The sequence below is a fragment of the Magnolia sinica genome, chromosome 1 (assembly GCF_029962835.1).
Source record: "Magnolia sinica isolate HGM2019 chromosome 1, MsV1, whole genome shotgun sequence".
In the NCBI taxonomy this organism is placed as follows: domain Eukaryota; kingdom Viridiplantae; phylum Streptophyta; class Magnoliopsida; order Magnoliales; family Magnoliaceae; genus Magnolia; species Magnolia sinica.
The window spans coordinates 47749789-47821877 of record NC_080573.1 but is presented as its reverse complement, the minus strand read 5'-3'; the positions used below and the strand labels follow the sequence as shown (position 1 = coordinate 47821877).

The following is a 72089-nucleotide window of genomic DNA, read 5'->3' as shown; positions in this document are numbered from 1 at the left end:
GGATTCCCCACGAGAGGTGATGGCGTCAGATAACCTTATGCTAGCAAGGAGTTTGATAACCTTTTAGCCTATGAGGCGTAAGATAGTTAATGTACAGTGGAAAGCAGCTCATGAGCTGTTGACTCCATGTGAATGTTTAGATATTCAAAATGACTGAGGACATTGGATAATCCTTTCTTTCAATTTATAAAGAGTATGCATTATGCATGATATGCATACCAAATATTTCATATTGAGCGGCTTTCATAAATATCTCGGAGGTAAAATTACGTTACAGGTTATATAGTCTAGGACTGACCTTTAATTATATCTTTTGAAAAAAAAAACCCCTTGGTTAAAAGATAAAACCCAATCAGAAAATCTTGATGTGTGGCTTAGGGTAGCATTAGCCCTAATCCATGATCATTTATCTTCAAAGTTGTTGAATCGTTGATTGGCTTGAGGAACCTTGTAAAGGCCTTAGTGTATGCAATCTCTGATCAATCCAGCATTGTCATGCGATCTCACACGATAGGGATGAGACGAGATTAGGCCTTAGTGGGCCATTATGTTGTAATAGGACCCTCAACACTAGGCACCAATGATGCAATAAGTTAGTGCCAGGCGCTAGGGATCTTGCCGGGAGTGAGATTGAAATCTCGTGTGGGTCGTGCCCTTGTCATTAGATGAGTCGAAGGAAAACTATGTGCCTTAACGTGGATGCTTCGATAGGTTTATATCATAGCGCAAAGCTAAATCCTTGAAATCTTGCAAGGTGAATCTGCACCTTAACATAGGGCTTCTATATAAGGCCTGGAGCATGGCACCACGGTTTCCCTTAAAGTATGGAGCAGGGGGCTTCTCAATGGGGCAGAATGATCAAGCCAATAAGGACCACCTATGCTGTGCAAGTGCCTTGATTGAAATATTGCTAGCAAAATGGCAATAGAAAAAAAAAAAAGAAAAAAAGGTTACATTTCCCTGTTCAATTCAATCTTGGTCCTTAAAAGTAAGGTAAAAATATTCATTTAAGAAATGGAAGCACCAAAAATTTTAGAGAATGAAAAGTTCGGGTTTTAATACAGTTTTCTTCTTTTCTTTTACTCTCTTTATTATATATATATATATATATGGAAAATATTTCGACCAATGATGAAAGGTCAGGTCGGAACCTTGCACACTTCCCCATGTCGGACACGACAGTGGGTTCGATCCCACGTTCAGAACCCATGCAAGAAGTAAGATCGAGCTTGGCATCTCATCACCAGATCGGAACACCTACTGACTTGCCCAGACACCAGAAAGAGCACTACCTCCGTCAACTCTGAGATCCTTAGAGTTCATTAGGAACATCCCGTTCCGCTGCTCAACTAAAGAGACAGGTCGGCTTAGCCCAGATCGGTATGACTTAGGTCGGCGTGATCCAGGTCAGCACAGCCCAAGTCGGTATGGCTCGGGTCAACATAGCTCAAAGCAGCACGCCACTCCCAGGTCAGGTCAACTAAGACCACCTCAGCCTCCCATTGCACATTTCTGTTGGTCTAAGATAATTAGATCTCACCTAAGAGAGATCCGTCCAAGGTCTTCTCCAACGATCTCGGAGGATATCCGCAACACGCTCGGACTCCCGAGATCTTCGTCAAGGATCTTGGAAGATCCTCCTACTAATTTGGGATCTGAATCTACCTCCAATATGCACTTACTAAATAGGGAGACTCCCTCTACGCCACCGCCTCTCTGAAAGCTATAAATAAGATACCTCTAATGATGAAAGGTACGCACTAGCTTTAGCCCTAAACCCTCAATATTCGCCTAGACCCAGATCCCTTTACTGACTTAGGCATCGGAGGGTCCCCTACTCAAGCCAGGGTCTTTCTTGTCTGTTCCTGGTGTAGGTACGTGGGTCCAAGGAGGGCTAACCAGATTTCTTCATCAACAGTTTGATGCCATCTGTGGGAACGACATTGAAAGCCGTTCTCATCCCATCATATCTCGATGATGGTTAAGGGGAAGAAGAAGGCTCCCACCTCCTCTGCTGCGTCCATCCTCGCACCGCCGAACCTGTCTGTCAGGCACCGGGATTCCTCTTCCCAACTACAGGTTGATTCCACTCTTGCGGGGTCGGTGCAAAGTTTCTGGAGTCGAGGAGAGCAACTTATTTCCCTCGAGCAACAAGTCGAGATGATTAACAACAATATGAATTTCATGAAACAGTTGTTGGAACAGCTACAACCATGCCTCACAAAAAAAGGATGGGCCACTGATAGGGCCGATAATTCTAGAGCTCCTCGAGCCATCTGACGTGCCCACTGTCTCTCGTAGGAGTCGGCAACTCAGTATATCAAGGCCAGTACCCTCCCATGTTTTTGGAACCGCAGCATTGGCCGCTTCCGACTTACATCACGAATTTGATAGGAAAAAGAGTGATAAGGCACCCGAAGGTGTGGCTGAAGTCATAGCAGAAAGCGGTGACCCCTGGGAAGTCGAACTTAAATGACTTGTGAGGTCAGATCGAAGACATCCGGTAGGCCTACCGCTCAAATGTCCCAACCTCAGTGGAAGCAATATTAGAGGAAACCGAGACTCTGTTCACCACTGACATCATGTACAAGCTGCTCCCTCCAAGGTTTCGTATGCCTCAGATCGCCTTATACTCCGGAACCTCCAACTCGGCCAAGTATTAGAATCCTCCAAGGCTTGGATGGAATTGAACAGCGCATCAACCATTGTCATGTGTCATGCATTTTCACTGACCTTGGCTAGAGCAATTCAGAAATGGTTCTAGCAATTGAAGCCATAATCAATCAGCTTCTTTACACAACTCAACAAAGCCTTCATTATCAACTTTATTGGGGGGAAAGAAAGCCTTACGCTCACTTCCCACCTCCTCAATATAGTTCAGAAAGAAGGTGAACTACTGAAGGATTGCATCAAGCATTTTAACCTGGAAATCATGCAGGTATACACGAATTCAGAAGAAATTGCTCTAATTGCCATGATGGGAGGCCTCAAGGAAGGAAGATTCCTCTTTTTGCTCGACAAAAATTCTCCCTTGACTATGGCCGACCTCCTCAATAGAGCCCAAAAATACTCTAACGCCAAGGAAATCACCACTCTATAAAAAGTTGTTCGGAACAAAGGAAGCTCAGCTAGAGAAAGACGACCTAAAGTAGAACCCACCTCGGCCAACAACAACAAAAGGAGGAAAGACAATGAGCCTCCTAGGAACCATCGCCTGAGTAGACAACTTGACTATAAGTTCAGTTCATACACCACTCTTAACGTGACGGCCGAGCGGGTTTTTACAAAAGTCAGAGACAAATGTGTCCTCAAATAGCCGAATAAGATAAAATCCGATGCAGATAGGCAAGACCAGCGAAAATACTGTCACTTTCACTGAGACCACGACCACTCAACAAGTGACTGTTTTGATCTAAAAGAGAAAATTGAAGCTCTCATCTATAACAGACACCTACGTGAATATGTCAACACAAAAGAAGAATGAGCTGACCCGAAGAACGAGCATCCGATCAACAACGAACCAACCGGGGAAATTTACACAATCTTCGACAGACCTACGGGAGGAGGTGACTCAAACCAAGCTTAGAGAGCCCACACTAGAAGCATCAGCTGCTCCAGCTCGCAGCACCAGATCCTCGTCACCAGCAGACCCCTGAAAGAGCAAAAGATAACGCCTTGTGATCTGACCTTCACCAAAGAGGACGCCCAAGGTGTTCACCACCCCCATGATGATGCACTCGTGCTAACTATGAATATAGCCAACCGCAGAGTGTTTTGTATCCTAGTGGACACCGGTAGCTCGACAGACATCCTCTTTACTGAAGCATTCGACAAAATGAGAGTTGGGCGACCTTACCTCTGAGCTATCAAAACTCCCCTGTTCGGAATCGCAGGGGACAAGGTCACATCAGAAAGATCGATTCAACTTCCAATCACGGTTGGAGAAGGGCAGAACTGGATGACGACTATGATTGACTTCTTAGTGGTAGATTGCCCCTCTGTCTACAACGTCATTCTCGAACAACCTTTACTTAATGCTCTTCGGGTCATCATGTCAACGTTTCATCTTGTGATGAAATTCCCTACAGAACATGGTACTGAACTGGTCAGAGGAGACCAATAAAAAGCTCGGCAGAGCTATTCGATGGCACTGAGGACTATTAAGTGTGAAATATTCCATATCTTCCCCTATTTATACCTTGGTTTTATAAACATGATAGTGCTTAATCGATCTAATTATGCATGTTTTCATGTGCAAGGTGATTTCAAGAGCTTATGGTAAAATTGATGCCAAAAGGAAGATTTATGCTCAAAATATTACTAAATGAAAATTTAGAGATTTGGAAGTCATTAATGAAAAATTCACATACAAAAGATCCAGGGAAACAAAGTGAGGAATGAAGAGAATTGAAGATTTAAAGTGAAGAAAAAGAAAAGGAATCATGAAAATTGTCCTAAAAAAATATATTCTTAAAATTTTTCCTAAAAAAAATATATTCTGAAACTCCGAATCTAAAATAGAAAAGTTTTTGAAGTCTATTTTAGGAAACTGCGCAAAGTGCGTAAATTTGAGGTGATTTCTTCGGTGCAAAAGTTGGAGTTCCACAACAATAAATAGGACTCCCTAAGATGCTCCAAAGCATCTTCTAGGGTTTCGAAAAGTCTCAAGGAGCATAGCACAAGGGTGGAGCATCCATCAAAGAGTTTTTCTTCTTCCCTAGTTCATTTTCATGCTTTGTTTAAGAGATTTGGTTTCAATCACGTCTATGGTTGGTTAAACCTCTTAGCTTGGGCTAAGAGGTGAAGCTTGTAACATGTTTGGGATGTTTATTTTGTTTTGATTCTTGTTCTTATTGAACATCATTGATTTCTAGTTTGATATTAAGGGAATATTTTCAGTTTTCTATGATTTATTGTGACTCAAATTACAATAGATGTTGTGATAGCTTTGGATATCTTCTTTTTCTGTTTCGAGATTGTCAAATTGGTAAATCCCGTTGTTCACCATCGTCTCCTGGGTATGGTAAGGTGATGAAATCCCTTCCAATCTTCACATTTCTCCTCGATTGAGAATTGGGTCAATGAAAAGTTCAAACTTGATTTAAATTGCTTTATCCTCTAATTGGATAGGATATGACACCAATTCCAATTATGTTCCTTGAATCAAATAAGCTAGCATCTTGATAGTTACAAGTGGATCCTTGGCACCCTAGTTCCCACTTTTAAATTCATAAGTTTTAATCAACATTATTCACCATTACTCTCAATTATTCAGATTTCAATTTAGATCTTTTTCTAGTTCTAGTTTTAGTTCTAGTTGTTTTCAAAATATGTACAAGTTTAGTCCCTATGGATTCGACCTCGCTCTTATTGAGCTATTACTACATCGCGACCCTTCACTTAGGGTTGTGAAAAAGGATCCAGCATCAGGCAATGGCCATCACATCTCTCGATCCTCAAGAAGACTCCATTGAAAGAGGGAGTCTCATGGAAGATCTCATACTCGTCCCACTCGACAACTTCGATCCGACCCGAACAGTGTAGATCGGCTCATCCCTGACACCGCTGTTACGAGATGAAGTTATGAGCCTCCTTCGATGATATGCCGATGTATTCGCATGGTCTCATCAGGACATGCCTGCATCAACCTAAAAGTTATGGTCCATAGGTTGAATGTTGATCCCGACCATCAACCAATCCTACAAAAGTGAAGAGCATACGATATGTTGTAATCAGAGAAGAAGTAGAAAAACTCCTCAAGGCTAACTTCATCGAGGAAATCTACTATCCAAACTGGATAGCTAATGTTGTCTTGGTTAAAAAGTCCAATGGGAAGTGGCGGGTTTGTGTTGATTACACCGACCTGAACAAAGCTTGCCCTAAGGACAACTTCCCTCTCCCTAGAATTTACTAGCTCGCAGACAACATGGCCAGACATGTCTCTTGAGCTTCATGGACGCCTACTCAGGCTACAACCAGATCGCTATGCATCCATATGATAAGCAGGAGATGACTTTCATCACGGACAATGGATTCTAGTGTTACAAGGTCATGCCATTTGGATTGAAGAATGCCAGGGCTACATATCAAAGGCTCATCAACAAAATGTTTACCTGCCAGATTCGACAGTCCATGGAGGTTTATGTCAATGACATGCTTGTCAAAAGCATTAAAGCTGCAAACCATATTTTCGACCTTAAAGAACGTCCATAATCCTACGAGAATATCAGATGAGGCTGAACACGAGCAAGTGCACCTTCAGCATCAGCTTGGGGAAATTCCTGGGATTCTTGGTCAGCCAGAGAGGGATCGAGGCCAACCCTAAGAAAAATCCAAGCTCTACTCGCCATGAGCTCACCCAGGATGATAAAAGAGATCCAATGTCTTACGGGAAGAATAGCCACCTTGAACCACTTTGTATCTCGAGCAATCGACACATGCCTTCCTTTTTTCAAGCAATTGAAAGGAAAGCAAAAAAAAAAGTGAAAGAAAAAGTACAAGCTCACCTTTCAGCAACTCGATTAGTATCTGGGATCACCACCATTATACTCTAAACCCGAGCAAGGAGAACCATTACTGCTATATCTAGCGATTTCAACAGCATAGTTAGCTCGACCCTCATCAGAGAACAAGAAGGGAGACAGCTTCCAGTGTACTACGTCAACAAGTCCCTTGTTCCCACCGAAACTAGGTATCCAAACATAGAAAAGATGGCCCTAGCCCTTATCATCTCATCGCGTTGCTTACGATTGTATATCCAAGCCCACACCATTGTCATCCCGACTAACCAACCTCTCTACCAGGTGCCCCAAAAGCCTGAGGTATCTAGGAGACTCACAAAATGGTCAATGGAACTAAGTGAGTTCGAGATTAAGTATCAGCATCGGATAACAATCAAAGGCCAAGCAGTGGCCAACTTCATCTTCATGCTCATACCCGAGAACAACCTAGGTCCTGCTGAGCTGATTCATGCCAAGTTGGGACCCTGTCCTATCACCAACCCGGGTTATGTCGACCTAGGTCATGCCGAGATGGAATCTGGTCCAAACATTCAGTTTGAACCAACTGAACACTAGACGGCCGACCTAGATCAGCCAACATGGAGGTTGTATGTTGATGGTTCATCCAATTTTAAAGGCAGTGGGACCGGGATAGTTCTAGAGGCTCCTGACCAGACATTCATACAATATGCCTTGAGATTTGGATTTCAAGCATCAAACCATGCAGTAGAATATGAGGCATTGTTGGTCAGGCTCAAGTTGGCAGCAGCCATGAGAGTTCAACATTTGGAGATTTGCAGCGACTCACAGCTCGTCGTCAACTAGATAGCTAGCGAATACCAAGAAAAAAAAGAATGAATGAAAGCCTATCTGGAGAGAGCCCGAGAGCTTATTGGCAAATTCCCCAAGTGCAACATCAGCCTAATCCCCAGGGCAGAGAACACTAAATTGAACATGTTGGCAAAATTAGCATCGGCAGCTAAGAATGACATCTTGAAACCGATCCTGATTGAGTTTTTAACCGAACTGAGCATCTGCGAACCTAACCTAGGCGCGGTTCTCTCAATAGACTCGGGGCAGACCTAGATGGACCCGATAATTGATTACCTCAGAGAGGGAAAGATGCCCGAAAGTTGTTCAGAGGCGTACAGGCTTCGAGTAAGAGTGGCCCGCTATACCATGATCGGAGATACTCTATACAAAAAAGGATTCTCGCTCCCATATCTCAGATGCCTCCGATCTGACAAAGCAAAATATATCCTAAAAGAAGTCCATCAAGGTATTTACGGTAACTACTCTAGCGGGCGAGCCTTCGCCCATAAGGTCATCTGTAAGTGTCAAGCACACTCTTGTTTGTCAAATTTCGATGAGACAAGACAACTTATAAGATGAAAAGTTCACCTTCAAGTGAATCTTCAAATGAATCTTTAAGTGAATCATGAAGTTAAAAAGTGCAAGCTTAAGTATAAGTCATGAAGTTGGAAAGTTCAAGCTGAAAATGAGTTCAAGTTTTACTCTTTTAGTAGAAGATCAAGCTCCACTACACTTCAAGTAGAAGATCAAGTATGTTTTATTAAATAATTAAGAAGAAGATTCAAGCTTTACATTTCAATGTCCAGTCTTGTCAGGTATAATAGACCCTAGAAAGACCTTAGACTTAAGTGCTTTCAAAAGATAAAGTTATATGAATTTTTATACTTTCGTTAGGCTTAAGTTCGACTAGTCTAGGCCTTGGTTCGACTAGTCTAAGTTGTAGCTCGACCAGTCTAAGATAATCTTTGACTAATCCAAGTTTGAAATCTTAAAACGGATATTTCTGGTGGTTTCTTGACCAGTCGAGCAGACTGCTCGACCAGTCGAAAAGGGACCTTCGAACAGTTGAGGGTTACTCGACTCAAAGTCCAACAACTATTTTTTAGCACCCTTGACTAGTCGAAACCCATGCTCGATCAGTTGAGCAAGGCCTTTGATCAATCGAAAACAGTTTTATCCGATTGCGCCAAAAATTTGAAATTTTGTTAGATCTTACACGAGTCGAAGGAGACCTTAGACGAGTCGAAGCAACAACATTTCAGCCTATAAATAAAGGCCTTTCCTCATTCCGAAATTATTTATTCAAGCTAAGAAAAGCCTTCACCGAGAGAGAGAGAGAGAGAGAGAGAGAGAGAGAGAGAGAGAAGTCCCCAATATCTTCAAGCTATTGTATGGTATTTTAATATTTTGTTTATATAGCTTTTTTATTTTAATTCATTGATCTTTTTTCATTAATCTTATTTTTTAAAGAGAGTAATCACTCTTCTTTTGAGATATGAGGAATTCAAACAAGTAGGCTTTGGTTTGAACTAATTTAAAATCAATCTAGAACATAGAACCCTTGTTTGTGTTACTGGACATTGAACATTCTACTTCAAGCGAAATGGTTCTACAGGCTACGTCAAGAATGTCTTCAAAGAGAAGATAAGTATGATTCTATTTCTTTATATTTTGGTTTCTTTGAGATATCCAAAAAATCTCATGTATTGGTTTTAACTGAAATAGCCAGAAAATCTCAGTGTCGGGTTTTTGTTTGTGATACCCCTTCTAAAATCACAACTATATAGGTTTTAAGGTGAACCTATGAAAACCTTGTTTTTAGTGAACGCCAATATCACTGGGTTGTGATTATTGGGAGTGGAGTAGGTATGGTTATTTGAGAACAGTTGATGTACACACCGAACCACTATAACTCCTGGTGTTGTGGTGAATGTTTAATTTTTGTATCTGTGGTGAATGGTTTTAACTTTATTTATTTTTATTGGTGAATGGTTGTAATAGATAGGTTTATTATCTCTTTCTTACTTTGAAGTCTTGATCCTTATAAATGTTCGTAAAATTAGGTTGTCCTACTTCAAACTTTATTTTTAGTGTAAGGTTGTGCTACGAACTAAGTTTGAATCAATTTTTCAATACAAGCGCTATTGAGATTTGTGATTTATTCTGATTTATTTATTATTTCAGTACTTTAAGTTTTTATTTGGCATAGTCCTATTCACCCTCCCTCTAGGATTGTTAAGCTCAGCTATTTCAAGTGGTATCAGAGCTAAAGTTGCTCATATTTTTAGATTAAGCTCCTTGAGTTTAAAGATTTAGAGCTTTCATTATGTGAAATTTTGATAGCTTGTCTATTACCAGTCCACCACCCTTTGATGGCTCTAACTATGCATACTAGAAAACCAGAATGAGGATTTTTCTAAAATCCTTAGATGAAAGCGTGTAGGAAGCCACTATAACCAAATGGAAACCACCTATGTTTGAAGTTCTAAGCAATGATGGAACTAAGTCCATGAAAGAAACTCTATTCTATTTATGGACTACACCTCAGAAAAATGAAAGTAGTGCAAATGCTAAGGCCTTAAATGCCATTACTTGTGCTCTATCACCTGATGAATTTAAAAGAATCATTTCATGTGATACAGCTAAACAAGCCTGTGATATTCTTGAAATAACACATGAAGGTACTACTATAGTCAAGAAATCTAAAGTTTAAATCCTCACTATAAAATTTAAGGAAATTCGTATGGAAGAAAATAAAACCTTCATGGACTTCTATACAAAATTAAATGATATAGTAAATTCCATGCGGGGTCTAAGAGATGGAATTCCAGAAAGCAAGGTCTGTGCTAAAATACTGCGATCTCTTCCTGAGAGGTTTAATTCCAAAGTAACTGTCATTTAGGAACTAAGAGACACTGATTTAATGAAGGTTGAGGAGTTAGTTGATTCTCTCCAAACATATGAGTTAAATTTTAAAGCTCCTAAAGGTAAGTCCATTGCTCTTAAATCATTTAAATCTGTTTCAAAAGATAACTGTGTTAATTCTAATATTGAAGATACAGAAGATGATATGACTTTACTTGCTAAGAAATTTTACATAATTTTAAAAAACAAGAAAAGATCAGATTTTTAAAAACCATCTGACAAAAGAAAAGAAAAATCTAAACCCTGAAAATCTGTAAAAGACAGTCAATGTTTCAATTACCATGAATACGGGCATTTGACAAATAAATGTCCTAAAAGGGATAGATCAAAAAGAAAGGGCATGATAGCTACTTGGGATGAATCATCCGACTCTGAAAGTTCTTTTGAGTCAGATGAATCAGAACCAGAAAATTCAAATGAAGTAAAAGCCCTGATGACTATATCCAGAGTCACCTCCTCAGATAGCTGTAACTTACATGATTATGATAATCTTAGGAGTGACCCTGAAAATGAGAATGAAGACGATCTTCAAGACGCTTACAATGCCTTATAAAGGAAAATTTGCAAAATTGCTGTCAAATTGAAAATTCAAAAGGAAAAATATCTTAAATTAAAAGTAGAACTTGAAAACAATATTTTGAAAAAATCTCATCTTTTTATTGTTTTAAAAAAACAAAACTTGATTTAAATTTCAAAACATCAGAGTTAGAAAAACCCAGAATTGAAAATGGGAATCTAAAACTCGAAGTTTCTTATCTTTTGAGTTCTAAGGATACTTGGAGATATGCTCATGGAGACCCTAAGCTGGAAAAACTACTAACCGCATCCAAAATATATGGTGATAAATCGGGTCTGGGCTATATCAAAGATAGATCACTGAAAAATAAAAATGCATCTCCTATATTTTTAAAAGGAGAATCCTCAAACTCTAAAGGTAAGAACTTAAGAAATTTTGGTCAAAATGATTTTAAAAATCCAAAACCTTTTCAAGTTTTTAGGGTTAATTTTAATACTATCAGCTACAGAAATCAAAGATTTAATAAACCTCCTTTGGCTGAAAAAAAAAGTGGACTTACTCAAAGAACTTCTTAAATCTAACTCAAATGGAATCAAAGTTAATAGACACTGGAATAATTCCAACTCCCAGAAATAGAGAAAATCAATTGAAATTCCTAAACATAAAACCATATTGAAATGGGTTCCAAAGGGTACATGTCTTGTTGCCCAAACAGCCTTCAAAGCTACTAGCCATTCAAAATGGTACCTGGACAGTGGATGTTCAAGACATATGATAGGTGAGAATGAAATATTCGCCTAATGGGGGATGGACATTATTGGCCTCTTACCAAATGGCAAAGGGTAGACTAACTTTGCAGTCGTCGCAATCGACTATTTCCCCAAGTGGGCCAAGGCCGAGCCCTTGGCTAAGATCATCGAGCAGAAAATTATGGATTTCGTCTGGAAGAACATCATATGCTGATAGAGAGTCCCCCACACTATCATCTCAGACAACGAAAAATAGTTCGACAACAAGGAATTCCTGTGGTATGTGCGAAAATCTTAGGATCTGGAACGTCTACTCATCACCTAGGCACCCTCGGGCTAATGGACAGGTTGAAATGGTCAACAAGATCATTAAGAACCACCTCTAGACAAAACTTGAGATGGCTAAAGGAGCCTAGGCAAGAGAGCTTCCCAATGTCCTCTAGGCATACCGAACTACGTTTAAATGACCACATGAGAGACTCCTTTCTCCCTCGCCTTCATCGCCCAGGTTATTATCCCAGTTGAGATTGGGCTACCGTCTGCTTGGACCCGCTCTTACAACGAACAACAGAACGATGAACAAATGACACTAGATCTCAACCTCATCGAAGAAAGAAGGGAATAAGTCCGGATCAAGGTCGCGATCTGGCAACAACAGGTCTCTTGTTTCTACAACTCTAGGGTAAAGACAAGAAGGTTTCGAGCTGGAGACCTAGTCCTCCGCAGAACCTTTCAGAATACTAAGGAACTTGGCTTGTGAATCTTGGGACCGAACAGGGAAGGACCCTACGTGGTGACGAGCACGAGCCAACTAGGATCGTATCGACTTGAAGACTTGGAAGGACGAATCTTACCACATCCATGAAATGTTGAGCATCTCAGGATCTTCTATACGTAAGGACCGACCTGGCTCGAGCCCCCCAAATTTACTTGTTTGTTGTTTTTAGTCCACAACATTAAAATTATTACAATAAAAATCCCAAAGCTAAGACGAGTTTTGCTTTCTACTTCCATGCCTACAAACGGTCCATCTACTAAAAATCTACTAAGGGCTTCCTGTAATATAGGGGAAGAACAACCCTTACTAATGGGCTGACACTTCAAGGAGAGGTCAGGCCTTGAACTATCATTGCTACTCGAGCTAAAAAACTTGCAGTAAAAACGATACTCTGAAAATACAGACGTATTAGACATACAAAAAGGCTCGACCAAGTATCATAGATTCATAAGGTTAAAACAACTAAGAGTTCAACCTCAGCACAAGATGCCGACGTGCCTAAGATCTACTAATCTGCTCAAAATAACCAATGCAATGAACCAAAAGTTCCTTTTCGTTAGAATAACTCGGCAGAGTACATTACAAAAAATCAAAAACTTCAAAAAGGGAGAAAGGAAGAATCTTCAGCTCCCAACTAGAGAAGAATCTTCAGAAGGACCAACCTCGAAAGAGGATAAGTCGAGCTTGGGATACGCCTCCTTGATATCTTCCAGGCACTTATCATCCCCAGTGCTATAAAGAGAGTTCCTCTCTTCCTCCCACTCTTTCGAGGCCTTCAACTCCTCCGCCCCTACCTCCTTAGCCCTCGGGAGATCCACCCCCACTTCCTTCACCTTCACCTTAATGGCATGCTTCAGTTCGGTGTTCTCGAATTTCCACCAAGCAGCCTTCTCCTGAGCTTCATGAAGAAGTGCCTTCGCTCCCTCCAGCTCGACATTCTTAGCCTCCAGCTCATCTTTTGACTCCTCAGCTCGAGCGAGCAAAGCAACGTTTTCAAAATGAAGCTGTTCAGACTCGGTTCTCTTCTGTAAGAGGGCCGCTTCCGCCTCCCTACACTCCGTATTGAGGCAAAGGATGTCATGATGAGCACTCACGAGGTTAGGGGCAAACTAAAAATAAGCCCATTATTAGAAAACAGAAGCACTGCTTAAAATAAGGGAATTAACCACCATAAAAGAGGACAACTTACCCTGTAGAAGAGTACAACCATATGGCCCGTGGCGACCTTTGGAGACATTTCAATCGCCTGGGCAAACTCAACCTCCGGCACAAGTCGATAGATCTAGGGCATGAGGCTCTCCGTCATGGTGACAACCGACTTCTAGGAGGGCTGAGCTCCACCACCTGGGAGCCAAGCCGAGTTGGTCAACTGAGACGGAGGCGAAGCCTCGCAGCTAGAGGCCACCTGCACCTCAGGAGGCTGAACCTCGACCGTGGAAGCTTCCCCCGCACTGGCCCCTACACCTCCATATACCTCGGCCTACTCTGGAGGAGAGACAACAGTAGAGATGGGATCGTCGGCCGTCTTCTTCTTTAAGGCATGCCTCAACTTCTTCTGGGCCTACTCAGTCGCGGATGGAGCCTTCCACTTTTCTGACTCCGCTCAGGCATCTCTATACAACATAAAACAGAGGTCAGCAAGCACATAAGCAAAGGGAAGACCTATAAATCGAAATCCCTAGAAGAATGTAGCTATTGAGTCATGACCTTATTTGACCAACTGTTGAGGCATTATCAAATTCTTCCAACTCCTCAGCTTAGTGTCTAATGACCTCGCCCTAGCAATCCGAGCTCGCTCCTCTCCACCCACCCTAGCAGGGTACTTCGGTAGAACTCCACCCTAGCAGGGTACTTCGGTAGAACTGCCAAAGATGACCACAATTAGAAATGAATAAAAGAAAGAAAACTCAGGAGAAACCGTTCGGATATACTGACCTGGGGTGATGAAGGAGGTTAGAACTCAAGAGCTCAGCCTTGATAGCCCTAGTGTCTCCCAGTCCCCCGACACCCATAACCACTTATCCTTTCAGTTCTTGCTAGAGGTCGGGATGCCTGTGACTATAGCTCTGCCAGTCTTCTTCCAGGAAACGAAGTAATACCATCTCTCATGAAAAAGGTTCGACTTCACTTGGTATAAGTGTAGGAATTCATTCACTGTCAGCTTGGGGTGATCAAGCTCAGACTAGAGAATGAATGTCCCCACCAACGCTCTCCACGTGTTGGGGATTAGTTGCTTAGGAGTTAACCCTAAGTACACGAGGACTCGCCTCACTATCCTTTGAAGAGGGAGCCTCAACCCACATTGGAGGGCGACTTGGTAGATGGCCACCTCGCCCTCCGAAGGTATAGTTGGAAGCTTGCCTGGTGCGGGGGCTCAAAGTATCATGGAGTCGGGCACGTGAGACCTCGACCTGATCCGCACCAGGTCGGCCTCCGTCAACGAAGATCCTATCGGCCCTTTCTCCTCTCCCTATGACGAGAACCCACTGTCCGCTTCGTCCACTAGAGTAGCCCCCTTCGCATCCTCTAGTTGTTCGATCGAGGACCGCTTCGCCATTCGTAACTAATGGGATATGTGAAAGTCCCTGTCACTAATCATCATTAATGGCAATGGTGGATTCGACATAGGGTGAAGGGTTTTTGCCCCACCATCACAACCGGGGGTCCCCTCCCTCGGATTCGAAGTTTCTAGCATGACTGTAGGTCTAAATCGCACTAGAAAACTAGAAGAAGAAAAAAGAAAGAGAATGGAGGGGAGTAAGGAAGTGGAAGCGAGACTCACTAAAGGAAGCAGCTTGCCTAAGAAGGTGCCCGAAGGTCGCCTACCAAAAATCGCCTGACGCCAAGGAGGAAGAAGCAAGCAAGAAGAGAAAGGGGTAAATAACCCCGCCCGACATTAGGGCACCCCTTTTATTAAGGAGCCACCTGTACGAGCATTTATTGCTTGCTATCAATGCACAGCCGAAATGGCTCCTTGGCTCTCCCGTCTCGACATGTGGTGCGCTCCCCCTCGCCGCACGGCCCCATGATCGAGGACAGGCCACGTGTCACTGTCTCACTCACCAAGCCCGAAAAGGTGCCCTAACAGCCCATGTGACCTCGAGTGGTAACATGCCACCTCGAGGGCGCCGTACTATGATTACGGATAAGCCTTGATATTCGTGCATGCCACCTTACTCAACATTAATGACAGGACGACTTAACACTTCAAGTAACAGCACTCTAACCTACTTCTCAAGCCTGTTTCATAGACTTGGAAGTAGGGGGACTTACTGTTATAGGGAAAATAGGCCGACCAATGATAAAAGGTCAGGTCGGAACCTTGCACACTTCCCTAGGTCAGACACGATAGTGGGTTCGATCCCATGCTCAGAACCCAAGCAGGAAGTAAGATCAAGCTCGGCATCTCGTCACCAGATCGAAACACCTACTGACCTGCCCAGACACCTGAAAGAGCGCTACCTCCATCGACTCTAAGATCCCCAGAGTTCATCAAGAACATCGTATCCTACTGCTCGACTAAGGAGATAGGTCAGCTTATCCTAGATTGGTATGATCTATGTAGATGTGACCCAAGTCCTCACGACCCAGGTTGGCACAGCCTAAGTCGGTGTGGCCCAGGTCGACATAGCTCAAAGCAGCATGCCACTCCCAAGTCAGGTCGGCCAAGGCCACCTCAGCCTCTCATTGCACATCTCCACTGGTCTAAGATAATTAGATCTCACCTAAGAGAGATGTATTTGAGGTCTTCTCCAAGGATCTCAGAGGATATCCACGACATGCTCGGACCCTCGAGATCTTCACTAAGGATATCGGAAGATCCTCCTACTAATTTGGGATCTGAATCCACCTCCAATATGCACCTACTAAATAGGGAGATTCCCTCTACACCACCATCTCTCTTAAAGCTATAAACAAGGTACCTCTAATGGTGAAAGGTATGCACAGTCTTCAACCTTAAACCCTCAATATTTGATTAGAACCAGATCCCTTTCTTGACTTAGGCATCAGAGGGTCATCCGCTCTAGCCAAGGTCTTCCTTGTTTGTTCCTTGTGCAAGTACGTGGGTCCAAGGAGGGCTAACATGATTTTTTGCATCAATATATATATATATATATATAGAGAGAGAGAGAGAGAGAGAGAGAGAGAGAGAGTAATTGTCTCCTGCGCACAGTGCTGTAAGGAGTTTATATGTGAGCCTTCTTATAAGCCGTAAGATGAGATGAGGAGAATGGCTGAGATTCAACTTCACTGAGAGAGAAGACTCTCTCCTACACTCATGGAGACACTCTTGAATTACAAGCGGATTTCCCGCGAAAGCCTTTCACACAAAGATCATGCGTAAGGATTCTGTGTGGGGCCCACTATGATTTTTATGATAAATCCAACTCGTCCATCCATTTGTCGAAATCATTTTAGGACATGCCACCAAAAAAGAGGAGGATCCAAAACTTTAATGGGCCACATGAGAGGAAACAGTGGGGATTTAGTGACCACCGTTGAAACATTCATATGGCTACAAAAGTTTTTATCGGTTTAAGTTCCCAGTGTTTTCATTTCATCTCAGTGAAAATGACCTTATAAATGGTTTGGATGGAATATAAACATCAAGGTGGAGCCTAGGAAGGTTTCAACGGTAAGCATTCCTTTCCTCACTATTTCATCGCATATGGCCCACTTGAATTTTGGATCCTCCTCATTTTTGGTATAATGTCTTAAAATGATATCTAAAAACGAAGGGATGGCTTGGATTTCACATAAAGATCACAGTGGGCCCCACATAAAATCCTTGAGTACGATCTTCATGGGAAAGGCTTTAGCAGGAAATCCACGTCCCTTGGGTTTGGGAAACTGACTGGCTACTCCCCTTGTCACCAGCCAATGGCGGGTGGCCGGTGCTATGTGGGCCCCACCATGATGTATGTGTTTCATCTATGTCATTCATCTATTTTTCTAGATCATTTTATCATATGAGACCAAAAATGGGGTATATCCCAATCTCAAGTGGACCACATTATAGGAAATAGTGTTGAATGGACGTAGGCCATTAAAATTTTTTTGGGAGCCATAAAAGTTTTGGATGAAGCTGATCTTTATTTTTTCCCTTCATATGGGTCTGTATGACCTAATCAATGGATTGGATGTCAAATAAACAGTACAGTAGGCCTTAGGATGATTTTAATGGTGGATATCCAATCAGTTTTGGTTTCCTGTAGTGTGGTCCACCTGAGATTTATATTCCACTCATTTTTTAGATCAAGCCCTAAAATGATCTTTAAAAATAGATGAACGGAATGGATGAAACACATACATCATGGTGGGGTCCACAGAGCACCGACCATCAGCCACCGGGCCGGTGGCAAGGGGAGTAGCCCATTCTCCATAAGCAGATTGTGTACTGAGTAAACTCTGTGGGGCCCACTGATGATGTATGTGTCTCATCCATGCCATCCCTAAGTTTTCTCTTATAATTTTATAGGATGAAATTAAAATTTAATTCTATCCAAATCTCAAGTGGACCACACCATAGGAAAATGTGGGGATAATGATATCCACCATTGAAATATTTATAGTGCCTATAGTGATTTTTATTTGTTATCCAACCTGTTCATAAGGTCCACTATGGTGTGCACAAAGGGAAGCGGATTGCGTAGTAACTTAGTACTCTAAGCGTACCGAGTAAACTCTGTGGGGTCCACCGTGATTTATATATTCTATCCACTCCTTCCATTCATATTACCAGATAAGTTTATGGCTTAAGCCCAAAAATAAAGCATATCAAAATATCAAATGGTCCATACCACGGGAAACAACGTGATTTGAACATCTACCGTTGAAAATTTCTTTAGGGCCACTCAAGTTTTGGATTAAGATTATTTTTTTTCCTTCATCCATGTTTTTTTTAAAAAAATCCTATGAATAGGTTGGATGATAAATAAACATCATTGTGGGGCCTAGCAAGCTTTGAACGGTGGAAATCATTATTCCTATTGTTTCCTGTGCTATGGTACACTTGATCTTTGTATGTGCTTCAATTTTGGTTTCAACCACTTAAATGAGCTAGGAAAACGGATGGACGGTTTTTATAAACCACATACATTCATGGTGGCCCCAAGAAAGTTTACTTAGTACTAGAGCTAGGCATCGGTCCAGATCGGATCGGATTTGGCCTAACTCGGTCTGATCCGAAATTCTAATAGTTTGACTCGAACTCGATCCGATCCGAGACCAAGTCTGGGTCACCTGACTCGGACCAATCCGATGCTTGATTGACTTGACCCGAACTGAGTCTGACTCGGTCAGGGAAACCGAGTCGGATCGGGTTGAGTACAATTCGGATCATTTGATATGGTGTGGTCTACTTCAATCTTCAATATATTGTACTTTTATGTTCAACACCTAAAATGATACGTTAAAGTGGATGAACGGCTTAGATAAAATATATACATCAAGGTGGGCCCCACATGACTATGAAACAAGTGGCGCTTTCTCTACATACTATGTTGATGTAGTGACTTTTTTTTTTCACGTGACTTGTTGTATTAAGGTTAGCAAGTTTTATGGATCTGATGGTGGTTTATGTGTTATATCCAAACCATCCATTCATTTGGCGAGCTTGTCTTAAGGCTTGAGACAAAAAATAAGACAGATCTAACTATCATGTGGACCACACAAATTGTTTAACAGTGAAAATCATTCCCCGCTGCTATTTGTGGTGTGGTCCAGATGATTTTTGGATATTATTCATTTTTTGGACAATGCTCTATAATGGTCTCTAAAAATATATGAACTATGTAGATATAATAAATACATCACTGTGGGGCCCATGTAACTTTGATATCCTTTAAACCGTTCGTACAACTCGGAGCTCGAGGAGCGTCAGTGCTCGTCTTGGCACAACACGTAGCTACAGCTAACGCATGCCACCAGCTACATAGCTATGTGCGGTACACTAGCAAATCCACTTATTATTGTACACCCTAAACTCCATTGGGGCCCACCTTAAATGCATGTGATTTATCCACGTCGTCCATTCATTTTTGCAGATCATTTTAGTCATTGAACCCAAAATTGATGCATATCCAAAGTTCAAGTGGACCATACCACAGGAAAAAGTAGAAGGATCAATAAGAAGTACTCCGGATAGGGTAGGATCGAATCGATCCGGATCCATTCGGATCGGGTTTTCGGGTCGGGTCGGGTCGGGGCTAATCCGAACTCGACCCAAAAAGATTTCGGATCTGGATGGGGCTACTCGATCTGCACAGATCCAGACCATCGGTTCGGTTCTGATCGGGTCGAATCCACCAGATCGGGTCTGTTTTGTCCAGCTCTACTTAGTATGCAATCCGATTTCTTTTACGGCGTGAGCGTAGGAGGCGGATTTCCTGCGAAAGCCTTTGGCAGGAAGTTCCTGTGCAAGAATTCTGGGTGGGGCCCATTATGATGTTTGTAATAAATCCAATCCATCCATCCTTTTTTCGAGCTCATTTTAAGACATGCAATCCAAAATGAGGAGTATCCAAAACTTAAATGGGCCATACGAGATGAAACAGTGGGGAAAGGAATGCCTACTGCTGAGACTTTCCTAGGCTCCATCTTCTCGTTTATATTCCATCCAAACCGTTTATAGGGGCCATAGAAGTTTCTGATCAAGCTTATATTTGTGTTTTCACTTCCTCTATCTCTATGTTAACTTATGAACAATTTGGATCTCAAAAATGCATCATGGTGGGCCGTAGAAATGTTTCAATGGTGAATGTCACTGCCCCCACTGTTTTCTGTGGTGGGTCCACTTCAGCTTTAGATCTACCTCATTCTTTGTTTCATGCCATAAAATGATCTCTCCAATTGGATGGACGGTATGGATACATACATACATCATGGTGGGCCCATAGAGCTTAGTGACGTCAATCATTGTCGGTATCTAATAGATACCACGTCTGCTGTTGGGAAGCAGATTACGTGGTAACTCACTACACTTAGCATACTGAGTAAACTCGGTGAGGTACACCATGATTTATTTATTTTATCCACTCTGTCCATACGTTGTAACAAATAATTTTAGTCCTTGAACCATAAAATGAGGTATATCCAATGTTCAAATGGACCACACCACAGGAAACAGTTGAATTGAATGTTTGCCATTGAAAAATACTTGGAAAGTCACAGGAGTTTTGGATCAAGCTTCTTTTTTTCTTTTTCCCTTCATCCATGTATGTATGATCTTATGAATTGGATGAAAAATAAACATCACAGTGGGAGAAAGGTTTCAACAGTGGAAATCATTATCCCCAACTGTTTCAGTGGCATGATCCACTTGATCTTTGGATATTCATCAATTTTGTGCTTAACACCTTAAATTAGATGGAAAAACAGATGGATGGCATAGATAGACCACATACTTACTGAGTACCCCCTGCCACCAACCCTATGGCTGGTAGTCGGTACTCTGTGGACCCCACCATGATGTATGTGTTTCATCCATGTCGTTCCTCCAATTTTAAAGATCATTTATGGATTAAATTAAAAAATGAGAGGAATATAAATCTTAGGTGGACCACACCACAGGAAACCAATACTGATTGAATATCCACCATGAAAATCATCCTAAGGCCCACTATATTGTTTATTTGACATCCAATCTGTTGATTAGGTCATACAGACCCATATGAAGGGAAAAAACAAAGATCATCTTGATCCAAAACTTTTATGGCTCCTAAAATTTTTTTAATGGTTGATGTCCATTCAACACTATTTCCTGTAATGTGGTCCACTTGAGATTGGGATATACGCCATTTTTGGTCTCATACAATAAAATGATCTATAAAAATAGATGAACGACATAGCTGAAACACATACATCATGGTGAGGCCCACATAGCACCGCCCACCCGCCATTGGCTGGTGACAGGGGAAGTAGCCAGTCGGTTTCCCAAACCTACGCGGATTTCCTGCTAAAGCCTTTCCCGTGAAGATCCTACTCAAGGATTCTATGTGGGGCCCACTGTGATCTTTCTATGAAATCCAACCCCTCCATTCATTTTTAGATATTATTTTAGGATATTATACCAAAAATGAGGAGGATCCAAAATTTAAGTGGGCCATACGAAATGAAACAATTGGGAAAGGAATGCTTACTATCAAAACCTTCATAGGCTCCACCTTGATGTTTGTTGATGTAAAAAACTTGATGCTCCTCCTTCGGGTCATCACCTGCATGAGAAAGATGAAAAAGGGGACCTTAGCTAGAGCCGGGGAACCTCCGATGCTTAAGTCAGTGATTGGACCAGAAAGGAGGAGGTTTTGGGGTATTTTCTACGTACCTTTGATCTTGGAGACATCCTTTTTTTATAGGAGTGAGAGGTCATGCTGTGTAGGGATTCTCTCTCCAATCTTAGGAGATTTGATTTGATTGCAATCTGCTTACGGATGCTTCCCGATCCCGAGATTATCCGGGTCGAGAATCCTTTCACAAGATTTTCGGGATGGTATTCATGCTTATACCGTCTCTTCCTTTCTCAGTTCGGCCTTGACCGACTCTAGTAATAAACAAATCTCGGCTGGTTATAAGGATGGAGCTTTTTGCCTTCTGTCGGATGGAACAGAGTCGGCCTATGGTTAATGTCCTTTCTCAATCCGATAGCCGACACTATAACCGGCCTAATATGGGTCGGTTTTATAGTCAGTCAGGTGACTTCTAGCATTCGGGTCTCAATCGACCCCTTTAGACGTTGCTGCCTCGTTAGCCGAGCTAACTTTATGCATCTTATTTTACGTACGGCTCTTGACTCTTAAGGTCTCGGTCGAGATTCATTTCCTATAAATCCGAGCTAAGTCTCTCCTTTAGGCTTTGTCTTGTCTCGGTCCAACCCGTTGCTTCAGACTCTCAGGCAGTGTCAGTAGAGCTGGTCCATTCTATAACCGGGTCTCCGGACTTGTCATATTTTTCCCCAACAGTGAGCCCCCTACTTCTTGTGTTAGCTATGAAGACACTAAGGAGTGATGAGTTTTTAAGTCGGTGTATCCTGGAGACCGAGGTTATGATGGAGCATTTAATGCTTCTTGTGTCGTTCTTAACGTACGTTGGTTCATTGCTTGAGGCTGCACAAGCGGTCAGCCATCAGAACGTTTCGTCCGCTTATGAGCGTCGGATATGTGGCGAGGGCGTTACTTGCGTCAGTCGGCGTGCACCACGTGTCGGGCGGGGGAGCTAAAACAGGAGTCGATTCGACTCCTTAAATGCTTCTGCCATGTGGCAAGGCTATAAAAGGAGGAGCGACACTCATTTCTTCATTTTCGCCCGTTCGCTCTTTCTTTCGATTTCTCCTCTTCACTGTTTTCATTTTTCCCGCTGTTCCTTCTTTCCCCTTTCTTATCTCCCTGTCAGTGTGCTTTTCGCCTCTCCGGTGAGTTTTTTCTCCCTCCCTTTCCTTTTCAATCTTAATGACAATGCATCCTTCAAGTCCCCGGGAGGGGATTTCCGATGATGAGGACGAAGCGAGACATCACTAAAATGTCTCGGAATCACCCTCATTACTAGCGGAGATGGCGATTAGCGCTAATGAAGCTTTCCCGTTATCTGAAAGAGTATCTGGGACTTCAGAGGAACGTGCTGCACAAGAAGGTCCTTCTGGCCTGATTACTGCCCCTAGCAGACTTACCCCTTATTTTCCTGGGGATGACCTGGAAGAAGAGGATGAAGAATTTAAGGAAACCACGGAGTCGGTTCCTCTACGGAGATCGGTGAGAACTGTTGAGTCGGTGACTGAGGAAGGGGAGGCTGAGTATGAACAAAAGGGTCTGGTTCCCTCGGTCTTAACTGAGGCGAACTTGGACAGAATTCGAGTCGGGTACCATGTCCCTGACTCAGTTATTCTTTGCCTCCCTCTCCCGAGTGAATTACCCGACCATCCTCCTCCTGAAATGGTCACGATTTTCCAAGTTTCCATGCAATGTGGCCTGCGTTTGCCCCTTCAACCCGTTGCCCGAGATTTTCTTTCCCGACTCCGAATTACTCTCGGGCAGATAGTTCCAAATGGGTGGAGGAACTTGTTTGGATGGTCAGTGTTGTGGGCTGAGACAGAGCAGCCCGCACTGACGATTGATGAGTTCCTCTATCTATACCAAGTACGACCAAACCCTCAACAGTCCGGCCGGTACTTTTTGAGCACTTAGCGGAACAAGAGCGGCTCTTTGATAACTGACCCTCCAACCTCCAACAAGCACTGGAGAGAGAGGTGGTTTTAGGTGTGCGGTCACTGGGAGACTATCCAGCCTGGGTTCTTTGAACCTCGCATTCCTCGGGCATTCTCTGAAGCAGGTGACTCGACATCTTCTTCCTATGTCTTTTCTTGCTATAATACTTTTGAGTCTAACTAGATGTATTTTGCAGAGACTCCCAAGAAAAGGCCGAGGTTAGGAGCCAACGCTCTAGCTCGAATCGAGGAACTGAGAGCGTTAAGTCCAGAAGATCTGTCTTGGAAGAATCTTCTTTGGCCAGAGTGTCTTCTCCTCTCGAGCCTAGACTCTTCAAGGACAAGTATCCTCTAGTTTTTCTGACGCATTTCTCTTAGATTTTACCTAACTCTCTACCTTGTTTGATACAGATATGGCTGAAGCTCGGCGCCTTTTGAAACCAACGTCCAAGATGAAGGCTCCTGCGAGGTTGGTGCTTCTGTCGGAGCCTTGGCCTTCAAAGAAGGCAAAGACGGCTCCAAAGGCTAAGGAGCCGTCTGCCCCGGTCGCCCTTGCTCCGGCCGTTGTCGTACTCTCTGACCCCGAAGAGAGGGCAGAAGAGGTGGACACGGTTCTTGCCGTGTCCCAGGTGGCTCCTGAGCGAGGACCCGTTGCAGACGGGTCTCGGAACTAAGAGAGGAGCCGAGAGGGGAGAACTGAGGAGGGGAGATGACTCAACATGAGCCTTCTCCCCTTCTGCGAGATGTGTCGGCCATGGTCTCATGGGCCATCTCTCATGGAGGGGAGAAGGACTATGCCGGTCTTTGCAACTCCCCTTCGAGGCGGGTTCTTACTCACGCGACGAAGGTGCTGCTTGAGGTAAGGTCTTTGATTTTTGTCATCTTAAGTGGTTTCCCTTTTGTCTCGGCGACTTAGTTTTGACCTCAAATTTTCTTTTTACAGTTTGCCCCTTGCGTTCTTAGGGCAAGTTCGGAGTTTGCTGATACTGAGAAATGAGTTGCGGAGGTAGAGATGCAGCTCAAAGGCGCTCTGACTTGAGCCGGCACACTGTCGAGCGACTTGGGTCTTGCCAGAAAAGCTGCTGAGGATGCCAAGGCTAAGTGTGCCTGCGTAGCCTTACTGCTGAAAGAGGCTCAGGACGAGAGTCAGTGACTTCGTATGGCTCATGCTCCTTACGAAGATAGGTTGAAGCCGGTCAAGGCTGAGGCCGAGGCAACCATTGAGCAGGCCAAAGATTAGGCCAAGTAGACCAAAGACCAAGCCGTAAAGGCTTTCCTCGAGTCCTAAGAGTTTTCGGATGAGAGGGATCGCTTATATCAGATTGGGTACACAGCTTGTATCCAGGTGATGAAGCAATCTTTTCCCAACCCTGATATATCGGGATTCGATGATGATGCCGCTGGTTATGAAGGTCCAAGGGTATCTACAGTCGAGGAAGAAGCTTGCATGTTATTGCCGATCTTTCTTTTGTCCTTAACTTTTTTACTCCATCAATGTAATGCTGATGCAAAACATAACTCGATGTAACAAACATACTAATGAATGAATATAATTTGGTTTTCTTTTATTCATTTTGATTCAGTTTACATGCTTGTCATCTTTGAGTCTTCCCTAGCATTTAACTAATCCGAGCTAAGTGTAGTAGATTTTTAGATGCTCGGCATTCCAGGGATGAGGCAGTAACTGCTCATTTAGGTTTTTAAGCCGATACATTTTAGGTCGGATGGTGCTTGAAACGACATAGGGTCCTTCCCAATTGGGTCCCAGTGTACCTGCACCAACTTCCTTGGTATTTAGAAATATTTTTCGAAAAACCATGTCTCTGACTCAGAAATGCCTGACATTGACTCGGGCATTATAGAACCAAGTTACTTGTTGCTGTCGAGATTCCATTCTTAGCCGAGCTCTTTTCCTTTGTTCGTCCACAAGATCGAGTCCGACGGCTACGAGTTCTTCATTATCCTCCTCATTAAATGAACTGACTCGGGCTGAAGGCAATCCGATCTCGACTGGGGTGATGGCTTTCGAGCCATAAGCAAGGGAGAAGGGAGTCTCTACCGTAGCAGTTCGAGCCGTGGTTCGGTATGCCCATAAGATCTTCGGGAGTGCTTCAGCCCATGTTCCTTTGGCTCGATCGAGCTTGGTTCGAAGATGCTACTTGATGATCTTATTGACCACCTCAACCTATTCGTTGGTTTGAGGATGATGGGGTGATGAGTACACATTTCTAATCTCGAGATTATCGTACATCTCTCGATAGCTCTTATTGTCGAACTACTTCCTGTTGTCAGTAATAATAGTCCGAGGTATCCCGAACTGACAGACAATATTTTTCTATACAAAGTTCATGATCTTCTGTTCGGTTATCTTCGCCAACGGCTCTACCTCGGCCCATTTTGTGAAGTAGTCCACTGCTACAACAATAAACTTGGTCTGACCTTTTCCCATAGGGAGTGGTCCAATGATGTCGATTCCCCATTGCGCAGAGGGCCAGAGACTGGTCATAAGAGTCAGCTCCTCTGAGGGTTGCCTCGGAATGGCCGTGAACTGTTGGCACTTGTCGCATTTTTGGACGAGCTTATGAGCGTCATGTTGGATGGTCGGCCAGTAGTGTCCCTGATGTAAAACCTTGTACGCGAGTGATCGTCCTCCTAAGTGATTTCCGTAAATACCTTTGTGGATCTCCCGTAATACATAATCAGCTTCGTTGGGATTCAGGCATCGTAGCAGGGGAGTGAAAAATCCTTTTTTATACAATACTCCATTAAGTATGGTATAACGAGAGACTCGGATCTTCAGTCGACAGGCTTCGGCACGATCGTCGGGCAACTCTCCACTGTCGAGATACAGAACAATCGGGTCAAGCCACGTAGGTTCCAAATTGATTGCATGTATGGTCGAGCAAACTGGCTCCTCGATACTGGGTTTCGCAACGTACTCGATCGGGACGGACCTGGGTATGTCATCCTCGTCGGCAGAGGTAAGCTTTGTTAGTAGATCGGCTTTGGCATTTTCTGTCCAAGGGATCCGAGTAACCACACACTATTGGAATCCACCAATTAATTCTTTGGCTTTCTCCATGTAAGCTTTCAATTGCTCTTTACATGTCTGATATATATCTGTAACTTGATTGATAACCAATTGTGAATCGCTGAAAATGTTAAGATGAGTAACACCCAAACTGGCTGCAAGTCGAAGGCCGAGCAATAAAGCTTCATATTCCGCTGTATTATTCGAGGCTTGAAATCTAAGTCTTAAGGCATACTACATGTAGGTTTGATCGGGAGTTTCTAAGATGACTCCTGCCCCGCTTGCCTTAGAGTTGGAAGAGCCGTTGACATACAGCTTCCAGGGGATTGGGTCGGGCGATGACTCGGGAGAAGCTGTCATCGATTCTTTAATAAGCCTAGTAGCATGCTCGGTCATTGGATCAACTTGTGGTGTTACTTCAGCGATGAAGTCAGCCACGGCTTGCCCTTTGATTGCTACTCTCGACTTATAGTGAAGATCGAATTCACTAAGTTCGATCGCCCACTTCGTAAGTCGGCCGGATGCTTCTGGTTTTTGAAGGATCTGACGCAGTGGGAGGTCGGTTATAACAATAATGGTATGGGTTTGAAAGTATGGTCGAAGTCATCGCGAAGATACTACTAGGACTAAGGCCACTTTTTCTAGGAGTGGATACCTTGTCTCCACTGGTAAAAGTGCCTTGCTAATGTAATAAACTGACAGTTGCTTTCCTTCGTGATCCCGTATTAGAGCCGAGCTGACTGCTGCGTCAGACACTGTGAGATATAACAACAGAACTTCCCCTGATTTGGGCTTCGACAAGAGAGGTGGAGATTCGAGATAAGACTTTAATTGCTGGAATGCTGCTTCGCACTCTTCTATCCAATTCATCGTTTGCCGTCCCTTCAGTTGTTTGAAGAATGGGAGGCATTTATCGGTAGCTCGGGAGAGGAAGCGGTTGAGTGCGAGTACTCGTCCAGTCAGCCTTTGTGTGTCTTTGTTGTTTTCAGAGACTCCATGTCGAGCAATGCCTTGATCTTTTCCGAATTTGCCTCGATCCCTTGTTGACTGACTAGGAATCCGAGGAACTTTCCCGAGCTTACGCTAAAGGAGCATTTACTCGGATTCAACTTCATTTAGAACTTACGTAAGATTATGAACATTTCTTCTAGGTCGGTTATATGGTCGGCCGCATGTATACTTTTGACAAACATGTCGTCAATGTATACTTCCATAGTTCGGCCGAATTGCCGAGCAAATATTTTGTTTACTAATCTTTAATAAGTCGCCCCAGCGTTTTTCAAACCAAATGACATCACTCGGTAACAATAAAGATTTTTGTCAGTGACAAAGGTAGTCTTAGATTTATCAGATTGATGCATTACAATTTGATTATACCCTAAATAAGCATCCATAAAACTAAGAAGTTCGTGCCCCGCAGTGCTATCTACCAACTGATCAATCCTCGGAAGAGGAAAGCTGTCCTTTGGGCAAGCTTTGTTTAGGTTGGTATAGTTAATACAGACCTGCCACTTCCCATCAGCTTTCTTTCGGAGTACGACATAACTACCCATTCTGGATAGTATATCTCTTCTATAAATTTAGCTTTGAAGAACTTGCTGACCTCTTCTTCAATGATTGGGTACCTTTCAGGGCCGAGCGGGCGTCACTTCTGTCAGATCGGCCAATAGGTCGGATCGATGTTGATTCGGTGAGTAATAACTGAAGGATCGATCCCTAGTATGTCCTTATGACTCCATGCAAATACATCAGCATAACGTTGGAGCAAGGCTATCAGATTATCTTTCAGAGGTGATTGCAGAGACGAGCCAATTTGCATCGTTTTGGACTCATCCGTCTTGACCAAAAGTACCAAGATAAGGTCTTCCACTGGTTGTCCTCATTCGTGAGTTTTGACCCGAGGGTCTAGTGACTCGATCACGGATACCTCGACTGAAGCCTTTACGGCTGTCGCGTAGCAGCGCCGTGCATCTTGTTTATCTCCTTTGACGACTCCCACTCCCAACTCAGTCGAAAATTTCATGGAGAGGTGGGATGTGGAAACCACAGCTTGGAGGAGACTCAAAGAGGGTCGGCCGAGTATAGCATTGTAGACGGACGATTGATTGACTATGAGAAAGTCGACCATTACTGTCGTCTGATACGGAGGGTTGTCAGCAGTAAGTGGCAGTGAGATGATTCCTTATAGAAGTATCTGTCCTCCTGAGAATCCGACCAGTGGCGTACGAACAGGCCGCAACGCCAATCGTTCAGCACCCATTTTGTCGAATGCCTGAGTGAACAGCATGTCAGCAGACTATCCTGTGTCGACGAGTATGTGGAATACCCTACGGTTTGCGATGGTGAGAGTGATGACTAACGCATCATCATGGGGATGGTGAATGCCTCGAGCATCTTCATCGGTGAACGAGATATAATACTTTTCCCTCTTCTTTTCTTTCGATGGTCAGGCTATGATCAGGATCTCAAACTCAGGTCTACTGATGCTCCAGGCATGATTTTTTCGAGCATTGTTTGAGTCGCCTCCGCCTCAGGGACCACCGAAAATAGTCCAGATTTCCTCCGTGGGTTGGTTGTTACGCGGTGTTCTTCCGTTGTCACAGTTCTTTCGACGTGTTCTCTGAGTTGACCTTCTCGGATAGGCCTTTCGATCTCTTCCTTCAAGTGATAACAATCACTCATACTGTGGCCATGATGACGATGGTAGTGGCAATATTTATCCTTATTTCACCGGTTTGGATTACTTCGAAGCTTATTCGGCCAACTGACAAATCTTTCACCCTTGATCTCCATCAACACCTGCTCCTGTGATTTATTGAGCGGAGTGTATACCGAGAACTTCCGGTCGAGTCGTTTTCCCAGCTTACGTTCATCACACGTTCGATTGTCCTTGCGCTTCTTCCCTCCATCCGAGTCAACTTCCTTTTTAGCTGACCCTTTGGCCAGGGTTCTTGCATTCTGGGCGGCTTCACGCAAGTTCCGTGTTTCCTCGACGTCCGCGAACTTATCCGACCGAGTCATGAACTTAGCCAAAGTCATAAGCGGATTCTTGTCCAGGGATGCCAAAACGGCTTGTCCCTGACGCCTTGCATGATTGAATTGAGTGTTGTCTCCTCTGAATGTTTTCGAACCTAGAGCAACTCAAAATTGAAACGCTTGATGTAGTCTTTTAGTAGTTCTCCCTTCTTCTGAACTATGTTATTCAAATGCGCAGGGGGCTTCAACTTCTTCTTCCCTCCAATGAAATTGGTGAGAAATGCATCACCGAGCTCTGTAAACGAGCTAATGGACTTTAGTTTCAGCTGTTTGAACCAAAGTCGTACTACGTCGGCTAAGGTGAGGGAAAAAGCTCGACACATCACGGCATCCGAGGCATCATGCAATTTCATATATGTTCGAAAGCATTTGATGTGTTCAGTTGGGTTGGTTTTACCGGTGAAAGGTGTAATCTGTGGAAGACGAAACCATTCTGGTAGCCGAGCCTGCATTACTTCCTCCACAAACGGGGATGCCTTTGTTTCGGGCTTGGTTTGATGTGTATCTCGACTCTGCTTCATATCCTCAATTTCTTCCTATACTTCTTTCCTGAAGTCCTAAAGGTCAACTTTCCAAGGTTAGTTGCTCTCTGCCGTACCCTCAACCGGAGGCCAGCTGCACCTCCTCAGATCTATCTCGTGTCGAAGATTAGTGGCGGGCAACATGGCAGTCGTGGAATGAGCGGGCGCTGGCTCGAACGGACCGTGGGGCTAACTTTGCTGAGGGACTAATCGCGGAGCAATAGGCTCAGGGTCGGCTACTTGTTGTGGGACGTTCGTTGTCTGACCATAGGGCTGAACTTGCTGCCGATGTATCTGCTCCAAAATTTGTTTGAAGATGTTTATGTCGGATCTAAGTTCCTGGACCTCTTTATCCAATCTCCCATTGCCTCGGTTCCACTGGTTATTTCTCGTCGCAACAGAGGCCGCTGGATGAGCAGCGAAATCTCGGCGATTGTCGGGTTGATTCTGAGTTCCTTGGGTTACGCTCGCACCCGGCAGTCCAGTGACAGCGGTTTCATTCGGCTCTTCTTAGACCGTTCTTCTAGTTATCACCATTATAACGCGTCCACAGTTTCTAGGTAGAGCGTGGAAAATGACTTTTTATACAGTTTCCCACAGATGACACCAAACTGTTGATGCAAAAAACTTGATGCTCCTCCTTCGGGTCGTCACCTCCACGAGAAAGATGAAAAAAGGGGACCCTGGCTAGAGCCGGGGAACCTCCGATGCTTAAGTCAGTGATTGGACCAGAAAGGATGAGGTTTTGAGGTATTTTCTGAGTACCTTTGATCTTGAAGACGTCCTTCTTTTATAGGAGTGAGAGGTCCTGCCGTGCAGGGATTCTCTCCCCAATCTTAGGAGATTTGATTTGATTACAATCTGCTTACGGATGTTTCCCAATCCCCAGATTATCAGGGTAAAAAATCCTTTCATAAGATTTCCGGGACGATATTCATGCTTATACCGTCTCTTCCTCGCTCGGCTCGGCCTTGACCGGCTCTAGTAATAAATGAATCTCGACTAGTTACAAGGATGGAGCGTTTTGCCTTCTGTCAGACGGAACAGGGTCGGCCTATGGCCGGCGTCCTTTCTCAATCCGATAGCCGACACTATAACCGGCCTAATATGGGTCGGTTTTATAGTCGGTCAGGTGTCTTCTAGAATTCGGGTCTCAATCGACCCCTTTAGACGTTGCTGCCTCGTTAGCTAAGCCAACTTTATACGTCTTATTTTGTCTACGGCTCCTGACTCTTAAGGTCTCGGTCGGGATTCATTTCCTACAAATCCGAGCTAAGTCTCTCCTTTAGGCTTTGTCTTGTCTCGGTCCAACCCGTTGTCTCGGACTCTCGGGCTGTGTTAGTAGAGTTGGTCCATTCCATAACCGAGTCTCTGGACTTGTCATATTTTTCCCCAACAATGTTTATATTCCATCTAAACTGTTTATAAGGTCATTTTCACTGAGATGAAATGAAAACACTGGGAACATAAACCGATACAAAACTTTTGTAGCCATATGAATGTTTCAACGGTGGTCACTAAATCCCCACTATTTCCTCTCATGTGGCCCATTTAAGTTTTGGATCCTCCTCATTTTTGGTGGCATGTCCTAAAATGATTTTGACAAATGGCTGGACGGGTTGGATTTATCACAAACATCATATTGGGCCCCACACAAAATCCTTGGGCAGGATTTTCATGTGAAAGGACACAAAATTGACTTGCAATTCAAGAGTCTCTCCGTAAGCATGGGAAAGTTTTTTTTTCTTAAAAACTCTTGCTCAATGAAGCTGAATCTAGCCATTCTCCTCATTTACAGCTTACAGGAAGGCTCCCCGCAGAGGAGACCATCACTATATATATATATGGGAAAAGGTACTATGCGCTCGACCTCACAAGAACATCCCATGAGGTCGAGTTGTGTGGGCCCCACCGTGATGCGTTTCGAACATCTACCCCATCAGTCAGATGCACCATTCCATCGTGGGCCTAGATCTCAAAAATCAAGTCAATCCGTGACTTGTGTGGGCCACACCACATACAGAAGTGGGGAGGGGCCGTGCACCATTAAAACATTCATAATCGTTTTTTGGGCCCACCAAGATGTGGTTTGCAAATCCAGCCCATCCATTATGCGTGTCCCACTTGGATGAGGGTTTAGACCAAGTTTCAGCAGCATTCAAAACTCAAGTGGGCCCCACCAAGTGCTTTTATATGTTTTTGGCATGTCTTCACATGATTTTAGATGGTATAGCCCACCTGAGTTCCGTATAGGGCTGATTTTTGGGATATCCCATAATTTAGAGGGGACCCATCAAATGCACGGTGTTGATGGTCGACACGCATCACGGTGGGGCCCACACAACTCGACCTCACGGGAGCTTATCGTGAGGTTGAGCGCATAGTACCTTTTCCCTATATATATATATATAGAGAGAGAGAGAGAGAGAGAGAGAGAGAGAGAGAGAGAGAGAGAGAGAGAGAGAGAGAGAGGTTTTAAACATTTAATTGATTCCATGATTATTATTTTTACTGTGTCAGTAGAGGTAGGCCATCATTAGAGGGCTTTCCTTTGCTATGTTCATTGAGCCGATCAACATGGTCAATCCCGTGAACGTCTATCAGGCTGGTGTTTCATTCAGAAACATGACTTTCTATCTTGTATGAACAATATTGTCCATCCATTTCTGCATGAGACTGGGTGAATGTTTGCATCATCATATTAGTATGATTTTTCCAATGTAGCGGAAGGAGTATGCACTGGACCTCGTGGACGGTTCAGATAAATGATACAGATAGCAACAAGTCCACACCCAACTAGTTGTTTGGAAAGATATCATGAAGTTTCTATCCAAGGTAAAAAGTATCGTCCCAAACCGGTTGCCATCACTACCGGCATCGGATGATTATTCCTCTAATCGCATAAATAGTCCCTAATTGACTGAGTCACCTTGAGTTGACCCGATGGCGGGTGTTTGACTCGGTCATTAAAAATTAAGGACTGTGAATGGTCCCAAACCATGGGATGTTATCCAAGAACCATTCTGTTCATAATCTGTGCCATCTATTATTAACTATTAGACTATTTAAAACCAAAACCGAACTCAGGTGGGCCATAACAGTGGAAACAATGGAGAAGAACGCGTACGGTAGAACAATATCAGTTGTCTTTTGCGCCCAAAAATTGCTTGATGTGGCAGCGTGTACATGAGTTGATGTATGGTTGTTTGCATCTGCAAGTTGGTCAGAGAGACAGGGTTGGTGGAAATCATTTGATACTCTGGAGAGTAGGACATTAGATACATAGATATAAGGCTAGCAGTGGGGCAGGCCTGGCCAAGCAAAATAATTTTTTTAAATAGGGCTGGCTGAAGGCCTGCCCGAGTACTTCAAAATCGCAGGATGGGTCCCATTGTTGTTATTTCAATTTCGGTCACGTGATTAGTGTGGGCGTGCTAGAATTGAATGTGTGGTTCAATTCAAACCGAATAACTACGACTTCAAGTGCCAAGATAGGCAGATACATCATAAATTGACCGTATATGACTGAGATCGAATAACATCGGTCGCCTATTCAACCATTTGCACAACGTTACTTAAGATAATCAGATGATTATTAAAGGGTGAAGTTTTTTCTCTGAAAATGAGTCACACATTTGCATTACGCACGAATGGACTTTTTAGTTTAGAAAAGATAAAATAAATATAAAGAAATTTTTACAGTCGACCACAGAAAACAATTGCAAAACACTACTGCAGATAGAGAATTTTGCCTGATACTTGAAAACAATTGCAAAATGCTACTGTAGATGGAAAATTTTGTTTGATACTTGAACTAAATTCAGTGTATGAACATAGACTCGAATTACAACTAAAGTTAACAGCCACTAGATTACTACTATGGATTACACAAAGATATGTAAAATGCAGATAAAGCTAAGGATTACATTGAGGAATGTAAATGATTGATAAAGTAATTAAAAGAAAGCTTTGGTTTGGTTTGGTTTGGTTTGTATGAGATGTCTTCTCTGCTGAATTTTCTTGCTATTTATAGTCTTAAGCTGACTATTTGGATGTTTCCCAAATCCTAAAGATTACTATAACCGTTTTAGCACTATAAGACCTTCTAGAAATTTCCTTCTAAGCTTGTCACTTAACTCAGTAACCAATCCAAGCTTCCTTACGAACTCGACTGCATTTCACTCATCTACCCTTACTTCGTAGATGACGTGGCACTACTTGACAAACGTTAGCTATATTACCGCAAAATCCTCTTCGTGTATTTTAGCAGATCTCGAATACATCACGCAACTCTTAGAAAATTACACGTGACCCTTTCTGATTGGCTCTCCCAAGAACAGTCAGAAATAGAGTAGAACAATAGTAGTTGAACAAGCCTTTCTAGATTCTTCTCTTTTAAAAAATAAAATAAAATCCTTCTTATAGTACATTTCTTTTTTCTATCTGTTCCTCTTCTCTATTACATTTAGTCCTGATTGTTCCTCTTCTCTCGACCATGCTTTGTTTTTGTACCTAATCAATCATCAGTCGTATATCTTTTGTCAGTCGCTTGCCCACGCTCTACTCGACTGTTCTCTGCATCTTTTTGTTTTGACCGCTCGACTAAGTTTTTCGGCCGTATTCCATTTTCTGGCTTCCCTCGATTGCCTAGTCTGCTTTTGGACACCTATCAGCTACTCGGTTTACTTTTGAACACCTATGGATTGCTTGGTCTGCTTTTGGACACCGATCATCCACTCTTCACTTTATCAACCAAGGTTTTATCTTGGTTACCTTCTTCATCGACCTCTTAGATAACTCTCAGCTACCTGGTTTGCTTTTGAATTTTTTTCAACTGCTCACCTGTGCCTTCATAAAAAGCATTTTATGTATCTTTTAAGATTTTTAGTATACCATATCTTTTCCTTGCCATAACGTATCCTTTCCTATTGGATTTCCCAATAACGTTCACAAATAGGGTACAACAGGTCCTACCCACTGTGCACCCTACCTGGATTGTATGAACGACCCTGACCTCTGATTTACGGATACAAGTCCGTCGAAATAGGACCGCTGGACCGCAATGGTTACTCATCCTTCTCACATGAGGCACTCACATAGACCATCTGAATCGTCTACATTGCGGGCCACGTTGAGTAAGGAACATATGACCGCGGTGATCAAGAAATCATCTGATTTGGCCGAAATGGTGCACATGTGACACGCATCGATCTGAAACTGAAAACAAACCTTAGGTTCTACTGTTCTAGCAAGATTCATTTTCCATCCGTTGTCTCACTCATGACCTGAAGGAGACAATCAGGACCGGCAATGCAAAATACATTGCCATCAGCATTCCAGTTATCAGGTGGGCCACATGCATGAGAAAATTTGATGGGTAGAAACAAAAACTGGCAACTGGTCACATTCAATGTAATTGTGTGGCCAACCGAAAAGAGCAGCCCTTGATTTTGGAGTAGGGTATGTCCATATTGCTGCCAACCAGAAGAATGGCTTAAAACTACACACATGTACAGCTTATGAGACGAATGGCCCATTCATTGCTGCCACATTTCTCAGACAATAAACGCAGAATATGCCATGATATTCTTAAGTACAACTGCACCTTAGCCTCAAACAGAAGTCTCTCTCGTTCTCAATCAGATATGATAAAGGTAAGCTACAGCTCAGATGAGACAACTCATCCACTATAAACATCATACATGAACACAATTTCAGACCGTCCAAACTGTCAGCCCAGCAATTGCAATGGTTTGACAAACCTAATTAACATTAGATTTTTTATCAGTTAAATTTAGGCCAGATTAGTTTTTTCTAACCGTCCGTTTGAGGCTTGTGATCATCCGATCAGTGTGAGGTTTGTGCCATTCCATCCACATTGCGGCCAGTTTAGAAAAGCTATTATAGCCCATCCGTTTTATCATAATTTGGTGGTGGTCATTTTCTGATGGATCCACATTGGGACGATCCTCACCGGTCTGTTTTTATGCTATTGACACATGGATGGGTTGCTGCACCTGTGTTACTTGCCTGGTTTGTCTTCTTTCCTCAGCAAAAATGCTCCAACTATTTCTTAGGAAACTGAGGATCACATCATTCCAATGACATTGACTGAATGATCCTAGCCATCCAACTGGTTTGAAATTAAAATGGTCAGTAGTCCGAATTCAACAAGCAATGAGTACAATAAGACATGCCATGTGAAGCCCACAATTTGTATGGTCCAGAATGCCTCCACGTATGCCAAATGTACAGTGGATGAAACTGAAACACGACAAATTTAAAACTAGGGTTGGTGAACTAGCGTGGTGGTCCAGCCACTCCACAGCAATGGACCTACGAACTGAATCAGACATACCAACCCAACAAAGTCTTTTTTGGCATGGTGGTCCATGCCACAAGAAAGGTATGTTGTAGGTGGAGAGGAAGAGTGGGAAAAAAGAGATGGTCCAAGGCTTCCTAGTGACTGGGACTTATGTCCAAACATTACTGCAACACTTCCACTTTCCGTTGCCATAAGGATGCGATTGCAATGACAAGAGAATTGAATTTCAAACATTCAGTTCGACCCAGCAGGAAACAACGGAAATTAATGATGTTTCCTAGCATTCATAATGAGGAAGTTTTAACCCTCAGATTGCAGTTCAGTTTTTTTTAAGTCCAAATCATGGGTCCTCATCTGAGTTGACTAGGACTTGGTCATACGCAGTCCGGTTCAACACCTCGAGTCATCCCCAACTCGGGCAAGTGAGTCATGACCAACTAAAGATCAGACAAGTTGATCCAGGTTGTGAGTCTCTATCCATGGTCCAAACACTGGAGAAACTGATATTATATTTTGGAGCCCAGACCGTCAATATGATTGCTAAGAATACAGACAAGTCATTTCCATTTCACTAAGGTAAAGAGCAGATTACGTGCGATAGTGCGCATCCAAACACACCCTAAACCAAGATGTCTACATGACAGGAAGTCCCACTGTGTTTATAACACACCCTTCTGCCACAAACTTACTGGCAAACACCTAAAAGATAGTGTGAATTTGTGGGACCACCTGCTCTGGTCCTTTAATGGGCTACCATATAAGGCCGACTGCTAGAAACAAGCAGAAATGAGATTCAAATACAACAGAAGTTCACCAAGTTCAAATTGGAAAATTACTCAATTGGAGGTACCATATTAGCTACTACATAAAATGGAAAATAAAAAACAGCTGCTTCTCAACTTCCCAAAGCCGCATGAAAAATGTCCCAGTTGCTTCTCAACTAACCCACGTTAAAGAGAACAGCAACGGCCTACCTGCTGTTAGTTATCACACATTCTATCTCCATTCACATAGCACACATGCATGAGATCCGAACCTTTCATCTGCTACCATGGATGCACCAAACCCAAAAATACACTGCCAGAAAATCCAGTGCCCATCAGAGAACTTTTGATTATTACAGAGGTAAAATTCCAACCAAGAATTGATGCTCAATGGGAGCAAAAGTCCTCCAATCAGCAGTTAAGATCAATAGGAAAGCTGTATTTTTATGGCCCAGATGATGGTCAGGATCTTGTACATGCATACCACATGAAAGAGACAGAAAGCTCACATTTCAAGAAAACAAAGAGAAAACAAAAAATGAGCCCCCTTACTCAATTTTTCTAGTATCAGTGGAATTAGTGACCATTGATTGGATGAAGATCGGTGAGAATCTGTGGTGTCTGATAACCATGATAACAACCCATGTATTTGCAGCCAAGAAGAGGATGCTTGCCAACCATAGTTGAATAAAGACATTCTTGCCTTTGAACTCCAGAAGATAACCCCACATCAGCCAATGGATTTGAGCTCCCACCCACGACAAGATGCAAGCTGAACCTTTCCATTTAAGCTTCATATTGCTCCATGGAAGAATTAGAGGCAACAGACAGAAGAACCATACAAAGTACTGTGCTGTGATGACCTGTCAATGGACATGAACTGAAACCAATAACCCATACAAGAAAATAAAGGATGAAAAATACAGAAATAGAAGTTAGGGGCATTACCGTGAGAGAGTATGCAGTGTTAGCAGTAGCCTTTAACAAATAAATGCAGGCTTGTACAAGAGGGGGGCCATTCAGTGGATGGGACCATTCCCAATAATACATCGCTTGGGGGACAAATTGCCAACTGGACAACTTCAGTTCAGCCCATTGAATGTGAAGCATTAATTGCAGTATGTTTTTTCTTGGTTTTTCTACCAATCAATTTTTCATCATCAATAGTCCTCCAGTCTGCAGTTGGGATCTTCCAACTGTACTTATTGGGGCACAACCCATCTATTGTACCACTTCCATCAGATGACCATTCCAAATTTCGTACATGTGCAGCACATTTAACAAGAATACAGTGCCAGATATCTAGGAAAGAAAGAAGTGCCTAACAACAGAACCCTTCTTTGCCATAAAGTTGTTGGGTCATAAATAGAGTAATTATAGGGTTCTTGCCACTGCAAATGCACACATTGCTGAGGCTCCCAATGCCGTACATGTGGTTCGGGGGAGGGGAATGTGAAAGATTGTCAAAGCTTAGGGTGTGTTTGGCGCATGGAATTAGAAGGTATTAAGTGGGATAGAATTGCTTTTTTGCAATAAATGCACTTGTTTGTGGATTGTCTCTTAATGCCATGGGAGTGAGCTATTCAGTTTGGTGTTTGGATCACGTATGATATAGGGCTTAAATACATGTTTTGATTCATGTAGTGTTTTGGTTGTACATGGAAAACAACTACCAATCTTGAAAATCATGTTTGAAAACTATAGTGAGAAGTAAGGTGGGGCCCACCTTAATGTTTGTGAGTAATCCATCCCATCCATCCATTTTGTGAGATCATTTTAAGACATGCTACCAAAAGTCAAGTAGATCCAACACTTAAGTGGGCCATATGAGAGGAAAGAGTGTGGAAAGAATTTCCTACCATTGAAACCTTCCCAAGCTCCACCTTGATGTTTATATGTCATCCCAACCATTTATAAGTTCATTCCTGTCGGGATGAACTGACAACATAGAAAACTTTATCGTGATACAAAACTTTTGTGGTTATATGAATGTTTCAATGATGGTCACTCAATCCCCATTGTTTTCTCTTGCGTGGCCCACTTGAGTTTTAAATCTACCTCGTTTTTGGTCACTTACCCTAAAATGATCTTGTAAAACAGATGGATGGGGTGGATTCCTCACAAATATCAAGGTAGGCCCCACCTCCCTTAACAGCGTAAGAACTTCCTAACTTATGCTTTTAGGAGGAAATCTCATAGATTTTGGAAATCTTGGTTAATTGGGGAAAGCCCTTCCTACTTCGTGCACAGGATCCAATGTTGGAAACCTATGATGAACCAAACAGGGATGATTTTTCAAACTAAGGGATTTAAAGTTCCATCCCACTTAATACCATTTAATTTCATGCGCCAAACACCCCCTTAAGGATTAGGACCTCCAATCTGAGAAATGTTTGTTCTTTTGGGGCATGACCATCCTGGTGGGGCACATCAGATCAACAGTGCCAATACTGAACCATGGGCCCCACATTTAAGGACTTCAGAGCCAAAGCAATTTTGTAGATTGGCTGAAGCCTAAGACAGAATATGTGATGCAAGCAGCATCTACGCCATGGACCCCACATCAGATCAATTATCCACACTATTGTGACTCTATAAAACAATCAATTATTTCAAGAGAAAATATGATGCAGGCCACATCTAGACCACACCCATCTTCACTGTAACTCTTAAAGTTGTCCGCGATTTCAATGATCAAGATTATGAGATGGTTTATTTATTCGATTGAGGTGGTCATCTTATGCACTTGCTTGCAGCCCACCCAGCCCAAATGTCCTACATTGTTTGCTTTAGCTACTTGTTTGAGTTTAAGGGTTGTTTAATAATTTTGTATTTAAAAAAAAAAAAAAAAAAAATTGTGTGATTGAGATTAGGAATTGGGTTGGGAAAATGAGTGCTTTAGATTAATTAGGGTAAGGTTTTTTATATAAATATCTTCTTTTACATTGTAATTTCCATTTTTTTTCTTAATTAATGAATTTATTTTGACTTTCTAGCCTTGAGGTAATCCTCTGAATATTCCAGCAAACCTACTGAGGCAACCTGATGTCAACCTGTGCATTCGGATTTCCCATTGCTTGAGGTGCTTGCAGGGTATTCGAAGATCAATTATCATATCCGTCAGCATTTCCATTTTTTCTATGGCGACCCGAACGAGCCGCATCAACATGAATGTTCAGCAAGAACGAGTTTACCTTTTTATATGTAAAATAACGTTGGCCCTTTTGAAAATAATGATATAAAAAGCTTAGAGAAATCACAGGAATTTTCCATAACCATTATTCTAATGAACTGTTTGGATTCGTGGAAAGGACCTTCTCACAAACTACCCTTCCTCCTTTCATGTAACCCTTTTAGTAGGAAAGGCATTCATCAACAACAGAAAGTTTCCAGGAAATAGGAAAGAGGATTTCCAATGTGCCAATGTCCCATTAACCCACAAGCGTGACACAATCCAAGCTTGTGCTGTCACATGTGCCAATGCCCCGCATGTGCAATGTGCGATGTGCTAAACGTGCCACTATCCTTCTTCAACCACCCCACGTGCCACTTGCCAATGTTTCACTATCAATCTTCAAGTACCCCCATGCTCCACATGTGTCAATGTCAATATGGCACATGCCAACGGCTACCAAGTAAATTCCAATGGGAACTTTTCGTTTTGCCAACGAATTTGAAAATGGGCCTCAATTTTCATGGAAAAACTTGCTGAAAAACAAATAGTGAAATCAGTTTCCTTTGCATTGGGAGTGCAAATGGGTCAGGTCAGCCCGATGGGTCACAAGACCCAACCTGAAATTAAACAGGCCTGGGACCAAAATTTGGACCCATGAAACAGGTCCAAGTCCATAAGGTCAACCCAATTACTAAAAGGATCAGGGCCGAAACCTCCCAAAATCAACCAAACCTGACCTAGACCCGATTTTAAATTGGTCCAATATGGGCCATCCTAAAAATGGACCCAACCTACAGCAGACTAGGACACAAGAGAGAAGCTAACTCAAAGTCTAGGGTAAAGGAATTAAGAAACTGTTTATCATTACTTAGTTTAATTAGGGAAAGCAAGAATCGAGAAATTATAATTAGTTCATTAGTGGATGGATATGAAAGTTGTTCTCGCATGTGACAACCGTTGTATTTGATCATTTATCATCTATCTACTGAATGGGCAAAGGAGGAGAAGGAAAAGACGACTGTCAAAAGGAATGTTGTTGCTAGGTCCAGTTCCTTGTTTGAATACGGGTTTTGTGAAACACATGCCATCCATGCACACTTGTACGAGATCTGGGCCAACCATCACATAAGGATAATCATGGAAATGTCTTAGCTTGACCCAGACCTGCCCCAGACTCAACCCAAACCCAAACTAATAAATAAACGGGTTAGCTTATTTTGACTTGGGCCTGACCCAAACCAGGCCTAGATTTTAACGGGTTCGATCTGGGGAGAAAACACAGACTAGGTTATTAAATGGTCCAGTCTGGGCCTCCCCTGCAAACCATCTGACCCATTTACACCCCTATTTTGCTTGCTTTCCTCGGAAATGATATTTCCTTTCTTTCCTTGAATCCAAAACAGCCCCTAACAGAACTGAACCACTACACTGGTCAAATCACTCACAAACCTTATTGAATGCCACGAATGCGACTGTCTGCACAAAAAGACAGAATGGGAGGTCTTGCGCAAAACTGAAGGAGAGAACCAGCTGCACCATCAGCTGAGGCAAGAAAGAGATGAGCTTCTCAACCACTGAGAATCTGTGTTCATGATGAAGATAGATGTGGTAGAAATAGATCGAGAAGTTATGCCTTGGATCAGTACGTGTTAGATGATATAGCAACGCCTCATTCAAGAACTCCCATCCATAGAGATAGAAGGATAGAGCAGTCCAAGAGAAGAAGACAGCCCCAGAGATGAACCCAAACAGTATTCTTTCCCTTGTTAACATGCTTTTGAAAAAAATCCATGGATAACATAACAGCCTCCTGAATGCCTTTGGTGGTTTAACTGTTTTTATATTTGAACCTTCGGATAATTTTTGTTGTCTAAGACTCCAATTCCCAAGGGTGGGCTTCTGACCAGATCGGAAGTAACAGGGTTCAAGAACTAAGATGATAGGAAGAGAATAGATGATGGGGTAGATTCTAAAATGGACGAGAAGCCCATACCAAAATGCTGCTTCCAATATGTTACCTGCAAACAAAAGCAGCATCGGGCAAGTTATTACCTTTATGAACTCAGATTGATCGCACACACACATACACACACACACAGAGGATATATCAGGACATGAATGTGGCCTGACTCACACCATCCATGCAAGTGTGTGTGTGTGTGTGTGAGAGAGAGAGAGAGAGAGAGAGAGAGAGAGAGAGAGAGAGAGAGAGAGAGAGATTTCAGGATATGAATGTGGCCTGACTCACACCATCCATGCAACTGGAGACCATGGTACATTATCCAGATCATTTGTATTGTGGGCCGAGTCCAATTCTGCCCTCTTTCTGGAGTGTTGTTCTTAAGCATGTATTTACAGGCCATTGCTCATGGGCAGAGTCCAATTTCTGCCCTCTTTCTGGCTGTTGTTCTTAAGCATCTATTTATAGACAATTGCTAAAAAAATTGATATCCCTCGAACATAGGTATTTGGGGCATCCACCATCCATGGTGGGGCCCATCAGATAAATGGTCTGGATCACTGATCCATGGAGTTCCACTTGGACACACTGGAGCATGAGGACAGTCAAACAAACAACCAAATAAACATCCTTGCCATTTACGAAATCTGCAATTAGTCCTAAATTTCTAAAAACAATAGCAAGTAAAAGAAACCAATGACAGTCACACATTTAGAAGAACAGCAACTAGAAGTCCACTATTTAATATCCGGGCTTGTCAAAATATGATATTCACATTCTGCTCAGTAGTTTCCTCATCCTCAAATATAAAGCACAATTTTCATCATTCCTAAAGTTCTAAAATTATTTACACCATTCTGTGAAAATTCAGAGCCATTTCCATGGCTTATTATGATAAGGCGTGAGGGGGAGCCAAACTTACACCATTCATAAGAGAAATTATGACCCACAGAACCATGGCACAGACAATAGGCTCACAGTTTCCTCGGGTGCCAATAGTGAAGGTGAATGGATTGAAGAGCCAAGCTGCCACCGTATAAAGTCGTAGCTTCTCAGGAACACAACGTAGCTTCAAGATGGAATGCATAAACAAACCCACGAGCAAATCTGAGATTGCATGCACACAAATCAATTCAAGGAACTTCGAGACCAAGAACAAAGAAAATGAGAACGACAACCATAATTATATTTTTAGTCAGATAATTATTGCGTAATTTTAATTTGTAAAACAGAAACCAATGGTACAACTCAAAAGAGGAATAATCACCCTCTACTGGTGTGCTGCAACCCTTTCCTTTTTCAACAAGCAGGCGATGAGTGGGGGTACACACGGTTCGGTTCGGTCCGGTTCTAGGGTGAAACTAGAACCGAACAATTCCTAATGATTCTAGGAAAACAAGAACTGGAACCGGACCGTTTTCACCCTATAACCGAATCGGAACCGGACCGTAAAAACCAGTTCGGTTCCGGTTCGGTTCTACGGTTCTGGCCTTTTTATAATCCAGACCAATTGCATGTTTTTTTTAATTTTTTATAATCTCACCCATGTCCATTCGTGTTGTGATCCATTTGATGAATGGTATAGATATTGTGTAAGGTGTGCAAAAGACATTTACGGAAACAATCAAAGGGCGTATTGTAAACCATAAATTATGAGTCAAATAGACAACTAAAATAGATGGTAAACTCATAAAATAGCTTTAAGACAAGTCCAATTAAGCATGATAATCACAGTCCGGTTCCAGGTTCAGTTCCAAGTTTGGTTCTACGGTCCGGTTCCAAGTTCGGTTCTATGGTCTGGTTCGGTTCTACATAACCCAACCGAGAACCGAACCGAACCGAACTAACCAGTTCTTTGATTTTCAGAACCGGAACCGGTGCACTTCAAAACCGGACCAAACTGTGCGGTTTGGTCGGTTCCGGTCCGGTTTACCGGTTCCATGTGCACCCCTAGCGATGAGTTCTCAACTAGAACAAACATTTGTACACACAAACCAACAGTAAAACAATACATGCATAAAGAATGCAATTTAAGCAGGAAAAGAAATAACTGGCACTGACACTGTACAATGAAGATGAACAATCAATCCACATAAAATATTTTCCAATCAACCAACCAATATAACTGAAAAAGCAATGATAAAGTATGAAATCTTCCAAAATAGACTAAAGCAACAACACAGGTATATAGTATAGAAAAAGAAACTTAACCAGAATGTCCAACAGAACCAAAGCCTTCTTCACCCAAAAGCAAATCTAACACAGCCATTAATATATATATATATATATATATATATATATATATATATATATATATATATATAGGGAAAAGGTACTATGCGCTCGACCTCACGAGTCCGTCCCATGAGGTCGAGTTGTGTGGGCCCCACTGTGATGCGTTTCGAACATCTACCCCATCAGTCAGATGCACCATTCCATCGTGGGCCTAGGTCTCAAAAATCAAGTCAATCCGTGACTTGTGTGGGCCACACCACATACAGAAGTGGGGAGGGGCCGTGCACCTCTAAAACATTCATAATCATTTTTTGGGCCCACCAAGATGTGGTTTGCAAATCCAGCCCATCCATTATGTGTGTCCCACTTGGATGAGGGTTTAGACCAAGTTTCAGCAGCATTAAAAATTCAGGTGGGCCCCACCAAGTGCTTTTATAAGTTTTAACGGTGTCTTCACATGATTTTAGATGGTATGGCCCACCTAAGTTCCGTATACGGCTGATTTATGGGACATCCCATAATTTAGAGGGGACCCATCAAATGCATGGTGTTGATGGTCGACACGCATCACGGTGGGGCCCACACAGCTCGACCTCACGGGAGCTTATCGTGAGGTCGAGCGCATAGAACCTTTTCCCATATATATATATATATATATATATATATATATATATATATATATATATATATATATATATATATATATATATAATGAAACAAGTAACAAATGGAAAACAAAATAAACAAGATTCTCACATAATGGACTTCAAACAACACCTATAAACCAAAATGAAAGAAAGAAAGAAATTCAACCAGGAACTTTGGTAGAAAGAAGCCTTTTCCAACCATTATCTGACACCGACTACTTTCTTCGTACATGTGAGACAACTGCTCTAAACTCCTTAAGAAGATCTTATTAAGCCTTCTCTAACCATTATCTGACACTCACTACTAATCACCCAACACAAACGTTAAAGAACCCAATGGGAAAAAAACAACCAAAAGCACAACCCGGCCCACCAATCAAAGAATACATACAAACGGAAGTGATTCAAACAGGATTCCGGGTTAAGAGATGCTGTTTGAACCTAAATCTAAACACCTAGTAATCATCCAACATAGATAATCAAAACACGAATGAAAAATGAAGGACGGAAAATGAATAGAACCCCACCATTCAAGCAACAAGTTAACTAAAAAAATCCATCCAAAATGGGAAATTTGGTAGAAGATTAACACTTGCACAAATGGGGAAATATAACCTATGTCACTGTGCAAACACAAGTTATCATGGGCTCTTTGAAGAATTGGACACGTGGCCCATCGGTCCGGTGATCTGGAATTCTGGATCGTTCAATCTGGAGCCCCACCTGATTACCTACTTAAAAAAATGGATAGTAAAAAGGCATATAATAAATGGTCCACATTCATTGGCAAAAGGTCAACTGATCAGACCGCAAGGATTGTTCGATACATGGGATCTTTGGATCATGGCCCATCCATATTAAGAGTCATAATATGGATGATCCCCATCATAAACCATCGAGTACATTAGCACATGATATGTAGCATTGTGGATGGTGCCCATGATTGTTAACTTCTTTAGAAAAATCCAACACTACCCATTAAGCAACCAGCAGAAGATGAGCAAGAGACAAATGTGAGAAAAGCCTAAAATTCCAGCACTATATATAATAGTCATACAACACACATGAACTGAAAATTTCAAATCCATACAGGAATTCCCAAAGAAGGGAAACTCATTAAGCGAAAGGCAACAAGAGGAACTCTCACAATGAATGATTAATTGGTTACAATGTAGGAGCCCATTACTGAAATCTAGGCCAGCCAATGGCCAGGCCTGGGGTTGGTTCAGGCCTGGATTTTGAACTGGTTGGGTCAGACCCATTTCCAGCCGCACTGAAATCAAACAGTAGCCAGTGACCATCCAACACAGACAAGCCAGAGAGAGAGAGAGAGAGAGAGAGAGAGAGTCGATGCAAATCCAGAAAAGAGAGTCGATGCAAATCCAGAAAAGACTACCCATATATAAGGTGAAATGCAAATTCAAACAAAAACTCCAACAGATTTCGAAAATGCAAAGACTACCCATTGATCATCACCATAATCATGAAAATCAATGCACCAAACCCACAAAAAATGATAATAAAACAATAAATGAATTGAAAGTGCAATCTGAAAGATGAATGCAAAGTGTATTAACTTGAGTGCACATTTACATTGTTTTTCTTAAACATGGAAATGAGTAACATTTATCCAAGATCAAAGCTGTTCATCAGCAATTCCCACTGTGTATTATACATTCCATGTCTAAAAGCTCAGCCCATGTGACCATAAGGTGGGCCACGCGTGTGTAGAATTTGGACCTCTGGTCAATTTTCAGTTGTCCATTTTTTATTTTACGCATATAGCCACCTGATCACCAAATTGGCCCAATTTTTGAGACATGGTATCAAACCAGTGGATATCATCTGATGAGCGGTGTCGGCCCTGCACTTGTTTATATTGTTTCCATGTGTTGAAGAGGCACACTAAGCATTCCTCAACCCAAATGCCAAATCTAACTAAACTACTGAAACCCAACTCTGCCTACTAATCATCCAACAAAGACAAAAGAATCACTAGACTAAGTTCAAAGACAAACCAACAAGCTAAATCCAAATCACAAACGAAATCAGAAAAGAAAAAGACCCAATTACCAGAAACAGAACTACTACCTATTAATCATCCAACAAAAGATGCCAAACAATCAATAGAAAAGTTCGGAGAAAATCTATCAATAAATCAACAAAAATGAAATCCGAGGCACGAAATCAGACAAGGCAACAAACCCAATTTACCGGAAGCGGAGAAGACGAATTTCCCCCATGAGGGATGGAATATTGAATTGGGCACGAGCAGGAACGCAAGGAGTGGCGAGTATCGATACGTGGAGCGGTCGTAGGGAGATTTTCCTGAGGCAACGAGAGAAGCGGCATCGGAGAAGACGACGTAGTCGATATCGGTGTATCGGACCTCCATGTGGCTATCTTGCCATTCTCCGTAGAATATTAGGAGAACGCGAAAGAGGGCAGAAATTAGAAGGAGAGAGCGGAACTCGACCCAAGCCATTGCTGCAACGAAAAATGGAAGGTCTGATGAGATGAGATAGATCTCAGTTAGGGCTGAAAATTGCGCAGGTGCAACCCGACCGACCCGGCATTGGGTTGGGCCCGGGCAGGATGTATCGAATCTATTCTTAAGATTGGGATATATAAATACCAACCCAATAAAACTTGCATTGGGCTTGGGTTGAAGTATCCGGTTGCCCAACCCAACCCAACCCAAACCAACCCAAACCCCATTAATATGTAATTTACTTATAAAATTCTAGTGCTGTCAAGTTTCACTGGTCTACATAATTTCCGATGACTCAAGCTAATAAGGTACGCTAGGTTTTTCTATACGAAATAGATTGCGTGCCACACAACACAATATTTAAAGGAGTAGTTGTCCTATATTTTGGTTTGTTTGTTAAGAAAAAAAAGAGTTTCTTTACGATAAATAACTACGTATATAATTAATAAAATCACAGGTACAAAAAATAAGTATGTATTGAAATATAATAGACTAATTTAATAATGAAAATATTAGCATGTATCCACCCGACCAAAACGATTAACCCAACCGAGCCCGCTTGGGTTGGGCTTGGGTTGAGAATTCCCAACCCGAGGTTGGGTTGTGTTAGGTTAGGGTTGAGGTATAGGAACCTTAGGTTGGGCTGGGGTTGAGCACCAACGCAACCTAACCCGCCCGACTTTTAGCCCTAATCTTAGTCTACTATCGGTTTTCTACCATGTGTGGGTTGATCGCTGGCTTTAAGGTGTAGACCGTATGGCCCGCCCGACAATGATGTATTTTATCCACGCTGTCCATACATTTTTTCAGCTCATTTTAGGGCCCGAGTCCAAAAATGAGGCCGATCCAAAGGTCGAATGGACCACACCACAAGAAACAGTGAGGATTGAACGCATACTCGTGAAAACTTCTCAAGGGCCACAGAAGTTTTGGATCAAGTTGATATTTGTGTTTTCCCTTCATCCAGGGTCATGTGACTTTGAGAATAGGTTGGATGGAAAATAATCTGCGTGAGCAATGAGAGGTTTCGAATGTCAAGCATTCAATCCGCACTAGAAAATGGCAAGCATTCAATCCCCACAATTTCGTATGGTGTGGTTTAGTTGAGTTCGGTATCTGCCTCATTCTTTCTGTTAAGGGCATCTTAAGCTGAAGTCATTTTTTTTATAATGCCTTGATTTCTTTTTATATATTTTTGGAGTTAGAGATTTATTATTTACATCTACTTTTTCCCCATGTGCATATATTTATATGACTTTATACAAGTGTAATGACCCTGGAAATTTTGTGCTAATCTTTCCTTAGTAGTTGTTTTTGAGGTAATTAGCGCTATACTCGATTGCTTGTGAAATTTGCATCAATCACTTTAAATTGTATCTGCATGACTCAAAACCTATAGAATAGTTAGCGCTATGTTACTCTGAAATCTGGGATCCATCGCTAAATCCAGTTGTTCGTGGAAATTTTTGGAAGTTTTGGATCGGACCTGTACCGCGCGTCGAAAGTTCAATAGCGATGATCTTAGGCTGTTGCGGTCACCATGTTAGCTTGACCATCACCTCGAAAATCAAGTCCATGTGATGTTCTGGGTCGATTTGATTGAGTCTGGAGTGAAGAGTGTGAGAACGGTTGGAAATTTATTAAGCTTTTATGAAATCTGAGTCGTGTCGCTTGCACGACGATTTTAAGTAATCTGACCGTTGGATTCTGACCCAATTTCATCCTCTGATCAGGGAAGGTGGCTCAGGCATGTCCTTGTGCTTGTGGACCTGATCGAGATTCTGTGACCGTTGAATTGAGTGTGGTCCGCCACGGCTGATCTGAAGATCCGGTCGGTACGAAAACTCAGCTTGACCTAGATCCATGGTCGATGAGCTTAAGTCCGACCTTTCGTGGTAATAGGCCCACTGGAAGTGCTTCGTTGGATCGTGAGAGGCCGGTTTTGGTTGTACCCTAAGTATACCTTGGCCCTGGGGTTATTTTCATCAATATTAGGCCTATTTATAGACCTTAAAACCCTAGCTCTCTTTTCCATACGAATTTCCTAACCCTAGCTAAGAAAGAGAGAGGAAAAGAGAGAGAAAGTGAGAGAGAAGTTGGTGAATCATCTTAGATTCTTTCCTGTTCTTCTTCATCCTTGAACCTTCACTTTAGAATCGTTATTCCGGCGATTCTGAGTTCATCTTTGGGTAAGTTAACCTAACCCTAATCTGTGTTAGAGCTTAGAATAGTCTTTGTGTTGTTGTAGCTCATTTCTATTCTTGCTTTAGGGTATTCTATCGCCGTTGACGAAGACATATCGTCTGAAATCAATTCGGTGTTCTTTTCTGGCTTAAGATGCGGACTTTAATCGTATAGGTTATGGTTTTCAAGGCTTTCAATGCTAGTTAATGGTTTATTTTTGCTATGGATGAGTTTTCACATGCCAAATGTTATGTTTATTCTGTGTTCCTGATATGCATGTGTTATATTGAGATTTGTGTATTCCATGTGTATGTATAAAGTACAGTATGCGTATAAAATATGAACATGTGATTGCCATGATTATTTGTTGTGTACTTATGCTAATGGTATGTGCAACAACTCCTTGACAAAAGGAATTGTCCAAATGTGTGTATTTCAACATACGTCATGTATGTTGTGTTATGTATTCTAAGTGTTTGTAGAAATGTCTGAATGATCTAAAGTGTGATATATCAACCTAGTATGGGCGTTGAGAAGCGATTCTCAACTCTCCTACTAGTGTGTATGATTTCCTTCATGCTAGTTATGTTCCTTGTTGTTTAAGTTCAAGCATTACTTATGCTTACATTCATGTTAAGTTGATATTCTTCAAGTACTCATATGCTACATGGTTGAAGTTGTTGTTCCATTACTGTTTTACATTAAATACGAATATCTGTTATAGTGTAATGTGTTTGGGACTATGAATAGTCCAGGAAATCGGTAATCTGCCTTAAGTTCGTGGCTGAGATTGCTTTCGCCACGAAGGACGTGATTAGACGAACCTGAGCCGTATTAGAGTTGCCGGCAGTAGTTTGGCCACGCGGAGTGTTTGCGCACTCTATGTCGTTCAACTCAACGTGCGCTCGTGCTAGTCGAGTTCATCAAGTAACCCGATTGTTCGATGTATGTTCACCATGTATGGACGCTCCTGTTTGAATCTAGGGTACCAAACTTACCGATGAAATCCTATTAACCATGGTACCTTGATCCGCTAAGACTCATGAGCTGGACATGGTGGTATGGGACACCGTGGTCGAGCTGTCAGCCTATGCTGGGGTGACGAGCCTCCCCGTAGTGACCAATGAGCAACCAAACTCGTGAGCCGATTATGGTGGTATGGGACACTATATTCGTGCTGTTGGCCTACATTGATTAGTGACGAGTCCTTTGTAGTGACCTCGAGCATGCCTGGATACCGCATTGAGGTGACGAGCCTTAGTGTAGTAACGAAGGTGTGATCAGCGTGCATTGATTGATGACGAGCCCTTTGCTACGACGTACAACCATATGATTGTATGAGATGTCTAGGATTGACGACCCTAGAATGGATCACTGTTTGGATGGTGATATGAGGAAGGTACCTTAGCTTCCCAATCCTGCTGTATGAAAAGGACTAATAACAACTTGGTAATCATGTTCATTCACCGCATTTGCATGTGCTTTGTAGATGTGGCGCACTTTGAGGCGATGTCATGCGTAACGTAAGATGAAGACGCTGAGGGTGTACGCGCGAGGGCACGCATCATTCTGCATACATCCTTGCATTAACAAGAGTACTTAGGATATATTTAATTGTTCTGCTTTATCATTACTGCTTGATTGAACTGATAACATGTTAACCTGTGCTTTATTGTTCCACTGAGTTGATCACTCACTCCCACGTTTTGGGGCGGTGTTAAACACCCACCAGACTCTGTCTTAGCTACTGATGTTGCAGATGTTGAGGCGACCTCTGAGGCAGAGCGGGAGATGGATGATGATGAGGCTGCTTTCTCTTTTATGCAGTTTTCAGATGGGTTCTAGTGAGCCTCGTTCTGATGCGCGGGATGCTGGGATTTCTTTTGGAAAATTAAATGATGTAATCTAATACTTGTAATTTTGATAATAACACTTGTCAGAACGACCTGGTATGTATATGTACTTCAGGGATTTGCACTTGTACACATATGATTCTATAAGTCTTCCGCTTGCTTTCTTCACTTATCCCTAAATTATATTTGCTATTTGGCTTAATCTATTCCATATTTTATGCACTAATACAGATAACATACATCCATCATTAAATATGTTGCATAAGTGATGTTTTGGAACTCGGGAGCTGAGTTATGCTCGACCCTCGAATTTCAGGGCGTTACAACAAGTGTACTACCTATATATGTACCAACCTTCTTACGTGTGTATTTTATGGATATATACACATACAAACCCCTATGTGTGACCATTTACCAAAAAGTTAGACTTGCTGACCATGAAAAATGAGGCAATTCAAAGCTCAAGTGGACCCACCATAGCAAACAACTGCGGAGTAGCTGTCATCAAAACTGTTCCTAGGGCCCACCCTGATGTTTATCTGCTGGTCACTTAGACCTAGATGAAGGACAAAACATAAATACCAGCTTGATTCTAAGCTCAAGTGGACCCACCACAACAAACGGCGGTGATTGGACACCCACTGTTATAACCTTCCCCGGGCTGCTGTTATGTTTATTTACGGCAACTTGTTAATGTAGTCACGCTGACATGGATGCATAGAAAACAAATGTAAGCTAGATCCAAAACTTCGTGGAGCACACGTATGTGAGTGCCGGGGGGCCTACAAGGCCATGGAGCCCACCGTGTTGTGTATGTGAGTGTTGTTGTCACGCCCCAAACTCTGAAACCGGGCTAACAAAATTTCCGATCGCCGAATCTGGCACCGACAGCCTTCGTAGAACCCCATTCTCGGCTCCTAGCGCCCATTCACCAGGTTCCGATCCTGGGATGCTACGAGGAGGATTTTCAACATCAGTTTGAATTCGTAATAAGCATAACCAAAGGCACAGCCCACAAACAATAACCAAAAAATCCATCACATTTTCACTATGATAAAAAACTTTACAAGTACAATGAGCATAAAGGGAAATACAATGAAGATGAACAAAACTCCAAAATAATCTGCCACGTGCTCAAGCCTCAGCGCTGCTGCGATCCAACGTCACCTGCACGCAATGGTCGTGCATAAGCTTATAGAAAGCTTAGAGGGTGGTGAAAGTATGTGCTCAAGGTGGTAATACAGTTAAGCAGTATTAGAGTAATACGGAACATGCTGATGAAGGCCAAGAATACCATTAGCGGTACCAAGGCCATGCGGTGCAAAGCATGAATGATGTCAGCCAAACCAAGGCCATGTAATGCAAAATGCAACTCAAGCATACAAATCCTCATCTAAGTCCATAAGTCAATACGGCTCAAATATGGAATATCACCTGGGCCTAGTACACTCCAAGCCAGATTGGCGCCCCATCGCACGTAATAAGGTGAGTGGAAAAGACCTCACTATCCGCCTGCCAATATCGGGCTCGGCTCGTCAATAGAGGACCCATTCCTCGAGCTGGTCAGACTCAGCCTAGCATTGCCCCCTACTCTCGGGCGGGTAAGGCCGCACCCCCTTCCAACCGACCACGACACAGTGGAAAGCGCAACCGTCTGGTAATCAGCACTCGACGTTCATGCACCCACTCGGTCTAGACGTTGGAGCAACCTCTTGGTACCATAAGGGTTTAAGGACTTTCACCCAGGGATATCTATAGCACCCCATGTAGAACAAGATTTTCGGTATCCAATCCTGCCAACCACGATACGCCTGTGGAGGCTACGACCCTGATGTCGCTAGGGCGTACGGTAACCATGTCACACAATGCGAATGCATGAATCACACTATCCAGTCATGCAGAAATCCTGCACGTGTCGTGCGCTCATGTAGGGCAACACCCCCTATCCGGGAGCCCCTAAGCAATCTGCCCGAAGGCATATGCGATGATCAGTCATTTCTCATATCAAACATACGTATGATGCATATGATCATGAATCATGAAACTAAACATGTTATATGGGATGGATGATGTTCATAACGAAGATGGGCCTAGACGGCCTACACATAACATGTACGAGCCTAACAATGGGCCCTAGGGAAAGTCATAATGCGGACATTTAACCAACACTATACTTGCAATGTGGACGTCAAATCACCATTGCTCCCAAGGCATAGCCTGACGTAAACATCATTACATAAACCATGTTGGGATCGTACATTGCAATGGACCTTAGGTACATCTCATTGGGCCTTAAATACATCAAATGGGCCATATCATATGGGCCTTATATTCATCAAGTGGGCCACATCATTGGGCTGCACCAATGGGCCTTATGTGCATTGCAATGGGTCACAACCCGTGGGCCTTGGAATACATCAAATGGGCCTAATCTTATGGGCCTTATATTCATCAAGTGGGCCATATCATTGGGCCTCACCAACGGGCCTTATGTACATTGCAATGGGCCATAGCCCATGGGCCTTAAAATACATCACAATGGGCCTAATCACATGGGCCTTATGTGTATCAAATGGGCCACACGCCCCATATGTACATCAAATGGGCCTCAACCCATAGGCCCCAATACATCTTAATGGGCCTTATCCCATGGGCCACAAGTAAACTGAGATGGGCCTCCCACCACCAGTATATTATATATAATATAATATATAATTTATATATACTTCATACAATATATAATATAATATAATATAATATAATATAATATATATATATATATACACACACGTACACACCCACACACGCATGCACACGAACACACAAATATCACAGTGGGCTCCACCGTCTGCCTGGACAGTGGAAGCAAGACACATATATCACTGTGGGCTCCATGTGGGGCCCACCATAATGTTTATACTCCATCCAACCTGTTGAGAAGGTCACGCAGACCTGGATTGAAGTGGAAAAATAAATTTCATATTGATCCTAAACTCCTGTGGACCCAAAAGGGGTTTCAATGGTAGAGTTCAATTCACACTATTTCCTATAATGTGGGCCACCTGAGTCTTGGATGGACTTGAAATTTGGAGGGTGGTCCACTGCCCTGAGGGCCCACCATATGAATGGATTGGATGACAAATAAACATCAAGGTGGGGCCCACGGATGGAGCCGTGGGATCCTGTCCGTCCGCCCGTCCGCCCGGGCATGCGCAGGCAGCGCCTGCTGCCTCTGACACAGTAGCCGACGCTGCTGTGTATAAATTTTATTTATTTATTTTTATTTCAATTTTTTTGTGGTTTTCACAGGTGGGGTCCACATCTAGAGAATCCACTCCGTCCAATGGTCCTCCATGGCTCCAGACAAGCAAAACAAGCCCAATATTGGGCATATTTCGTCGTATAAAAGTATTAGGGAAGGTTTCAATGGTGAAAACCACCATCTGATACGGTATGGCCCGCCAGGACCTCGGGTGGACACCATTTTTCGGTTCAACGCCTACAATGAGGTTGGGAACGGAATGGATGGCATAGATTGAAGACATGCATTAAGGTGGGGCCTACATGAATGGACCACCCCATTTGGAAACAAGCTAACATTTTTTTCCTTCCAGTGACGTCCAGCGTCCACGGACGTTGCACATGCATGGAGGCTTTGCTCAAGTGGGCCACCTCATGATGAATGGTGTGTGTTCAACACCTAAAAGGTGGGCCCCACTTCTAGATATTTTGGATAAAAATACATACCTCGTGGAGGGGTCCATCCAAGTGGGCCACACAACCATATAAAGAAAAAGAAATAGAGAGGAAGAGAGAGAGAGATAGAGAGTGGGACACGCGTGATGGAGGGAGCCCGACACTATGGGCCCTCCCTTCAATGATCTATAACATAAATCAAGTGGGCCATTACATGTGGGCCCATTAAATCAAAATCCAATGGTGGAGATCCCTTCTCCACTAAAATAGACGGTCTAGATGACCCTAAGTATGCAAGGAAAATAAACATCATGATGGGGTCCATGGAGAATGGCCCCATCATGGAATGATCATGATGATCCAAGTGGGCCATCGACCACATCTTAGGGTTCAAAGTGAGATCCAAACCATTGATCGGTTGGCCTCACTTGGCCCATCTTAAAAACATTAAAACTACCCTATCAAAGCACCCACCACTTGATCTTCTTGCTCCCTTGGCTTCCTTAGCTCCTTAGCTTCGATTCCAACGGAGGAGATGAGTTTTGGATGGTTGAGATGGGAGATGAGAGGGGTAGGAAATGGGCCACACTTGAAGTTTGGGAGATATGGGGAGAGGCTTGGACGTGTGGAGGTTTTCTCTTGCTTGGGAGAGTTTGAAAATGAGAGAGAGACTTGTAAAGGGAGAGAGAGAGTGATGGGTGATGGAGTGATGGATGTGGTGGGTGATGGGTGTAAGGGACTTTTTGACTTTTGTGGCTAATGGTGTAAGAGAAGTATGACTTGTGTAAGAACTTTTTGACTTTGGGGCTTGCTTGGGAAAGGGTGAAAGGTGATGTGTACTTAACATGATGGGATGGATTGATTGATTGATTGAGGTGACATCTCGTAGAAATTCTCTAGGGTTTTACAACGCGCGGCGTTTTCCTCGCACTGAATGCTGGCCCACATCTCCCGACCAGGGTATCGCCTCGGCGTGCGAGTCGCGGCATCGGAATCGCTACGACGGCGCGGTCGCTATGGTAAAGTCTTGGGTTGAGTCGACTCGGGTTGACGGCATGAGAATCAAGGTCGCGCACAAATACCGGTTAAGGGTCGAAGGTTACCGAAATTTGACCGAAAAGACCGCGGAAGTCTATGGAATAGTACGGTCTAGGATACGGGGCTTACAGTTGTGAGGCCCACGAGGTTGTAGAGCCCGCCGTGTTGTGTATGTATGTGTCATGGGGTTCACAAGGTCGTGGAGCCTACTGTATTGTGTATGTGGGTGTTATGAGCCCTACAATGTCATAGAGTCTACTGTGTTGTTTATGTGTATGCCGTGAGGCCAATAAGACTGTGGAGCCCACCATGTTGTGTACATGGGTGTCGTGAGTCCCACAAAACATGGAGCCCACCGTTTTGTGTATGTGTAAAACTTGGGGCTCACAAGGTCATGGAACCCACAGTCTCGTGTATGTATGTGCCATGAGGCCCACAGGACCGTGGAGCCCACCATGGGTGTATGCACATAGAGCTGGGCATCGAGTCGAGTCGGACCAAGTTAGGGATGACTCGACTCGATTTGGTTTTGAAATAGGCCTAACCCAAACTCGATCCGACTCAATATAGAGTCCAGCATGCCTGACTTTATCCAAGTTCGGTCTGGCCTGGACTGATCCGGACCAAGTTTGATTCGGTTAGAAGTACCGAGTCGGCTTGAGAGATGAGGGAGGGAGGGAGTGGAGAGGAGAGAGAGAGGAGGAGGAGGAGGGTGATGGCGGTAGGTGATTGCCCGGCTTGGAAGAGGAGGAGGATGAGGGAGGGAGGGAGAGAGAGAGAGTTTAGGATCGGGTCGAGGTAGGGTGCGGCGAGTAGGGTTAGAGATGTTAGAAATTACGTTTTTTTTTTTTTAAAATACATACCCAAACCCGAGTCGAGTCAGGTTTCGGATCGAGTCGAGTCCAACCGGATTAAGTTTCGGGTTGAGTTGGGTCGAGTTACTGGGTAACTCGAACTTGACTCGGTTTGAGTTTGGATTGGGTGAAGCCTACTCGGTTCGGACCAACTCACCCATTTGGTTTGGGTCGAGTCGGATCTAAATGAGTTGGACGAGTCGAGTTAGCTGGATCGAGTCATCACATGCCCACCTCTATGTGCACATACGGGTCCTAATTGGGTTGGCCATGCAGTATGTAGGGCCCACTATCTTAGATAGTGGATCCCATTATGTCATTCGTGCATGTTGGCCCTAAATGGGTTAGTCACCTAAGGTTTTGAGACCTACTATTGGGCAATGGGATCCACCATGATGTTATGAGTATGGACGCGCTAGTAAGATAGTTGGGCCCACCATGAGTGTGCGTATGTGTGACCCACCATCAGAAGTAACAGGCTCCACCTTGTGATTCATATGAGACCCACTATGTGAAGTCAGCAAGCTAGAAGCATGATTGCTTATACTAGTGATTAAGATTTGATGTGTAATCACAAGAAATCGACGCATAGATTAATAGCTTTGACCTTATTATTGTAAAGCCTAAGCTAGTTCTGCTCGAATGCCTGTTAATTAAGGGCTAAATCGATCCACTTGAATGGGGTTGATGATGCTTAAAGATGATCCTTGAACATGTGACGAAACAATCCTATTTGACTTATAAGATGTATCATTCTTCCCTAAGATAGCGGGTGCATATACTTGTTGTGTCCGCATTCCCATGTCCAAATTTTATAGATTTGCCTTCCCCAAGATCCGTGGGACCTCAAAAGTGCATGGCAATTCACCCAGGATTCTCTTAACCTCCAGTTTAAGAAGCAGAATCATGAAATTTGCTTGCAGAACCTCCATTGTTTTTTGTGATACAAGCACTGGCCGTGATTGCTTAAGTTGCCTTAAATGTCTTGGCACAAATTAAAACTTCTTCCTTTGGAGCTTTTTCATAGGTAGTTCATCAATCCTTTTAGTTGTGCCATGATCTTATTCTTGAATTCAATCTTTCCCATTGTAACACTTGCATTTTGACCTTCATTATAGGGGTGCACACGGGTCAGTTCGGTCTGATTCTAGGGTGAAACCTGAACCAAACCATTCCATACAGTTCTAGGATTTTCAGAATCGGAACCGGACCGTTAGAAAGTTGTTAATTAGACTTTTAATGGTCGCCTGAGATGGTGGTTATTTGGCGTGTTTTACCTGAAATTAGGAGAGAGAGAGAGAGGAGAGAGAGAGAGAGAGAGAGAGAGAGAGAGAGAGAGAGAGAGAGAGAGAGAGAGAGAGAGGATCGATGAGATAGAGGAACAACGGCGAGAGAGGAGCAGCGAGAGAGAGAGAGAGGGTTGGTGGCGGCAAGAGAGAGAGGAACAGCGAGAGAGATAGGAGCAGAGAGAGAGGACCTACAACAGAGAGATGAGAGAGGGCAGGGCAGCCGCACGCACGTAGCTGGGTTGAGTAGACTTAGGGTTTTTTTTTTATTATGTAGGTTTAGTTCCACGGTTCGGTTCGGTTCGGTTCTACATACCCTTAAACCGGAACCGAACCGATCTAAACAGCTCTTTGATTTTTGGAACCGAAACTAGAACCGGTGCACTCTAGAACCAGACCAAACCAAATCATTTGATCGGTTCCATGGTTCTACCGGTTTGATGTGCACCCCTACTTCATTGGATGTAAATTCATCATAAAATCAGGGCATCCGCAAAATATGATTTTTCCATAGTATACAGTTTGGAGTTTACAACAATTTTCTTCCGAACTCCTTCCAAGCAATACTTAAAGCATTGGTACCATATTGAGAGAACAATCTCGCACTAGTGCATTCATGGCCTCCCTAGGAGGAGGTTGTAAGTGGTTTTAACCTCCTCCTAGGGATTGGTACCATATTGTGTCCGCATTCCCATGTGTCAATAACCTAGCAAGTGATTTTAGTTACTAAGTGATTTCCATGACTACGGCTATAGCCTTAATAGCATTTTGGCCATCCCAGTTGAACCCATGTATCATCATGCCACTTGCATGAAGATTTGAAGGTGGTATCCCAATTTTTGTAGCATCTTGAGCACCATAATATTTATTGCCATCTATTGTCTAGCATTATTCGATTTATTTGTATCCCTCAGATATAACCATTAATCATGAGCGGGTGATTGTGCTCTTTATTCCCAAGTACAAGGTCCTCATTTGTAAAGAAATGGTGGTCATGCACTTGGCTTGTTCAACCTTTTTTGAGAAAGCACTCTAGCTGGTGTTCTCATTGTGCTCTTTTTCTTGGGTTTCAACCTCAGTTATATTATATAGGCTTCTCGGATTTGTCTAGGTGTAACGGCACAAAACATGGCACCTGAGTAGCGGTGACGCAAATCACGAATTCGAGGGTGTTAACTAAAATAATGAACCAATGCTTCTATTTATACATCATTATGTGTGTGTGTGTGTGTGTGTGTGTATTACAACTCGCATTCGCATGATATGCATTAAACAAACAAGAGATAAATTCAACTTTACAATTAGAGTTTCAAATACTACACAATCAAATCAAATGTCCACCTATTTGGTTACTTATTACAAATTTAAATAATCTAATTACAAATTGAAATAAATTATACAATGTGAGACTCGACCTAAATTCGCATGTGTGCATGTGTGTGTGTGAGTATGCATCTCGTTCATTTTGGTCTCGCGGTCCTATCGGTCGAATCCCGACGACCTGTGACCCTCGAATAGTGTTTGCAGTCATCCTTAAATCTGGTCATGTAGACCCGACTCGGATCGAGCCAAAACCTGTGCCATCTTGTCCGCTTCATCGTTGCGATTCCGATGCCGTGTCTTGTGTGTCCTTCTAATGTATAGATCATAAGTTGTGTGTATCTCATTTCTAGCCCTTGATCATGATCATGTGGCCTACTTGGGAGTAGTGCATGTGGCTCTACTGCCTTTTTGCACAAGTTCTAACACACACCACACACACACTACCTAAACTCCATCTTCTACACCACCCACTACCCACACACTACCCATCCCTACTCCAAGCCTATGAGTTTATGAGCATTGTTTATATCACCCTAGCATTATGATGGATTTGCCTATCCTCGGAGCGAGAACTCATGATGACTCTCTCTCTCTCTCTCTCTCTCTCTCTCTCTCTCTCTTTTCTAGCAATTTCTCTCCTCTCCCTCTCATTCTCTCATTCCCTCTCTCCATTGCCAAAAACATCCCTATGCTCCCTCCATTTTTCAGCTCCTTTCTTCCTTAATCCCCCACCATCTAACCCTTGAAACCTCATCTCCACCATTGGTCCTGTTCCCTTGGAGCTAGAGAATCTTAGTGTGAAAGTTTGGTCATCATCCTTGGAGGTGGGTGCTCTTCTTAGCTTCTTCTCCCTTTATTCTCTTTTCTTTCTTTTCCTTACATTCATGGAAGCATGTAGGACCCACCAATCCATGGTGGAGGTCCTACATGGTCCCTAGGATGGAGGCCATGGGTCTAGATCTTACTCTTTTCTTCTATGGTAGGTCATTCTTCATGGACCCACCATGATGTAATTCCTCTTCATTCTAGCATCTCATAGGCCATTTAGGCCTTTGCATGCATAGTGGGGAAAGATGTCCCCACCCTCCAGCAACGTTTCTTGATGTATAGTAGTTTACATGTAACATATGTACATGGTGGATGACATGGATTGTAGTGTGGAAGGTCCATTAGTGGCGGGACCTTCCACCAATGGCCGGATCACTCTTTTTCTATCATTTTTCTTCAATTTATTTCTAATGATTTGTGGCCCACTAAGAAGGTCAGCAACATCTCAGATCCATCAGGGAGATGGGACGTCCAGGCCCACCATGTATGCATAGGTTGGGTGGCCTCCAAAATTGATTTTTCATGAAGATTTTAAAGGTGGAGTCCACTTGATGAATCAGTGCAATAAGCCCTTGGATTAATTTATATGGGCTGAAATATGGATAGCATGTGTTGTTGTCTAGATTTCAGGCCCAGTTTGAGCATGGTTTTTGAGTTAATGTTTGGATCTATTCGCATGCCCTTTTTTCCCAAATTTCTTTGGGAATTTTATAGTGCATGGACCCCACTTTGATGTGGAATGGGGCCCACACCATTTCTCCCATGATTGAGACCCATGGGATGGGCCAAAGTGGGCTAACTGTCTAGAAATTTCTAGACAGTTCAGCAACACTGTAAGTTGGAAATGAGTATTTTTACTTGAGTTTTTGGAATAAGTGGGCCACCCCAGTAGACCCCAATTTCTATCCATGAGTATGACCACCCTTCCCATGAATGTTTCAAGGGTTTGAACAAGTTTAGACCCACCCTATGTGGTCCCAAACATAGGGACAATTATAATTTCAGCAACATTTCAACTAGGACAGACTATAATTCTGAATTTAATTAAAATAATTTATAATTTTAGATATCCAAAAATTATGAAAATTTATAAGGAGGTGTTTTACAATTGGTAGGACCCACCTACCAATTTTTGGGTCCAACGGACCCTTGTGCACACCGTGGCAAGGGTTGGACCAGCCCACCATGTTGGGACGTCTAGGACAACCAGATTTTCTGGATAGACTATTTTCTTTAAATAAATTAAAATACTTTTGACCATTCAAAAATTATGAAATTTTGTGGAGATGTGGCCCACCAATGGAAGTAAAAACTTACAAAATTTCAGGGCCAACGACCCCCTGTACCATTCGTGGTACGGCCTAGAGTGGCCCCCCAGGCTGAGACGCCCAGGCTGGGGCGTCCAGCCTTGGCTGGCCGTTCAAGCCACCTTGTGGGCCCACCTTGATGTGCTTTATATCCCACCATTTATCCGTGTGGGGTATATAGGAGACTTGATCATCCTCCCCTTCAATAGCTTCCTATTGGAGTCCATTGGATGAGTTTTTGGGCTAAATATCCAGGCCCATATAGTTGCCTACACATGGGACACCTGGCCCATTGGGCTACTGCTGGACGACCGATCCAGTAGCATGGCCCATCTAATTTATTTAATAAATCCACTCCCTTCATCTGGTGGACCCCCCTGTGACATATATGGCCCACTAGGAACTAAAATAAACATATAATTTAATTAATTTTTGAATTTCCAGCAATGCCAGATTGTGGGAGGGCTGGAATTTCAGCAATAGGCCCATGGTTGCTGCCCATAAATAGATGTTTTGGGGTAGCATAGTCCACCAAATTTGGGGATATTATTACATATATCTTGCCCTATTTTTAGTTATATTTTGGGCTTAATTAGTGCATATTTAAGGCCCATTCCAATTGGGTTTTATTGGACTAGTCTTCTTAGTTATTTGTTGGTTTTTCCTAGGCCCATTGGACTTTGGGGCCTATATTATCATGCCATTGTGATGGATTTTATGGGCCAAATACAAAAGTAGTTGGGCCCTTGCCCATTTAAAATGAATCCATGAACTTGTTTTAAATGTAAGGATTACCCATATGTTTGAAATAATGGGCTGCCCATTAGGCCCACCACAATGAGTGGATTCATGACCCTTATGGTTGGGCCCAAACCTTGTTTAAGGGCCTATCATGTTGCCTATGTATTGGGCTTAGTGTATGGCCCACCGGGCCATGGATTTCTTGGACCTTGGACCTTACTTTATATGCGTATAGTTAGCGGGCTACCTTTTGGGACTTAGTTGAGGTTGGATGTCCTCCTTGGCGGCCCAAAGGTAGGCCCATAGTGCCCTTATGGGTGGTTGAAGGCCCACCTTGGACCTTGTTAGGACCGTTTCCTTTTTGAGGCTTTATGACTCTCTTAGCTTGTGAGCCACCCCAAAGTATTGGGCCCCCACTAGAGGACTTCTCCTTTCCTTAGAGTACCTGTCTATGTATCTAGACCTTATTCCTCATTAAGAAGTAGGAATATATTCTACATATATCACACTTACATCATTGTGACCTATATGCATCATCTGTGTGAATTGATTACATTGTGTGGTGGTCATAGAGGGATGGAGTTTCTCCCTTTGCGCACATTCAGTGCCTGAAGCTTGTGCATGATCTGTATGTATGACTCATGCATTAACATCGCATTTCATGATGATATCGCCCTTGCTTCACCAGGGCTTTGCCTCCACAGGGATGTTCGTGGATGGCTGTATGTGTGGACACCGAAAATATTACTTGAGCAAACCGAGTGCATAGGATGTCCATGGGTGAAATTCCCAAAACTTCCTTAGTATCAAGGATCTACCCCAACGCCGTGACTGAGTGGAAACTATGAGCGCACGAGGGCCTTATACTATTAAGCCACGACTCCCACTGTCGTGTAGTCGATTGGGTAGGGGTGTGGCCTTACTCGCCTGATGTAAGGAGGCATTGCTAGGTTGAGTCTGACCAGCTCATAAATGGGTCCGTTACCTTCAGGCCTTACTGGTGATTGGTTGTCCACAGGCAGGTAGTGAGGTCACTTATACACGTTTGATTGTGTAGGGTCTGTAGAGCGGCAGTCATTCCATAGTGTAATGGACCCTGGTGATTTCCTTATAATTGGAAACGTACTTGATATGTGGATTGGTTATGACCATTGGCATTATTTCGCATCGCATTCGCATCGGCTGTATAAGCCCCTTCATGCATTGCCTTGGTAAGGTGCCCAGTACTCATTGCATCTTATCCATGATAAGCCTTGGTAAGGCTAGTGATATTGTCATGGAGCATGTTTCCCTTCCTGTACCTCCTACTATTCTTTTATGCACCATTGTCACACACTGCCACCACCCTTTAAGCTCCTAGGTAGGCGTCATAGCGGCAGAGCATGGAGTAGAGTTGAGTTTAAAGACCCCAGTATTACAGACTTTCCTTTCCTTCTTTTGTTATCTTATATATGTCCTTTTGGACCTTATGGAAGCCTGTAAAAGTTCAAATTCTTAGTGAATTTTGTGATGTGTGCCTTGTTATTCTCAAATATACTTGTTGTGATCTTGGGTATACTCATATTGGAAATGATTATATTATTATGGAAATCCTCCTTGTAGGATCCCAGGATCGGAACCTGCCTCAGGAGCAAGAATGGGGTACTACAGAGGCTGTTGCGGCCAAAATCTTCTATCATGTTCCTTGTGAATCCGGTTATTGAGTCTGGGGCGTGACATACAAGTTGTAAGTGCTTATACTTAAAGCACAATTAGGATTATCAAATTTCGTAGTCCCGAATGGATCACAAGCACTGATGAAGATATTCTTCGATGACTCATGAAGACTATGTAAAAAGTAGATCAACATCTCAAGGAAGACTCATCATCACAAGCTCTAAATTGTCTTAGTTTGAAGTTTAAAACATCTGTATGTGTCAACCATCAGGTGGTATAACATTAGAATGACCCTAAGTTATGTGTATTTCACATGGTATCATAATGCACATAATTCTAAGTAAAAAATACACTGAAGTTGGGCCAGCTCGACTTCTGGTTTGGTCAGCCTAACTACCTTCGGCTAACCCTACATATTTCGGGCAAGTATACAGCAAGATAGAGATTTTCTACGTCAAGTTCGGCCAACCCAACCTTGGGTTCGACCTGCTGAACCTGTCTGTTAGGCCAGCCCAAGTTTGTTCGGTTAAGTTTCTAGCAGCTTTAAATCTTTGAATCTCAGGGAGATTCGGCCAGCCGAACCCTGCATTCGGCTAATCGAACTAGAGGTTCGACTAGCCAAATTTTAACTTAGGCCAGCCGAATTTTTGAAAAATCTTATCCCGTAAAATCTGAATGCTATTAGATTAATATCGTTGGAATTCGGCCAGCCGAACTGAAAATCTGGCTAGCCAAAATTTCAAGATATTTGACTATAAATAGAGGCCTTCTCTCATTCATTCAAAATATAAAAATCAGTGATTAATCTAATCAAGCAAAGAGAGAAAGTTTGGGCCTCCTTAAGCTATTTGTACGGTAATTTTAAAATTTATTTTAGCTTATTTTATTCTCTTTCTTAAGTTAGTTTTAATTTTTTCAATAGAGTAATCTATACCCTACTTGAGAATTAGAGAATTGAATTTGCAACATTATAATTTTTTTAATTAAAAATACATTAAATCCCTATACTCCTTTTGGGTTAAATACATATACGTCTTCATCAATATCCAAAGAAAGAAGATCGCTGTAATCAAGCTACATTAACATCTTTGACTCGGCATATGAAGATAAGTATTGTGTTTTATTTTTTTATCTTTTGAGTTTTTTTTTTTTTGAGATAGCTCGGAAATCTTAGCGGGTTGTTTTATGGTGATTCTGTAAAAATCACAAATTGGGTTTTATTGTGATAGCCCGTGAAAATCACAAGTATTGTATCAGGTTGTTAAGGTAACCCTATGAAAACCTTGAAATAGTGAAAGATAAAATTACAATGGTAGTAATTTTGGAAGTGGAGCAGGTGTAGGGTTTTAGCACAGAACCACTATAACTCCTTATGCATTGTGGTGATTGTTCAATTCTTTATATGTTTTTCTTATAATTGATTGTCTCTTGCTAAGTTTGGTATTTTGATCTCAAAGACGTCGTGAAATAAGATTGTCCTGCCTAAATCCTTTAGGTGAAGGTTATCCCACCAACTATTTAAAATCAAGATTTTAATACTCTAAGCAATTGAGAATATTTATTTTATTATTCTACATTATTTTGAATTATTATGTACTATCCTATTCATCCCCCCCCCCTTTTTCTAGGACATCTATTACTCATCCTTTCAAGTGGTATCAGAGTGATGTTGTTCTTTTTGGGATTAACTTCCTACAGTAAGATCCAGAGCTATTAAAATGCCAAATTTCGATAGTTTGTCTATTACCAGGCCACCTCCCTTTGATGGCTTAAATTATTCCAATTAGAAAGCCATAATGAGGATTTTCCTCAAATCTATTGATGAAAGTGTGTGGCAAGCCATTTTAACAAATGGACCCCTCCAATGATGGAGGTATTGGCTGAGGATGGAATTACATCCATGAAAGAAACTGCTTATACTTTTTGGAATACTATTCAGAAAAGTGAAGCAACATTAATGCAAAAGCCTTAAATACAATTACTTGTGCTCTATTACTAGATGAATTCAAAAGAATAACTTCTTGTGATACAACAAAGCAAGCATGAGATATTCTTGAAATGACACATGAAGGGACTAACACTGTTAAAAAGTCTAAGATTCAAATACTCACAACTAAGTTTGAGAAAATTTGTATGGAAGGAAGTGAGTCATTCATGGACTTTTATACGAAACTAAACAATATTGTTAATTCTATGTGGAGTCTTGGAGAAAAAGTCCCTGAAAGTAAGGTTTGTGCTAAGATATTATGATCACTTCCTAACAAGTTCAATTCTAAAGTCACTGTTATACAAGAATTGAGAAACACCGATGTTATGAAAGTTGAGGAATTAGTTGGATCTCTATAAGCCTATGAGCTAAATTTCAAAGCTCCTAAAAGCAAGTCCATAGCTCTTAAATCCTCTAAATCTAAATCCAAAGATATAAATGTAAATTCTGATAATGATGAGAATGAGGATGATATGACAATGTTGGTTAAAATGTTTTATAAAATTTTTAAAAATAAAAATAGATTAGATTTTCAAAAACCTTTTGGCAAAAGAAAAGGAAATTCAAAATTTTGAAAATTTAAGTCTAAAGACACCCAAACCCAATGCTTCAACTGTTCTGAATTTGGGCATATAGCTTCGAAATGTCCTAAGAAGGATAATTCTAGAAGAAGAGGCATGATTGTCACTTAGGATGAATCATTAGAATCTGGATCTAATTCAGAAACTGACGAATCAGACCAACAAACTGTGAAAGATCAAAAGACTTTTATGACTATAGTTAGAATCACTTCAACAGATGAATGTGAAAATTTTGATTATGAAACTCCTGAAAGTGATTCAGAAAATGAAGATGATCTTCAAGTAGCATATGATGCCCTATATAAAGAAAGTTGTAAGATTGCAGCTAAACTAAAAATTCAAAAAGAAAAATGTGCTAAGCTTCAATCGGAACTTAAAAAAGCCATTTTGGAAAAAATCTCATTTTTCTAATTATTTTGAGAAAACAAAATTAGATTTGAACTTAAAAATTTCTGAAATATAAAATCTCAAATCTGAAAACGAGAATCTTAAAATAAAAGTTTCTTCCCTTAAGACTTTAAAAGATACTTAGATATATACCTAAGGAAACCATAAACTTGAAAAATTATTAATTGCATTATGCCACAGTGGTGACAAATTTAGCTTGGGTTATATTAAAAGTTGCACTGAAAAATCTAAAAATTCTGCTCATGTATTTGTAAAAAAAGAATCTTCAAAGTCTAAAGGAGAAGCTCCAAAAGAAGCAAACAAGAATGTAAAAATATTTCAAAAAACTTCTAATCCAAAAATTAATGACAACTGCCATAAATATCAAAGGAGAAATAATAATCCTCCTCTAGTAATAGTAAGAGATCCTCCTAAACCCAAAACTATAATGAAATGGGTTCCAAATGTTAAATGCCTTGTCATCCACACAACTTTCAAAGCAAGTAGCCATTCAAGATGGTACCTTGATAATGGATGTTCTAGATATATGATAGGTGATAAGGCGATTCTATTAGACATCAATTACATATATGGCGGCTCAGTTACTTTTGGAGATGGTAGCAACTGAAAAATCATCGGAAGAGGTAATGTAAATCTTTCCAATCTACCTATCTTTAAAGATGTGTTATATGTTGAAGGATTAAAACATAATTTGTTGAGCATATCTCAAATATGTGATAACAATTATAGTGTAAAATTTTCAGATCACGGATGCAAGATAATAAACAATCATGGTCATATAATATTAAAAAGTCGAAGAACCTCTAAAAATTGTTATATCATTGATGACTCTTGCTCTACAAATCATTCTTGTTACATGGTCCAAACAGATGAAACTGAACTTTAGCATCAACGTCTTGGACATATAAACTACAGAGACTTATATAAATTAAACAAGAGAGATCATCTTCGTGGTCTACCTAAACTGAAAAAGATAGAAAATAAAGTACGCGGTGCCTGTCAAATAGGAAAACAAATCAAGAGTAGTCACAAAAAGGTGAACTCTTTAGCCACTACAAGACTTCTTGAACTACTCCATATGAACTTAGTTGGACCAACTCGAATGGAGAGTAGAGGCGGAAATAAATACTTTCTAGTTGTAGTAGATGATTACACTAGATATTCATGGGTATCTTTCTTAAGAGAAAAGTCGAATGTTTTTTACGAAGTCAAAAAGTTAATTAAATGCATCCAAACTGAAAAAGAACTTTCTATAATCAGAATAAGAAGTGATCATGATAATAAATTTGAGAATAACAATTTTGAGAAGTACTGTAATGACCACGAAATATTATATGAATTTTTTTGCTCCTAAAACCCTTAGCAAAATGGAGTTGCTGAGAGGAAAAATAGAGTTCTACAAGAAATGGTGAGTGTTATGTTTAACAACCTGCAATTAGCTAAAAATTTATGTGCTGAAGCTGTTAATACCACTTGCTATATTATTAACCATGTCTATATAAGAGCAGGTAAAAATAAAATAGCTTATGAACTTTGGTTTAATAAAAAACCTTCTATAAAATATTTTCATACCTTCGAAAGCAAGTGCTTCATTTTACGATATCAGGAACATTTGGAAAAGTTTGAAGCTAAAAGTAATGAGGGTATATTTTTAGGATATGCATATCGTGTCCTTAAAAAAAAAAAAAAAACTAGGGTGATACAAGAATCTATAAATGTTGTTATCAATGATCAAACTGTCACACCCAAACTTGATCAAGAAGATGAAATTGCTATTATCAATCAATTTAAACCATTATCAAAATCAGATTTAATTGATATTAGATTAGTCAAGGATCATCTAACTAATCAAATGCTTGGTAACCCTCACACTAGTGTCCAAACCAGAAGACAGTTATAAAACTTATGTAATCATGTTTGCACTTCCTAGATGGAACCAACTAATGTAAATGAAGCCCTAGCTGATGAAAGTTGGATTTAGGCTATGTAAGATGAATTAAATCAGTTTATTAGAAATGTTGTTTGGCATTTGGTGCCTAGACCTTCTGACAAGCATGTGATTGGAACTAAATGGATTTTCAAAAATAAACTAATGAATTAAGTAATAGTATAAGAAATAAGGCAGGATTGGTTGTACAAGGTTACACTCAAATTGAAGAGAATGACTATAATTAGACCTTTGCACCAGTTGCTCATCTTGAATCTATCCGATTATTTATTTCCATTGTATACTATAAAAATCTCAAAATATACCAAATGGATGTTTAAATTGCATTCTTAAACGGTGACTTAAATGGGGAAGTTTATGTAAAACAACCTAAGGGCTTTAAAGATCCCAAACTTCCTAATAATGTATACCATCTTAGAAAGGTTCTGTATGGTTTAAAACAAGCCCAAGAGCATGGTATGAAAAACTGACTAAATTTTTACTCAGTCAAAATTTTAAAATGGGAAGTGTTGATAAAATCTTATTTGTCAAAAAATGTAATGAAGATATATTGATTGTACAAATATATGTAGATGATATTATTTATGGATCAACTTGTACTAACCCCTCCACTAAGTTTGCAGATTCGATGAAATCAAAATTTGAAATGAGTATGGCTGGTGAGCTAAATTATTTCCTCAATCTCTAAGTGAAACAGCTTAAAGATGGGATATTTACCTCTCAAACCAAATATGCTATGAATCTAGTGAAGAAATTTGGCTTTGAGATATGTAAAAATTTTTAAACACCTATGGCTACAACACTCAAACTGTCTAAAGACGAATCATGTAAAAGTGTTGATTCTCGTCTTTATCGTAGCATGATTGGTAGTATGTTGTACTTAATAGCCATCAGACTTGATATTTCCTTCAGTGTTGGGATATTTGCTAGATATCAATCTAACCCTAAAGAATCTCATTTGTCTACGGTTAAAAGAATAATCAGATATGTTGTGAGCACGACTAATTTAGGATTATGGTATCCTCATGGTACATCATTACAAATTGCTGGATATACTGATGTTGATTGGGCAGGTAATGTCGATGATAGAAAATCCACTAGTGGTGGATGCTTTTATATTGAAAACTACCTTGTTTCTTAGATAAGCAATAAGCAAAATTCAGTATCATTATCCATCGCAGGAGCTGAATATATTGCAATAGAGAATGCTTGTATGCAACTTATGTAGATGAAATGCATGTTAGCAAACTATGGTATTAATCAGGACATTATGAATCTATATTGTGATAATACCAGTGCAATAAACATTTCTAAAAATCATATTCAATATTCTCACACAAAACACATCACCATACGATATCATTATATTTGAGAATTAGTTGAAGACAATACTATTATGCTTGAATACATCCACATTGAGAAACAGCTTGCAGATATTTTGACAAAACCCCTAGACAATGTCAGATTCACTAATTTAAAACACGACATTGGATTATGTTGCATTAATTAATTACGTTGTCTTTAAATAATTTTTTTTTTTGCATTTTTTAATTCTTGTTTTTATTAAAATTTGCATAAAGGATAAATTGGAATATTGTAAAATTTTTGGGTTGTTTGGCCAACCCATTGTTGACCAACCAATTCGGCCAGCCGAGCACATGCTTGGGCTAGCCGAATTGCGCGTGGAATGGGTTAAAAGGGGAAAAAATTCCAAATCACCTCATTTCCACTTCTTCTTCCTCAGCTAGCTGGTGCTTCCTTCGGCCAACCCATCACCCTAGTTTCCTTGTAAGTAGTTTATTTGCATTTTTCTTCTAGATTTAAGTTCTTTGTTGCATTTTATTCAAGTATTTTGCATTTATATTGAATCTAGATGTTCTCTTTTTGGTGGGTTTTCTCTAAAATATGATCTACTCAAACCCATTACCCACTTTGTTATTCTTTATTCATTTTCTTCCATGGAATATCGGAGTAAGCGCACCATTCGTAGACTTCATTCCAGTTCCTCTTCCCGCTCCGCTCCTCGAGTTGTGCGGACCATTCGTGCGCTGGAGGATGATTCAGAGAACGTACAGCAATTCCGCTCTCGGAGCATTATTATTGAGCAATCAGTTAATGTTGATCACATCACTCAACATGGTCTAGTTGAACTACTCTCTGAGGTAGGATGGGAGAAAATTTTGAAATGGGGTGGGGCGACTTACCGGTTCATCTCACAAAGGATGTATGCATCCATTAATGAAGTTTCTTCTGCTAATTTAATGTTTAATATTCAATTTATGGAAGAAACTATCACAGTAACACCCTTCATCATATCGTCAATTATGGACATTGAGATAACAAATGATGGGGTACCAATTCCCACTCTTTTTGAAGATATGAATAATATGGAAAGAAACTATCTTACTCGGGTGTTATGTGGTTTTAATGCCAAATGGCAGTCTAGTAACTCTCTCCCCACTTATAATTTAATTCCAAAATAACATGTTCTTCTTCGTATCTTCATGTTTAATGTTTATCCCAGGGCAGGGAATAAGATTGATCTTACTCCCTTTATGATGCGTGTTATGCATGTTGTTGCATCTGGTATTCATATGTCTTCCATCTTTGATTTCCTTCCTGATTATTTAATATCTCCTTCATCCACGTCATGACTCTATTCCTTTTACATTCCTTATGACTTCCCTTGCTTTGTACTTTAATGTTTAAATTCCCGCGATCGAAGCACTGGAATC

The 72089-nt window shown here is 41.9% G+C and overlaps 1 protein-coding gene across 1 annotated transcript; it reads right to left on the bottom strand.

The window, feature by feature from the left end:
- Positions 1 to 36939: 36939 nt before the first annotated feature.
- On the bottom strand, positions 36940 to 52367 carry LOC131248289 (GPI mannosyltransferase 1-like). Its single transcript, XM_058248512.1, has 6 exons — positions 52344 to 52367; positions 47388 to 47660; positions 43216 to 43398; positions 41781 to 42349; positions 37709 to 38019; positions 36940 to 37159 (listed from the first exon to the last, which is right to left on the bottom strand). The coding sequence occupies exons 2-6, from the start codon at positions 47656 to 47658 to the stop codon at positions 37135 to 37137; spliced, it is 1359 nt and encodes a 452-aa protein (XP_058104495.1). The 5' UTR covers positions 47659 to 47660; positions 52344 to 52367; the 3' UTR covers positions 36940 to 37134.
- Between the last annotated feature and the right edge of the window lie 19722 nt (positions 52368 to 72089).

Excerpts from the sequence above, each read along its gene's own strand:
- LOC131248289 (XM_058248512.1), bottom strand. The coding sequence starts at position 47,658 with ATGGCTTGGGTCGAGTTCCGCTCTCTCCTTCTAATTTCTGCCCTCTTT. Across the intron at positions 43,399-47,387 it reads ATTCGTCTTCTCCGCTTCCG|ATTTGCTCGTGGGTTTGTTT; the intron begins GTAAATTGGGTT and ends ATGCAATCTCAG. Across the intron at positions 38,020-41,780 it reads CATTCGTGGCATTCAATAAG|GTCATCACAGCACAGTACTT; the intron begins GTTTGTGAGTGA and ends GTCCATTGACAG.